Raw genomic sequence first — 60948 nt, 5'->3', positions numbered from 1 at the left:
ACTGTACTCTTGGTGTCAAATTAATTATTACACGAGTTGGAATTTAAAGTAGATTTTCTAACACAGTTTTAGCAACGTCATGTGCGTACGTATGTGTTTTTGACTTGAATAACATCCGAGGAAGGTAGCCGCTGCTCCTCGGTTTAACATACGTAGGTCATTCCGTTCTCCATGATGAAGTAGCAGCAGCTGGTAGTCTTCCCACCAGCTGGCTGTGTCATGACCTGTCTGCTGTCTCGAAGGTTTTCCTTATGTTTACGTTGTGTTTTTGCCATATATTTACAGTATGTGGTCTCCTCTGTGTTGCATCTCTCTGTTTGACTGTTGCTTTTTATTGTACTCTAGACGTGGACATGGAGGTTAAAGTTCTGCTAAGTAGATTTTTATTACCATTAAACCCTTTCTTGTTGTTTATTAACATGGTTGTTAAGCAGCAACATATGTCCAGTTTACGTGATACTAAAAGAAGGTGAGATCATGGATGACGAGACCTTGGTCAGGTGACAGATTAATCTATAATTTGACAATCATGAAGACAGGTACAATGTGTGAGTCAGTCAGTGACGCGGCAAAACGTTAGCTCCCGGTAAGTCCTCACTGGTGGTGCTCCTCGAGCCTTCCTCCCCGACCTCTACCAGGGGGACGTGTTCACAAGTGTTCCCTCTCTATGTAGTGGAGACCCTTGTTGGTGACATGTCTTAAAGTTGTCTGTCATTGTATAGTAATTATTTCTTGGTTTTGTTACATTAACTTGCTACCTTTCAACTCGTTAATGACTTGTCAACAAGTGGACAGTTACTATACTGAGTCGACCTTTGTCTGTGACGCCTCATGAGGGTGTCCTTCACCCGAACAGTGGAAGTTACTCTGGTGTTGACGAGCCAGGAGTGTCTCTCTCATACAAGTAGCAGTGAGCTGTGGCGCTCCACTGGCAGTACCTCGTCCCCTGACCTCACCTTGCAGGTTACCATCATGTCGGAGTACAAAGTGACATGTTTACTTTTTGTTTTTCCAATATTTTATTTAGAGTAATTTTGGAAAAAAAAGTGTATGTGGAAACTCTTTAATTTGTACATAGGATATTTCACATAGCTAGAATCTTTACCAAACTCACTTTAAACTTATCAAGCCGTCTATACTGTGTGTCACAATGCCAACCAATGGTTTATATTCATTGTTTATATTAGGGAGTTATAGCCTGTAAGGATGAATTGCTCGCAACCTCGGGCGATACACATATCTGTATGATTAATTAATCTTGTAAATAAAGATATGTTCGTATTCAGACCTTCCTTTCCCCAGGACAGTGAGGGTGTAAACAAGACTTTTGAAATGTTTGTATATCTACAAGGTGAGTCATCATCTTAACTAGGTTACCTCCCTTAAGTCTTAAGGAAACAATAGTTAATTACGATTACCTGAGAAGAGGCAATCTGAACAGCAACCCTCGTATGTGTGTGTGTGTGTGTTGATGATGGTGAGAGGTACAGTACACTTGAGTACATTCACTTCCATGCTTATCGATATAGAATAAATTTACAGTTCACGGTGTCGGAGAAACTGTATTTTCAATTACATAGACGGTCAAAAGGAAAACAAATCATAATCCAAATGTTTCATGAATAAATAACTAAGGTTTAATGATATATACCAGACAGAAGATTTCTAACCTAGCCACTCGTGCGTTGTGGCAGTCTTTTCAGGTTCTCTCCTAACACAACATGTTTACGAAAGAATTGAGCAGAAACTTTCCAGAAGATGGTCAGAACACGCGAAGTGACGGTGGTGGGCAGCACACGACCCCTCAACACTCTTAACACTACCTCGGCTTCCCCTACTCCCTCCTCTGTTGTGATAATCCAAGAAACGCTTCAACACTCTTTAGTGCATGTTACTGAGTATAGAGTGAACTAATTTTGTATGTAGAAAATAAGTGAGGATTGTGTATACAACACTTGCTTGTATTCGTATACAAATATGTATGAATTATCCATATACATTAGTTTTACTCCTTATATGACAAAATGAGAGAAAGATTGAGTGAGTCGGTGATAATATATACGAATAAACATATAAATAACTTTCTCTCTGGCTGTAGGTAGTAGGCAGCTTACCTAACAGGGAGGTACTCCCGCCTGGGAAGATATTGGAAGCATAATGTATTGTCTAATGGTAGACCCTGCTGCTATATGGCATTACGAAATTGTGACCAAGTCCCAGGTTATTGATCTGATTTTCTGCCTCATTTACACACAATTGCAGGGTCTCAATTGTTTCTCTTAATATTGACAAAACAACATACATATATTGTTTCTCATTATTGATTTTTTTCTCATTTTTGTATTTTATTATTATTATTATTATTATTATTATTATTATTATTATTATTATTATTATTATTATTATTATTATTATATTTTCGCCCCCCAGGCCCCGATGTGGGTCAGTGACCTGTGCCCGGGTGGGCTAATCCCCGTAAAAAAAAAAAAGTGAGTAACGTATTCTTTTTCTGTTTGTCAGGGAGTTGGTCAGCAAGCGGATGACAAAGCCAAATCCATTAATGAGGCTTCTCTCCGCAGTAGGCTTACCCTTCCAGAAGAAGGTATTGCCAGACCCCTATTCTGTGAGTTGACCCTCGTCTGGGAGCCGGGACTCACTAATAGCTGGCATGTCGATGTTATACCTCGCCAGCGGTTCTTCTTCCAGGACGCTCATTTGTGCCACTATCCAGAAGGGTCCTGACATTCCATGCAGTGACCATAAAAGGTTGTATCGTTTGTTTTTGTTTTGATCTATGATTATGATTGTGTTTTCGATTGCATAAGGAAGACCTTACTGAGTGCAGTTGCCCAGTCAGGTTGGTTCTTTAGACAAGCTATGTTTAGGACACGTTTTCTAGCCCCTCCCTGTGTGGTGTGAGCAGAGTGGCTCCTCGAAAGGGCTGTTCAGTAGCTTAGACAGGACCGGATTGCACTGTTGCCTAGTTCCCAGTATACAGCACACGCCAGACTAATTCTCTCTGTCTGTATTAGGGAATAATTTTCGCGTCATCATTTGAGTTGAAAATACCGAGCGATATCGAGGTCAGTTTTATTTATCGAGATCTTATTGTGTGGCTATTATTATACTAGATACCAAGTAATACAGATTTTTTATATACCTCAGTATAGTTATTGTTAGTACTTATAAAACCCCGTGCAATATCGACTCATATTCTACTGAATTTAATATATCTATTTTGTCCTTTGCTATGGCCAGTATCTTGTCTAAGAATCTCTCATGTGAGTTTCACCCCTATTTATACCTCAGTTGTCTTCACTAGGTCTATTTAGCGCGCAATACATTTAATATGATGCAACTTGTGCATGATATAATGTGATGTGTTGTGACGCTAAAATAACTTGACGTCATATAACATGACACTAACGTAAGGTAATATAACATGAAGTTACATAATATTCCATGTAGTAACCTAACATTAACACGAAAGGACGTAACCTGGCACGACATCACCACTATCTACGTCTTACAATCAAGGGAGATACATCCCCACAAACACTTCTGCTTCCCTCGGAGTCTGGGCCGCCTCTAATTCTCTTGATAATGACCTGTGTTGAACGCGGCCATTGTTCGATCCGTTGCCCTTTGTCTTCCTGTGATTGCAATTGATTTTATACATCTCGTGCGACTGTTTAATTGCTCTCGAACAATAGAGGAGAGCGCGTGAGTTTTACTGCACAAAACACTGATATACTTGGTACGAAAGGAAAAGAAATGGGGGGGGGGGAGGATATAAACAGGAAAGCAATTGGGATGAGCTAGGAGACAAAGAGAAGACTATAACTCTTGGTGTTCGTAAATAGAGGAAAAAGATTCTTAGAGAACTACGAAAAAGAAATCGGAGTGAAGGAGAACGAAGGTTTGAGAGGAAATAGGAAAATGTTCTTGACTACATCAACTATGGAAGATGAAGTAGGCTATGTTAAATGTATAAAGCGTGGCAGCTGACTCCCATCATCGGACGGGGAGAAAGCGACAGTAAATGTGGAATATCCATTTAAGATCCGAAGAGTACGAAAGCGTGAGTGGAAGGAGGGTAACATCCACTGGTTGGTAGGAACGAGGACCAACTGGATGAGCGAGGAACGAAAACGGTCATTAAGAGAGAAGATAGTATTACTGTATAGATAAAGTACTAGAGGGCTGTGTGGGGAACTAACTATTTAGAAGCAGAGTGAAGGTGGACAGGCCAGCCGGAGCTACAGAGTATGAGGTAGAAGGCGATCATCTTGAGGCACAACACACAGGTGAGGCACAACTATGGGAAACAGAAAACGTTACAATGAGGAGGTACAACACTGATGGTAGAACTCCACTCTCACACCAGGAAATTATGGTAACTTGAGGACTGATAAGTCATATAAGACCTATTATCCTACTGGTAGTCCTGGTACCCCAAATAGAAGTGATTACTAGTTAGATATCTGGCGAGGGAGCACTATTAGGGGAGCATACCAACAGATATTCATGGATATTTACTGAACTACTTCTGACCTCAAGAAACGTTAGAGGCTCTGGTATCCATTCCCGCGACAATGCTTCTAAGGCTTCTTGATCTCGTTAAGTTGTGATTCATTGTGAAATACGAAGAATCTGAAATACATCAAGTAAGTGAGTTAGGACTGGGAAAGACTTACCCTGGAGTGTGTTTGAAATGGGATGAATGGTGTATAGCAGACGAGAAGAAAGGAGCCACGAATTGTAGAACACCAGGCACAGGATTGAGAGCAAGGTAAATGTGTGTGTAAATAACGTAACGAGAATGTCAGGTACACGGAATAGTTTTATTGAGGAAAACGTGTTAGGTGTGTGTGTGTGCGAAGCCTGGCAAGGGGACAAATATATAAATTATGAACAAATAAACATGAAACAATTATGTCAACCTCCCTGATGATGTATATTTATATGTTAACTAATATGAATTATTCTTCTCTGTAAATATAACACTCAATCACCTTATCAGTCCTCAGTAATGGGTCGTTATGTTGTGTTTACAAGGTCATTCACACACTGAAGTCAGGGCTCTGTTTATTTTTTTTTATTAGTTTGTGTTTAACGTTACTCTCGGTTATGTTACATTACTTTACATTGTTTTGTTGTGTTACTTTAGGCTATTTTACGTTACTCCATCCCCCCCTCCCTCCCTCTCTCCCTCCCCAGGCACTAGCCACACTTCCCCCCCTCACCAGGCACAAGCACCACTCGCTCCCTCCCTCCCTCCCTCCCTCCCTGCTTCCTTCCCTCCTTCCCTAAGCACTAGCCACACTCCCTCCTTCCTTCCCCAGGCAAGAGTCACACTCCTTCCCTCCCTCCCCAGGCACTAACCACACTCCCTCCTTCCTTCCCCAGGCAAGAGTCACACTCCCTCCCTCCCTCCTCAATCACTAGTCACACTCCCTCCATCCCGCCCTCCATCCCTCCTCAATCACTAGTCACACTCCCTCCATCCCGCCCTCCATCCCTCCTCCATCACTAGTCACACTCCCTCCATCCCTCCCTCCCTCCCTTCTCATTCAATAGTCACACTCCCTCCATCCCCAAGCACTAGTTCTGCTCCCTCCCGAGGTACCAACCCAAATTCCCCTCTCCTACCTTCCCTAATCAGTAGGTCCACTCCCTTCCACCCTCTGACACAGCTTCCTCTCTGGCAGAGCTCCCTCTGGCAGAGCTCCCTCCCCCCTTCCCTGAGTTCCGGCAGCTCAGGGAACAGATCAAGGCGGGGATATAGAGTATTAGAGTGAATGCTATTTATTATACTAATGATATGCAGGGATTAAATGGCTCTTACTTTCTTGTGCTGCTGATTCCCTCCACCGGCTAAAAGTGTTTGTGTGTGTGTGTGTGTGTGCGCGTGTGTGCGTGTGTACGTGTATTTTATTATTATTATTATTATTATTATTATTATTATTATTATTATTAATATTATTATTAATGTTTCGTTTCGTATTATTATTATTACTATTAATATTGTCATTAGTCGATGGGTGTCTGGTCACGGACCTTAGCTGGTTTCCGATATATGCTGTAAGTCCGTCGTTGTTTCTGAGTACTCGAGGCTGATGACCTACTCTAACTTAAAAAACTGAAGGGAAAAAAGACATAAATAAATAAAGTAAAATAAATTAAATTACAAGCGTATTGTAACACAACGTAGCATTACGTGACCAACCAAATAAAATAAGTAAAAGGAAAAATATAAGCCAAGCTAAGCTAAGCTACGCTCAGCTGATGCAAGCAAAGATCACAAATAAGAAAGTTTAATTAAAATAAAATATAACACAGAACCGGAACGATTTTTTTTATAATTACTTGCACAAATTATTTAGCAATAATTACTTTCCTCTTGTAATCGTTCGAAGTCGACTTTTGGAGTTTTTCAGTTATTCTGGTTTTACTAAAGTAGGTAAATACATGTATTCTAATTTCTAATTCAGAAAGAAAAAAATGTGCATTAATCTTACAACAACAGTTCACAACTATTACTAAAAAAAATGCCCTGATACCGTTCTGAACATATGGCTTCTTTAATTTGATGTTGTATCCTCTAGAGGGGTTCCCAAGCTTTATCTTGCACGACCCCATCCAGTGTTGTCAACTATCCAGTGCGACCCCAAACTATTTCACTGGCAGACCCAAAGGACCCCAGCGACCCCACCGACCTCATGACCTCTTTGCGACCCTACCTAATGAGCCTTCCGATCCCATTTGGGTCTAGATTCTAGTGAGTCAGGCATCTGCTAGTTCCAGTTATGAAAATTCCACTGAGCAATGACCTCATAGGTGCTTGAAAACTCTCTGGGTATACCTGAAGTGTCATAGTGCAGGCATCAGTCTGGTGGCCCTCTTTTGAGCGTTCTCAATCAACTGTAGTCTCTAGCATATCTCAGGGACCAAACGGGGTGACAGTACTCCAAACCGGGAAGCAGCAAAGCACCTTACTTTTGAAGAGCGCGAATGACCTTCGTATAGACCTACTACCTTATTTGCTTGATTTACCTTCTTCCCGCAATGGTCTGAGAACTTCAATTTATTTTCAATATTCACATATTGGCTTATGATTGAAATCTCCAGAAACCCCATCAATCAAATCAAGACCATGGATAATCTCCTCCGGCCTTGTCCCACCTCCTTCGATCACATTGGGCCTTAACACACTCCAGGTTGTGTACTCCACTAAACTCCTCTGCGTCACTATAGATGACAAACTGAGCTGGAAAGCACACGTCAGTAGAAACATCAATCTTCCAGCTATCGTCTCCACAACCTCCGTCGTCTCAAATCCCTTGGAGTTTCTTCTTCTGAACTCATAAATTTTCACACAACATTCATACTTTCTAGACTCACCTAAGTCTACCCTGACTGCTACACAGCAAGGACTCCTATAGAGGACGTACAGGACTGTTCTCTCTGTTTTTTACGCCACATATCAACAGGTGATCAGTATAATGACCCTCTCAGCTCTCTCTGAAATAGCTGTTAGACACCAAAACAGCGTCAAGCCCATACGACCACGTGCTATAAGAACAGACCTGTTACAACCATTGTAAAAATCATCAAGAACTCGTAGATAACTTGAGTGTTTACTTCTTGCCAATCTCCCCTTTGTACTGTAGCTACGCTGAAATTCCTTGTTAAATCACTCTCTCCCCTATTTCATTATATGTTATATATGTACAGTACCACCATGTCTTTTGTAGTTTTTCAGCTTACCTGTATGACTGTTATATGTTCAATAAATCGTTAATTATTATAATTTTATTACTACTATTATTACTATTTCTATTATTACTATTATTACTATTATTAGTTTTATTACTGGTGTATAATTAATAAGTAGTCATAAAGCATGTATCCTAGATTAGTACATACACTAGGCACCAACTAGAGAGATGGGTCGTTCCACCCGAGACACAAAGAGTACTGTGTATGCTCGTCACGCAGGTGGGCAGAGCTTCCGGGAAGTTCACTAGCATCACAGCAGATCACTCGAGGTTGGTTGACCTTGTTGAGACCTGATCTTCACTACAATAAGTTTACACGCTTGGTAGTTGTATTAATTTGTTCGGCCACATGAGAAATAATCCCTCCAACCTATTTCATAAGAGAGGAAGGTTATATTTAGTCCGGCATGATTTATATACTGTATAAAATGACTATTTTTTCATGATCGGTTGCAGTACATTACCCAAAAAACCGTATTTTCTTCACATACTACTATACGTTGCTTTGTTGTTGTTTTTTTGTTTGTCTTTGTTCATATTTTTCAATAAACATTATACAAGGTCCTATTTCAGACTGAAGAAGGAAATTTTGGTCATCAGTCTTTACACATTCTGTCTAACTGTTCACGTTGCATTCCTTTACATAGATACATAAATGTGTATGTTACTATACACTAATTTTAGGATCAAGAATCATAGTTTGTTCACCGTGAGGGTTGTATGAAGAACTGTAACTACATCATGGACAATGAAGAAGACATTTATTATTTTGCATGAATAAAATTTGTAATTAATTTAAACCCACAAGTAAATTTTATCATTCATTAAGAATATTTATACAGTATACCAAATAAGTTTGTCATCATGAAATTTCACTTGCTTTTATATTACACATGAAATCATATCAATCAGACCATAAAGTTTAGAAAGAGATTAAAACTATCATGAAGTTCATTTCCACGTACAATGACATTATTGCTTTGAGCCTCATGAGGTTCTTACATAACAAAACATAAAACTAAAAACAAGACAGTGATATGATGTCCCACAACAAATAATATCTAAAACCTCTTCAATAATAGGTACGAAATCTTTTAGTATTACAGTTTTAGACAACTTTTTTATGACTCAACAATACGAACATTATTAAAGAATATGATGGTGAGCCCCCATAAGATATTAATTACTTGCCAACCCTAAATAACTAGTAACCCTTTATATAAGTAGCTTAGTGAACTTCAAAAGGAATAATATTTTCTAGTAATTTCTAGACTTCCATAACACGTAATTCAAATTTAAAGAATAATTATCGCCACTACACAATTATTAAATCATGTACCTGAAATTTCCATTCACAAAAAACATTCACATACTGTACAGTATACGTAGATTTTTTTTTCTCTACAGAAGTCTAACAGTTTTATGACAATTCACTTTCAATTGAAGTATTTCTCAACAAAGACATTCTATATACAGATTAGGTGAAGGAAATTGTGAAATTTATTATGGTTTGCCTAACAAAATATTTACACCAACATAGCCCCTACATCTCAAACCTAACCTAACCTAACGGTCGATCGCTGTCAATTATTTAAGTTTTGAAACGCTAACCTAACCCAAGCTAACCTAACCTTACGTAGTCTAATCTAACCAGTCAACTAGACCGCCTCTGTCACCTGACTCGTGTAGGTCATCGACTCTCCACAAGCATGGTAAAACCGGCAATACTGAGAAACTTCCTGTACATGAACTCAACTCTCTCGTCTGTAAACTAAACAGGTGGCAAATAAAATATTCACTGTGTTACTGAATAACAATATTTATCTGTTATAATTCTCGTCTAAATATGCTTTGTCTATATCAATTCTGAAAAATCTAAAGTTTTTCAATGTTACTAAGTTCATATCATAACACTTGGTGATGAAACACACTGGGCACGTCTTACCACCTTATATTTATTAAGTTCAATATTCATTTGTTCATTATTATTGTCTTATTTTTGTGCCAGTCTACAGATTCCACTCTCGTATAGGAGAAATTTCGGGAAATCCCGAAGGGGGAAAAGGATTATTTTACTGTTACGTTACTTGTTTTCCTATTGACGTCACGAGACATGAACTGCATAACCCGTTACAGTGATCTGGCAGGGCTTTATATAGTAAACAATGCATACCTGTTTGTATTCGACTAATTTACGGTATTTCCCATTTATATCTGGTTTCCATCTTTGTCTATTACTCTTATGTGTTGATAAATATTAAAAGTATCGATCAAGGTTTCGTCTTGTATGTTTGTGCACACAATAAAACCTCAGCGAATATTTCTATTCCTGTATGATGACACTATATTACGGGACTTGTCACAGGAGGACCGAAGACCCGTTTATAACAAACCGTCAACTGATGTATGACGTCACGTGGAACTCCTCTTATATAAGCGCCAGGGTATTGCTCCTTGTGAACAGTACGACCTCTGCGACGCTGGTGGATTCGTCGCTGTGACCATAATTGCATTTGGTTCCTTGAGGTGAGTCCATACATATTGTCTGTTTATAGTTTAAGTACCTAGAAGGCCATAAGTTTGTGATGTAAGTACATTTACAATTTGACGTTAGACCAGATTGTTGGAAATATCTTAATGAAATTGTCAAATTTGGTTAAATCGGCAGGTTTTATTTGCATCAATTTGATCTTATAGGTAATAACAATTATAGATAGCATATCTATACGGTGATCGTGGTACCGATACGAGGCGGCAATGAGAGTCAAGCACAACTTTGTTTTGGCCGCCAGACACTACGTAAGAGTAAACAAAAACTGCAAACTACCATCATCAGATTATCTGGTTCAACTGTTGACGTCTGGGTAGATATAACCCTCCAACATTATACAGTACACATGAGGTTATACAGTTCTGCCGGAGGGGACCGTAGTGTATGGAGAAAATGCTCTATACTGAAACTTATAATTAATACTGAAGTTACTGGTTTGTTTATCTAATGAGTTCAAAATCAACATCGACTACCGGAGTCTCTGTGTGCTTGTATTTGAGATGGCAACACTACCTCAAAGGCGACAAGGTCATTTTATGCTCAATTATTCCCAACCGTCACCCTTACTGGCCCATCTCTTACTGCATTATTTACACAGCACGATGTTATCCAGAAACATTGATCAGTTGTATGAGCGCCAGCTGCATCAACAGTTCCTTAAAGTATATTAACAAATGGAACAGCATCAAAATCGGTGAAGACAGCACTTGTAACAGCATAAGTGGGGACAAGAGTAGTAAGAGACGCAGCAGCAAATTTTGTATTAGAAGCAGTAGTAGTAGGTGAAGGTGGGAATCCCTAATGTGTACATCAAATAATCAACAGTGCCTCCGGGGGAAGTGGGAGACCCCAGCTCGAGATACTCAGATAACCTACCATCTGTTCGGTGCCACTCAGCACCCTTTCACTGGCGACCTATTGTCCCGGCGAAATATTTCCCAGAATATTAAAGGAATGTAAGGAAGAACTTAGTATGCCCTTAACAAACTTGTTTAACATATCATTAAAATCCGGTGTAGTACCAGAATCCTAGAGGGTAGCGAATGTGATACCTATTTTCAAGAAGGGAGATAGATCACTATCCTCAAACTGCCGTCCAATTATTTTAACATCAATTATAGGCAAAGTACTGGAAGCAACAATTTCAAACTCAGCTCGAAATCACCTCGAGAAACACAAGTTGATCAATGATTCCCAACATGGTTGGATAGTTTGAGTACCTTTGTTAAATCACCTTTGTTTAGCCCTAACTTCCATTATATACCTCGATCATATCGCCCCTCACTCTGTCTTTCGCGGGAGTGCAAATTCATATGCTTTAACCTGTCTCTGTACTCAAGGTTCCTAATGCCCGTGATTAGTCTTGTCATTCTCCTCTGAAGTTATCCTTGAGATTCTATATCCATTCTCTAGTACGATGACCAGAACAGAACTGCGTAATCCAAGTAAGGTCTCGCAAGATATAGTTTTGGGATAACCTCGCTAGTCTTGTAACTAACACTCCTTTGTATGAGCCCAAGTACTTTGTTAGCCTTGTTTCTTGCAAATACACATTGTTTACTTAGTTTAAGATTCCTACTCATCATTACTCCTAAATCTTTCTCAGTCTGATTTCTCTATAACAACGTTGTTCATCTGATACCTGGTTTCTCTGTTTACACCTTCTAGACTAAGTATTTCACATTTATCCACATTACATTCCATCTACCATTTTTCACGCTATTCGAAAAATTTGTTTAGGTCTTCCTGTAGTTTTGTGGAGTCCTCGTCAGTTTTAATTACACTCCCTATTTTTGAGTCGTCAACAAATTTACTTATGTTGCTGTCTACACCTATATCTATGTCGTCTATGTATATAATAAATAGTAATGGGCCAAGTACTGAGCCATAGGGTACTCCACTAGTGATGTTACCCCAATTGGATTTAGTGCCGTTAATGCTTACTCGCTGTTTCCTGTCCTGTAACCACGCACTAACCCATTTTAGAATATCTCCTCCAATGCCATGAGCTTCCACTTTTCGTATTAGTCTTTCGTGGAGGACTCTCGTCGAAGGCTTTGCTAAAGTCGAGATATCCCACTTCATAATCGTGCCCGTCGTCCACTGATTCGAAAACAGCTGAAAAGAATGTTAATAGATTAGTCAGACATGAACGCCCGCTTGTGAAGCCATGTTGGGAATCATTGATCAACTCGTGTTTCTCCAAGTGATTTCGAATACAGTTTGAAATTATTGCTTCCAGCAATTTTCCTACAGTTGATGTTAAACTGAGTGGACGGTAGTTAAAGGATAGTGATCTATCTCCCTTCTTGAAAATCGGTATCACATTCGCTATCCTCCAGGATTCTGGTACTACACCCGTTGATAATGACATGTAAAACAACTTTGCTAAGGGCATACTAAACTCTTCCTTACATTCCTTTAATACTCTGGCAAATATCTCATCGGGACCTGGTGACTTATTAGGCTTTAGCTCTCTATTTGTTGATTAACATCGTTACTAGTCACTATTATCTCGCTTAAACTATTTTCTTCACTATCTCTGTATATAGTCGGTGCCTTGGGTATCATGTTTAAATTTTCGGTGGTGAAAACTGTTGAAAAATATCTGTTCAGATTATTGCTCATTTCTCCGTCGTTATTCGTTAGTCATGGTGTAGTGAAGTAGTTTATACGTTGCCTGTCAATTCCGAGGGAAAATTTGCTTTCGGCCAAATGTTTACTTTAGGATTTTGTTCAGGATCTCAATATAGGTTCTCCTGAACATGCTAATTAATGATCACGTACTGTAAGTTAGTTAATTTACTAGACAACAACTACAGTAAGGAGGAATTTGTTTCTAATTCTTCAAATATATCATTAAGATACGTTCTAGGATAATCATTAACTATATATATATATTGTTGTATCACAGGAATATCTAGATTTGCCTCGCAAAGATGGGGCTGCCTTTGGTGCTGTTGCCCTTACTGCTGGGTGCTCTGCCACATACCTACGCAGCTCTCAGTGAGTATATACAAAAATAGACCTAATGGCAATAGCATGTACTGTATATACTGTGGATTTGTGTTTTTTTACAGCCACTACAGTATTGAGAGCAGTGTTAGAAGCTACTATGGGCTCGTGCAAGGTTAGCTGACAAATATACCATAGGAAGATAATAATGTGAAAATAAATTAAATAATCTTGGTCAGAAAAATATTACGATTATGTGTTTTAATTGTCTTTGTAACACAGATTCCTGCTCGTACAAGGGGCAGACGGTGGCTCACGGGTCAGTGATGTTCTCAGTGGCCACCAAGTGTATGCAGGTTGTGTGTGACAATGGATCACCTGCACCCAAGTCTTTCCATGGGGCGGACACTTGTGGCTGTAAGTTGTATGCTGCAGTGCATTATGTGTATAGTTTCATCATTAAATATTTTCTGTTCTTTGCATGTGGTAAAACTTTATTGGTGATGCTATTATTACCATTCATAGCTAAAGGTTGTATGGAGTGCTCGTTTTAAGTACTATGGTCTTTTGAAGTTCGTCGTTTGACTAATTACCGCCCTTCCATCGTGGCTATACTTTATCTGGTGGATTCTTTGTCTTTACCCTTAGGTCTTCTGAATGTCGATGTTCATTAACAATACCTGAAACTGGTGAAAATTATTTTAACAGAAAAGGACAACACAGCACAGGTTTAAATATTTAAGATAAGGTTGTGGCTTTCCAGAACCTTAATGGTTGTTGAATATATAATCTAACTATAAATTTCTTTGCAGAGCATAATGGTGTCTTGATCTGTTTTAGGTTGTGAGTTCGGGAATGTTATATATCCTCCCGGCCGGGTATTCCTGGCTGGCTGCGTTAAGATGACCTGCGAGAAGGCCAAATGGAAGGCTGTAGGGGAAGTGGAGAAGAGATGTAAGTAAAGCACTTCTGTCATCAGTGGTCGTATGTTAAATGGTTTGTAGTCATAACTTATTATATTAACAACGACCAGATACAATCATAGATGTATCGTTAAATGATTTTAGTTGTTGGACTCACCAATACATTATAACAGCAACATCAACATCTTGAGGGTAGAATTACTTTTTTTTAAGTTTGATTGTTAATTCCTACTATAAGGTATAAGGGCGCGGCAGCCGGGTGGACACATTGTTCGTCTCCTTAGTTTATGTTCCATCAGTGACGCTGCTGTGAAAAGGTCTCTAACTTTACACTTAAGGGTAGTGAGGTATTCGAGTGTGATGGCCGGCCAAAATGCCTCCTTGTTTTCCAAAAAACAAAAAATTAATACTTAGTGTACAGTCTAAGAAACAACGATCATTCCCAGTTTTGGCGAATACATCGCGGAAAAGTTTAGTCCTCCGACGCACGCATCTGTGTACCTCGTAAACAGTTGGAAGGAAAGGGTAGCCAGTTACACCATTGATTCGCGTAAGTATTTACTTTCTTTGATGACCTCTCTCAGGGATTCCCAAACCCCAGAGACGATGGCGGTGGACATTGTTGGTTCAAATAAACCCTAAGGGTGAGTGATGGGCAGAGTGCATCCTCACCTTGGTGGACTTCAGCACGAGGCGGTGGACAATAAACCCAAGGGTGAGTGATGGGCAGAGTACATCATCACCTTGGTGGTCCTCAGTGACAGAGAGAGCCAGTTCTACGTCAGCCAGCTGAATGAGTATTTCTCGTCATCGATCGGGGAAGGTCCATTCCACATTGCAGAGCGAACCAAACTTACCCTAACCTAACACCGTAGCATTTACGTGTCTAATCAGCAGTCGAAGTAAGCTGGGAGAACTAATCTTCATATGATCCGTTTTTCTGACACTCTGTATACTTGAAGAATTGTTTATTTTCATATTGCAGGTAAGTTGTGTGAGGTGTTCAATGATCCTCACTTCTGGTCATTTGATCGACAGAGGTTCGACTACCACGGGGATTGTACATACACCCTCGCTCAGAATTATTTCAGCTTGACACCTCAATATGGAATTTTCGCAGAGTTCAAGTGAGTGACGATTTGATATGTTTAGTGAAAATTAAACACAAAATACACGATCATCGAACAAGAAAATCCCCATATTTTTTACTGGTTTGTATTAAAATACGGGTTGTCGTTTTTTCGATGACCCTGTATATAGGATTTTTAAGTTATTTGATCATACTTGACTATGAAAAGCATACATTTAGATGAAGAGCAAAAATATATATACCAATGATCATCACTATCATATAAAGAGAAAGAATTATATATGTATTTTTTATGATAATATATTTATCTAATAATCGCTAAATATTTCTTCTTGAAGCTTTAAATAAACTGTTATTTCTATATGAACTTTTGAAACTGAAATAGCATAGAAAAGAAGTTAGGTAAAGTTAAATAGAAGTTCAATAATGAGTTTTGAAAAGCTGAGCATGAGTTCAGAAAGGAATTAGATAAAATATAAGTTCAAAAAGGAGTTAGAAGCCGAGTACCGTATTATTCCAAGCAATTACCCAGACTAAGAGAAAATGTATCTTACAGGCGGTGTTACACTGTACCGACGTGCGTCCACAAGACCACTTATCAGGACAACCCCAACCTCTCCATCGAGATCGGTGCTACTGGCCTCGCTGCTCCCGATATTTACAACGTAAGCTAATTAACACTGTTAAATTGTCACACAGCTGAATATGGTAACACAATTATTATCGTGAGTACAAATAAAAGATATATTAATAAATATTTGAATGATTGAATAAATATTGGAAATAAAAAATAAAAAATCCGTTAAGTAAATTGAATGTTTGTATGTGATTAAATGATAAATTATAATAAAAATGATAGAGAATAATAACTTAAGCGTTAGTAGGGAAAAACCATTCTGCACATATGGCAAGATCGCGTTTACATCATAAGTGTTACTGATGTACGAGTAACAGTTTATCTTCGTCGTTGGTGAGTGACGATAGTTAGTGGAGCCGGTAACACAGTTAGTTACATTACTATATAATGTTTCCCTTATTCAGAGATTCACTGATGACTAACCAGTGTCTTTCTGCCACCAGATACTGGTCAACGGCCAGAAGACCACAGTCACCGCTGATGATTATGCTCAGAAAGTGACTGTGGGAGGCGTCGAGCAGGACGTCTTGGTGTGGCGTCAAGGGGCGTGTGTGAGGGTACTCGGATCTAAAGGACTTGTGGTAAGACTGTTACTCTCTACCACAGTTTTTCTTTACCAGGTTTCTTATGTTCCTTATAATTAATTGTAGGTTGTCGATGTTTACAAGTTTTATGTTCCTTTAACAGTTAATTTATGAATACTTTATAGCCTTCGTGCTTTATAACGACCTACAGCAACAAGACTAAGATGAATATATGATTTTAGTACTTTAATGCGTCAACTATCTTTGTATATGTGCTCAAAGGCCTTAGTTGTTGAAGCAGAGACAATAAAAGCTCACAGCCATGATCCAAAAGACGGATCCCTTAATGCTCCATAGTTGGTGTTTTGTGTAAGATCTACCTTAGAGTTTATCAGCGTTTTAAGACCTTTGTTGTTAATGGGTAATCATAACGTTAATATGACACCATTTACAGTCGAGAACAGAAAGATGTATCTGCTTAAAGACCTTAATTGTTGAAGCACAGAAATACATATAAAGAAGAACAACAACTTTTAACATATGAGGAAGATAAGGTCCTTAGATATTAATATATTTTACCTGATATGTGAAATGAATTAATCAGAAACTTGGATGATACACATAAAAATATATAAAATCACCATCAACGGTATAATAATGTTCGTGGAACCTTCACGGGTGAAGTACAAAATAACACCAAATAATGTTCACATCAGGTAGGTCGTCACTAGTTAGTCACATTACCAAGTTCATTTAATAAATCTAAAACAAACAAAATAAATTATAGATTTGTCACCTACAGAACCTAGTGGTTTTGGTCAACTTACCACACAGATGTTCTCTCTATAGATCATTTACAAACTTGCTGTAACGTAAGCTTGCGTGACCTCACTTCTACTACTAATACCTTACTACAAAATGATTTGGGTGTAGATCTATTTGATAATTCATGTCAGTTTACCGTGTGAGACTTATTACAACTTTTATTAAAATTTTCACTAACTGCTGTGTCCACATGTATAACAACTGCGTTCACGCGTTCGCTAACTATCTCCATAAATCTCATATGCTCTTTTCTTGATTGTTTCTATTCGACTCTTCTATTATGTGCAACTTTTCTCACCATCTTATATAATTACGTGTTACAATTAAGTACATAACTCATTCACTCTCTCACATTCTGTCTCTCTCTCCGTGCCTCGTCTCACAGCTTCAGCAGTGCAAAAATCGCATTGACGTCTGGGCACACCCTAAACTGTCCGGTATAGTCCATGGATTGTGTGGTACTCCCGACGGTAATGCAAACAACGAGTTCACCACCCGAGACCAAGGGCAACTCCCACACCAACATTACGCACCAGAGGAGTTCGCTCAGTCCTGGCTGGTATGTTGTTACTTGGTCAATCCTCGCTGTCTACTTACACGCTTAGGATACAAAATGCATACAAATGCCTATTAATAAGGACAAAAAAGCAAACCATTTAGAAGGTCGACTTCTTCCCCACTTAATAAATAGAAACTGTACACACACACACACACTCTCTCTCTCGTCCTAAAAGTTTTTGTCCAGTGCAAAAATTAAGACATAATGAAAGATACATTCAAAACTCTTAACTAAATAAAAAAAAGTATGTAAACCTTATTTTATATTCAGTTTGCTGATCCTTGAAAAATAAAACAGTACAAAAAAGAAGTACATCATGAAAGATGGTCATTATAATCTATGTTTATTTGCTGACATTTTGATTTCGTGACTGATATATATACCTTTTGTTTTATTAGTCAGGGAAACAGAACGATCAAGAGTGCACGAAAGACGGAGGGAAGAAGGCCGCAGCACTCAATGAGGTATGTATCACACCAACGGAATCTACTGTAAAACTTAAGCTAACAGTAATAATTGTATTCCCTATAAATAACGTCTTTATCGGTAAACCTTAGATGAACTCCTGGTAATGGGGGTAATTATTCTCTCTTTAAAACCCCAAGGGCCAGGCTGTAGACTATAGAATTACCTGAAGACAACGAAGCTCGCCTGTGGCTGCTTTTCTTTGACGTGGTGACTTCATTTGGTTAACTGATTATTCACTGTGATAGTAGTGTTAAGTAATCATCTTTCATAGTACAGTGAGAGCATAACGCCATGTGTACTTCATGTTGATGAGTTAAACAAGAAGTTTCCGTGAAGAATAACTGTGCTTTTTGTCTTCTTAATTTTCTTGGTGGGGATGAAGGGGGGAAAGGTGGTCATTGTGCATATCTCTACAATAAGAAAAGGGTTGATCTTAGGTGTATACACTGTATATATATTATATTGCGCGAAAAATTCACCGGTACATATTCCAAAACTCATCTTTCTTTTTGTACAGGAAGCTAAGAAAATTGTGAACGAGTGTAGGGGAAATAGAGTTAACTGGACCCACTTTGCAGACAAGTGCACTCAAGCTGTCGGTGGAGCCAAAGTAAATGGACAGGGACCCACCCAGGACCTGACCGTAGCTCTATCAGGTGAGTCGCTAATGATGTATCTTGTATTTGTTTTGTAAATGACCCACACTTAGCCCGTGGGTCGCATCTCATGGGCGGATTCAAGAAAACCCACTAAAAGAAGTAGCTATACATTGTTAACTTTCACATAGTCAGTTCATCTCTAACCCCTGGAGCTACTCTGAACCTCGCCTCTGCTGATCCCTAATAGTGAGGTTGTCTTCAACCTCTACAATGGGAGAAGACAAAAACTTCCTCCTTTAATAAAAAATAATGAAATACGTCCACGTAAGCTTTTGTGTCCTCTCACGGATATAAACTGATACAGTATATATATATATATATATATATATATATATATATATATATATATATATATATATATATATATATATATATATATATATTTGTGTGTGTGTGTCATCCTCATATCTCTGAGAGTTGACGACCATGAAATTTTAGGACTGTCTTTACCAATCACCCCAGATTTTCTATCCCTCTTGGGACTACAGCTTTTAATTTAATTCCTCCATCCCAGTCTCTGCCTTTCCCTCTCTCTCCTACCCTCAATTTTTCCAATTAAAATCTCTGTTAATATTCCCTCGTCCCTAAATCTATATACATAGTATGTGATTTTTTGGGTTCCATAGATTCCCAGAATTTATTTAGCCAATCTTAGTACTTATAATTTTTTTGGTTCTATCAGCTAACTTGAGAGTACATCATTGAAGGCCTCTACCCTCCTGGTGTCTGCTGAAGGTGTCCGCACTTCTCACGCATACGAATCTACTGGCCAAAATTGGCATTTCAGCAGCTTTTTTCTCAATCTAAAATTAATATACATATTTAACAGATCTCCAAGACTATCCCACCTCATTTTTGCCTGACCATTTCTTATTGTAATGTCTACATCTACCATCACCATTTGTTATTTTCAAAATACATAAATATTCCAGTTATTAAAGTTTCTCTTGTTGAATGTATTTTTTAGGACGTACTATTAATTTGAGCATAATCAATACTTTCTTCTTTACAGCATAACTCTAAACCCGTATTTTTCACATTTTTTCCACGAATGATGAATTGTTTTGTACAATACCTTACCATTACCTACAAGAGTAGTATCGTCTGCCTACCAATTATGTGATGTTACTTCACTGCTAACTTTTATTTCCTCATTACGAATTGCAGTTTCACTCATTAAAGATTCTGATTAGAAATTATACATTGGTGGAGACAGCAGGCAGCCTTGGTTAACCCCATCCGTACGGTGGAAGGGTAAAACACTAGTGTACAGTACATAATTGGTGTAATACTTAAAATGATCATTATACCTAGAGTGAAAACTGTCGATTTAACATAATCAACTAATGTTTACAGTACGTATATTTGTTACCTAAACGTAATCTCGTTTAAACGTCCACAACTTCCCCTAAACAACACGTAACACCTGAATTACATAGGTAATATTCTACCCAAACTTCAACTATTAATTTTCAATAAATAACAATATTATCATTATCTGCTTTCTGAGCACCACCATTGATGACTACCGGTATTACCAGTATCTATCACCCTTGATGACTAACGGTATTACCAGTATCTATCACCCTTGATGACTACCGGTATTACCAGTATCTATCACCCTTGATGACTACCGGTATTACCAGTATCTATCACCATTGATGACTACCGGTATTACCAGTATATATCACCCTTGATGACTACCGGTATTACCAGTATCTATCACCCTTGATGACTACCGGTATTACAGTATCTATCACCATTGATGACTACCGGTATTACCAGTATCTATCACCATTGATGACTACCGGTATCTATACCATTGATAACTACCGGTATTACCGTATCTATCACCATTGATGACTACCGGTATTATCAGTATCTATCACCATTGATGAGTACCGGTATTATCAGTATCTATCACCATTGATGACTACCGGTATTACCAGTATCTATACCATTGATGACTACCGGTATTACCAGTATCTATCACCATTGATGACTACCGGTATTACCAGTATTCATCACCATTGATGACTTACCGGTATTATCAGTATCTATCACCATTGATGACACCGGTATATATCCAGTATCTATGACACCGATTGATGACTACCAGTCTATCACCATTGATTACCAGTATCTATCACCATTGATGACACCGGTATTACCAGTATCATCACCATTGATGATCACTATTACCAGTATCTATCACCATTGATGTTACCGTAGTATCTTGATGACCACCCAGTATCTATCACCATTGATGACTACCGGTATTATCAGACTATCTATCACCATTGATGACTACTGGTATTACCAGTATCTATCACCATTGATGACTACCGGTATTACCAGTATCTATCACCATTGATGACTACCGGTATTACCAGTATCTATCACCATTGATGACTACCGGTATTATCAGTATCTATCACCATTGATGACTACTGGTATTACCAGTATCTATCACCATTGATGACTACCGGTATTACCAGTATCTATCACCATTGATGACTACCGGTATTATCAGTATCTATCACCATTGATGACTACCGGTATTACCAGTATCTATCACCATTGATGACTACCGGTATTATCAGTATCTATCACCATTGATGACTACCGGTATTACCAGTATCTATCACCATTGATGACTACCGGTATTACCAGTATCTATCACCATTGATGACTACCGGTATTACCAGTATCTATCACCATTGATGACTACCGGTATTACCAGTATCTATCACCATTGATGACTACCGGTATTACCAGTATTTATCACCATTGATGATTACCGGTATTAGCAGTATCTATCACCATTGATGACTACCGGTATTAGCAGTATTTATCACCATTGATGACTACCGGTATTAGCAGTATTTATCACCATAATCACTCTTATCACACTCCCGTATTCCCCGGCTCTCATCACTACTCCCTGTCACCCACAGATGCATGTAGGGACGACCTGTGTATAATCAGCAAGAAGACACCTGCACCAGAGAAAGCAACGCAGGCCTGGCTAGGGGAAGTGACCAATATGTCTGCTGAGCGCGTCTTTATAGAGCAAATGGCAACAGGTCAGCAGTCACTTAAACTTGAAGTCGTTGATAATCATAATAATAATTATCATAATAATAGAAAGGACGAGTTACATGTAGACACACTTTCATGTTTCCCTGGCCTATGATAATGTGGCCTTTTTTATCAACAGTGTGTGATCCAGATAAGGGCGAGTGTGTTGACATCGGGCCACCACCCAAGGGTAAGACGAGAGCACAGCCAGAACACTTGTACAGTATATATATATATATATATATATATATATATATATATATATATATATATATATATATATATATATATATATATATATATATATATATACTGTATGTTTTGATCGTTTAACTTACACCATAATAATAATATGTGTCATAAAACACCTACTTATTAGTAAAATACTGTATTATAATTCCTTATATATATATATATATATATATATATATATATATATATATATATATATATATATATATATATATATATATATATATATATATAATTTCATTTACACACACAATATATTAAGGGCCGTGTTTTTGTTACAGAATGTATTGGCGAGAAGTGTTACATAGACCTGATCTTCAACCCCGGTGACTTCGATGGCACTTATACATAGTCACACACACACACACACACACACACACACCCACACACGTATGTTCACTTTATGTTCATTTTCCTTTTTGCAATAAAAGCTTTTGTTATACAGCCACTCCCCTGTGCCACTGTATGTAATAAGTCAACTCTGCTTAGTATGTATTTTCATTCTTTTGACTTCAATACATTTGTCAATAAGTCGTTATTTAATAATATTATTGAAGTATATTCTATCGAGTCGTATATATTGAAACTACGACTTTTTTCATTTTTGTATTTTTTTGGACGAAATTGTATGTTTGTGTCAGCTCTACGGCCTGAGAACATTAAGAGTGATATGTTTAGATAGTCAGAAACCTTTGTTTTCAGTTTGCCTGAGTTATACAGTACACATACAGGTTCACTTAAAATTGCATTCTTTAATGTGTTGATCTAGTGCGGGGATTGAGAAATAAAGGATATAAAAATCAGCATTGTTTTCATTATTGTTGTAAGACAGTGAGGGTGAGGAGAACCCTTCTGTAGATGGGTGTGGGTGGACAGCCGAGCAATTAACCATGTGAAGCAGGTGATTCGGTAGACAGGTTGGCTAGTCAACGGGTGGATTAGTGGGAAGGCAGAAAATAGACGGGTGGGTGGAAAATTGAGTGGTAAGGGGGAGGAGGTGGGTAGAAAGGTGGGTCATAAGGGAGAGATGGTGAGCCGAGAGATGGGTGATAAGAGGGAAGGGGTGGGTAGAGTAGTGGATGGACAGGAAGGTAGAAGTGCACCAAAACACATCTACACCTTAAGCCAACACAGTATCAGAACCTATCTTAATCTCTTGCTGGGAATGATGAGAGTTAACAGCTAACACTCATACCTGTTTGATGAAGAGGTACGAAGATTTATGGTGTTACTATTTATGAGAGATCCACTTTGTGTCAACACGTTGTTGTTGTTGTTGTTATAATGTTATTACCGCGATTCAACAACTATGGTCTTGAAGAGAGTAACTGGTTCAGTAACTACTGTACACTATTCCATCAATAATTAAAATTTATGAGAGATAAAACTCTCGAGGTTTTCAATACGCTTGTAGTCGTGACTTAAAAAAGTATTTCAATGGGAAATCATATCGAACGTAAAGTACGCGCGCGCACACACACACAGACACACACATTGTTTCTCTAAAGTCTACTGTAAAACTGTGACAAAATTTACATTATCATAAATGATTGACATGTCAAAATCAACTTTTCCTCCTAAAATTAAAAATTCAAGCTGCGCATCACATGAAGCTTTCATGAACAGCGTTGAATTCTGACGGCAAAACATTTTCTCAACTTTACTTAAAACATGAAGATAAATCATGAATATTGGGGGAATCACACAAGTGCTCAAGGATCAGCAGAGAGCGGTGAGCGTTAGATAAAGTCAAACGACGTAACACTGGTACGACACTGGGATGACACTGGTATGATACTGGTACGACACTGGGATGATACTGGTACGACACTGGGATGATACTGGTACGACACTAATATGATATCCCCACTAGACACATGTACAGTACAGATCGAATTCTGGATTTTTAAGCCACGTCAGATTAAATAATAAGGTCTTATTACCAGACAAAATGGAAGGATTCTGAAAGAGGGTCTCGCATGTCTGACGTCACATTCCGACCAGTGTGGACAGACCTACAGTACACTGTAGAAATGAGAAAACAAGACACCAATGAAAAACAAAACGAAACAGATATTTTAACGAGAGAGAGAGAGAGAGATAGAGAAAGAGAGAGAGGTCAGTAAGAACAGGCACATAAATCCGGCTTTGTTTAGTCTTTGTTCACAGACAAAGAACAGTAAAGTGGTACTCGTGAGGGAGGGGAGGAGAGGTGGGGGACAACTGAACTCCTGTTTTAAAAGCTCCCCCCCTAACCCCTTCCCTCATGGAAAAGAACAGAAAACGAAACAGATGAGGAGATTCGTGACAAGAGACGTGAGGATATCTTGAGTCTACTGGAGAATGAGTCCCACAGTTAGTGAAGTTTAGTCTCCGAGTCTGACAAACCAACATGAGGATTATTTTACGAAGGGAGTGTGTCGTGTATTGGCTAATTATCTACGGTAAATGGATTATGATGTGCGAGTGTTTGTGTAGCTTTAGTGCTAAGGTTCACGGGAACTCACTCTCTCTCTCTCTCTCTCTCTCTCTCTCTCTCTCTCTTGTTCCAGAATAGACAGAGCAGCCAACCAAAACACAGTTTACCTTTTCTTATTCCTCACCACCTCGACTCCCACATTAATTTCACACACTTGCCCATATGTGACGCTGACCTAAAATCACTACGTGTGCAGTATGTCTCCGTTTGTCAGTCAGGTCGAGGAGCTTGACGAGTTCCTATTGTTACGACCCTTCAACTCCTATGACCAATTAATCAGGAGGACCCTGAAATAACAGCCTTGGTTAACAGTGAAATATTTAGACTATGATTACATACCATAGACTGGCCATCACCTGACACCTGGCGTTACTTTGAAAATACCCTTTCAGTCCAATGAGGTTGTATAGAAATTCACTGACAACAATAAACAAAGTATATCAAAGAAAAAAAGAATAGACTGACTGCTCAAATTACATGTTGAAACTTGGCCATGGCCACCCAACACAACACAACGTATATTTATCCTCTCAATAATTATAAGGCTTTCTCTTTTACAAAACCATACACCCCACACACAATGCCACCATAATAAGGCACAAATATATCCTGATACTGCTCAGCCTTGTACCTGCTTTTGCATCTACCTCAATCTTTTTCAACCTAACCTCTTCGTCCGCCTCAACTCGTAATCTCTCTCTCTCTCTCCGTCTCAATCTGCAACTTTTCCAATTCAAAGTCTATCTTCATCCTCTCCATCATTATGCGCTCACTAGTCCCAGTTTCATTTCCTCCCTCCCCCTTCACACTCACTCTCTTCCTCAGTTCCACTTATATCTCTAAGCTCTTTCACCAAATCTTCTTGCATTTCACTTTTACTACCTGACTTCACAATAACTTCATAAGCACAAGCAATCTCACCAAGTTCCTCATTAGTACATTGATATAGGTCATGTAACCATTTGGTTTTCATAAATTTTATCACATTACTCGCCATTTTGACACAAATTACCTTACCCCCACAGTACACAACATTGCACCTCCCAAACAAGACTATATCCTCTCACCTTCCTCCTCGTCACCACTCCCCACCATCACACTCACATCCCTTGAATACCTTCCTGTTTTTCAGATACATTCAGCTCTTCTTATTTCCTCTTTGTAAATTATTCTTTACAACTGGCTCTCTCTCTCTCTCTCTCTCTCTAACCCCTGATATTACTGTAGTGACGCCCATGTCTCTTGTCCTATCACCGTTATTATTGTGTTGAAGTGTTCTTTCCCCCTTGCTAATTTCATCCTCTCTCACCAACTTCCTCTCATCTTTGACCTGATACATCCTAACTTATCATTTCTCTTTTTTTCTTATAAACCCAGTATGTGGTATTTTGTTTCTTTGTAAAGGTTGACGCTCAAGCCACATCGTCCTTAAGTTCTGGTTTAATGTACACAATACAGAATACAGTATTGGCAGTAATCAGATGCTGTGGAGTAGAGTAGATAGGGAATAACCTTAACAGAGTCACATAGACCAGAATATAATACAATACTAATATCACATTTATAAAATAAAGGCACACATACTACAATACCATACTATCACTGTACAGTACTATATAATATAAATACAGGCAAAAAGATACATTCCAAGCGAACCAAACAACAAACGTTTACTTTCATCATTAACAGCACTTACTTAACTTCGATGTAATCGCCAAAACATCACTTGATGTCGCAGTGACAAGATTGTCTCGACAATCAATTGATACAAATACACATGGACGTACTGTAACAACCCTGCCCGCCATCACCCTCGTCAGCCTGTGTCTCGACTCCACTCCAAGCGTTCGCCTCCTGAATATATAAAAAAAAACTTAGTTCTGTCTTTCCACTCGTCTCTATTGTCCTAATTCCTTCTACTTCCACCCCACAAGTGAATACAAAAGAACTCTTCTCAGACGTTAATTTTCTGTCTCTAACACTGCACGTCGCCCTTTAAACATTATAATAACATTACTGATATTAAATCTTGATAATGATAGGTAGCGAGCCAGCTTGTTCGTGAATGTTTTGGAGAAGACAGAGAAAACTATTTAAGGTTTTAGAAGGAACAAATTGTTAATTTTTAATGATACAGTGCAACAAAGGAATTACAAGCAGAAGGGATATAGGAAATGTATGTTTGCAGACATAAGAGTTCTTTTTGAGCGATTGGAACAGGAGTATGGTGAGGTTCAGTTACTTCCCGGACAGTGTTATAACGGAAGCCAAGCAGTTTATAATCTGGAAATTGGTGAATCATGTGAAAGCTATGTTAGGTGGTTTGATTGGAAGGTCTAACATGGTAATGACAAGTCTGTTATTCCAGATGACAATGAATCTGTTTATTACGATTGCTACTTTCAGTTTTTCCGAAAAAGATTTTTATTCGGGGCTCTTTCGGTACAACGGGATTTACTGTATTAAATTTTATAGAAATTCACGTTAAAACATACCTTCATCACTCAGGTTAAAAGATATGAGTAAGTATTAGATAAATGGCGTGGGTGTGAACAGATAATCATAGAAAACAAGACTACACAACATTAAAGTACTTGTACTTAACACGGGCAGCATCTTTTGTTAATTGTTTGGAAAAAATCAATGGGGATAGTTTCCTTGGAGGCTAGAAATCACACCATACACAGATAATTTTGTCAATAAAATAAAAAAAGAACATAATATTGTGATGAATTTCAAGTCATCACACACACACACACACACACACACACACACATATATATATATATATATATATATATATATATATATATATATATATATATATATATATATATATATATATATATATATATATATATATATATTGTGACGACTCTGTCCCCTCCTCACTCTACTACCATGACCATCACTTGTTCCAACTAGATACCAGGAGAAGAAACTGCTTCACGAAGCTACTCGACCCCAGTGAGCACCGTTTCTGAACCAGTTTCCTTTCCGACTTTGAGACCAGTTTCCCATCTGACTATGAGACCGAGGTATCGAGGCAAGTGGTCTGCCTGATAGGCTAGTCTCTTTTCTGCGGCATACGGTGTTCTTCTCGCGGGGTGTGGACGGCGGATTGTATTTAGGACTAATGCTGGTGGTGTTGTGATGGTTTGATGGTGGTGGAGTACGGCGTTGATCCTTGTGGTTGGTCATCGCTACCTGAACTTGCTACCTGAGCTGCCATTTTTATCAGGTTTTTCTGTTGTTGTACTGTATATAGTAGGTGTATTTAGACAAATGATTAGGTGTTACTTTTGTTTTGATAATTGCATATTTTGTTTTACTTATGTTATTTAATGTACCTAATTAACTAACTCCATCAATACTTAATATAAATTTTATTAACTTAAATTCGTCTGTCACAAACAGTGATTCTTGTGTGTGTGCTCCTTACTTGCTGCATCCACGTATTTCAACCCCTAGATTATTCATTCTGTATTTTTACTTGTCAACTTTGCCTTTCCTCAATGTTGTTGTTGTTGATTTTTTTTTTTACGGGCATTAGTCCACCCGGGCACAGGTCATTTTTAACGACCCATATCAAGGCCTAGGGGGCGAAAATATAATAAAACAATAATAATTATGATAATAATAATATAATAACAATAATATTATAATAATAATAATAATAATAACTAATAATAACAATGCTATAAATAAAAATTATCAGAGTAAGAAATAATTTCCAATATGTATGTTGTGTTGTCAAAGTAAGAGAAACAATTGAGACCCTGCAATTGTGTTTAAATGAGGTAGAAAGTCCGATCAGCAACCTGGGACTTGGTCACAATTTTCGTGATGCCCTTTGGCAGCAAGGTCCACCATTAGACAACACATTATGCTTCCTATCTTCCGAGGCGGTAATACCTCCCTGTTTGATAGTTGCCTACTACCTGTGGGTAGCAAGGAGGGTTCGAGTCCTGGCGGGGTGAGGTTGTTGATTATATGCAGAAGTCCGTGTGCTTTATGGGCTTATGAAATATATATATATATATATATATATATATATATATATATATATATATATATATATATATATATATATATATAAATGTTAGCTTTCGTCTTTAGTATGCATATATATATATATATATATATATATATATATATATATATATATATATATATATATATATATATATATATATATATAATAGTACTGCGAGGCGAGAAACGCACACAACTTTGGGAGGTTTGTGGCACCTGAACGTTTCTCCTGAAAACACTGTCAAAGCAAAGCCTTAATGGAAACTCCCCAGGAAAAATTACTTCAGAGACTGGAAATCAATTAAAGCTTTTAGTGGGTTAATTAGATTAGTTGTGTCCTTGTTAAGTTCCTCTAATGAAGAGGTCAGGAAGGCGGTGAAGGAGCAGCGTTAGGTTGTCTCCTGTTCACGTTATATTCTTTTACACACACTGCAACTTTTCATCTGTTGTAATTATTATTTTTATTTATAGTCTTATATTCCGCACAATCCAGGACTACCTACCGTCTTGTTCTTCGTATGTTTGTCTTAATGTTTCCTTCTTTGAGTCTAATAACACTTGTAGGACCTTTTATTATGATATGCATTAATGTGAGCACTCGATGGAACATATACAGTGGCGGTCAAAAGTTCGTTCCCTCCCAAACTGAAGCCGCATGGACCCCTAATGAGATAAAACAGTACATACACACGAGACGACTGTTAGTGTAACTCAGTTCGGAGACCCATTCCCCTGACTCCGTTTCACCATGGGGAGCGAACTTGTGTCAGCGACTGTACACTAGAACAAGTTAACTTTGCTGTTCCAGTGTACAGACTTCCCTGATCAGTTACAGCAATTTAACTTTGCATTTTTCACACAAATAAGGTTTCAATCACGGATGGATATCCACATCGAGGTAAGGCCACGTAAAGGGAAAATTAGAAGCAGTGGTAGATTTGTATTTTGAAGAGACACAGTTCACTGGAAATATGTGAGATGGGGAAATATTACAGAGGTTAGCAGCATAAGGAAAGAATCCCAAATCTATCGGGTGAGGCGAAGGAACTTGACCTAAGGAAGTTGAAAATTTTCATTCATTATGCGTGAAATTTTGCGCTGGGATGACTCTCGGTTCTCGTGGAGATCTTCGGAAACTCCAGCAAACCTGAGGTTGTTTCGCTGCCCTATGTCGTCCACATAATCCACCCGGTCTGCTGTTGTCGTTAGTTTCGTTTTAAGCTTGGAATTCTCCTAGCTCAGTTGTTGAACTTCGGTCCTGGGTGTTCCGCTCTCTGTAGCTTCAACGTTTAACCTTGCTTTTAAGTCCCTTATTTCCCCTTGAGAGAATTCCAAGCTGCTTCTAACCTCACTTACTGGTCGGTGAGATCAAGTAAGTAGGTAGGTGTGTGTGAGTGCGTGCGTGCGTGCACGCACTCACGCACAGGGTAGTGTAATGCGTCTAGTGTGGCAGCATTATTTTAGTGTTAAGGTGCAAGCACTGCTTGTTTCGTCTCGCTTTCATCTAACGCTGTTGGCGAGCCCTCGTGGTGAACAGTGAAGGCCTCGGGTGAACCTTCAGTCGTTTTGACTGCCCGCCAAAATTCATCGCCATTGTGAGGCAACTCCACCATGGCATGAACGGCAGTGTCCTGCACAATGGCACCCAGTCTGGGTTCTTTCCCCCCCAAACGGGGTTAAACAAGGGTGTGTACTGGCACCAACTCTTTTTTTTTCCATTTTCTTGACTGCCTTCCTTACTCGTGCCAATTTAGCCAGCGGGGTGGACATCGAGTACCGGATGAAGGGTCTTTTCGACATAAGACGACTCCAGGCAGGAACAAAGGTGTCGGCAGTTTCCATTACTGAGCTTCAGTATGCAAACGACCTCACCCTTGTCGCTCACACTGAACGCGACCTACAGTATATTATTAGATCCGCTTCCCAGAGGATCCACAAAGATGAGTTGTAGATCCTTTATACATCTCTGCCAATTAATTCGTTTTTATTAGCGGTTTATTATCCTGATGTATGTGGTATTGAGAGTGAATCCCTCCAGAAATTGTCAGTTAAGAGATTATCATCGTCATGCATTAAGTGGTTAGGATGCTTGTATTTTTCGTAAAGTAAGACTGAAATGTTTATGATTAGAGTACACTAGAAACGCCACCGTCCAGGCAGAATGAAAAAAATAATTGGGCCAGCCATTATAATATGTAGAATTTTGTAATGGAATTGAATCGTTTGAACGGGGAGAAATGACAAGGGTACAGAGGGCAACATCCGCCGCACTGCCATCCGAGAATTTGAAAAAAAGGAGGGGGGGAGGGTTAGTTGTCAGGCCCTGATTGGTTAGAGAAGCGGTTCAGCAGCGATGGTGGCCAGTGGCATAATCCTCACACCACCCTCCGCCCGCACATACACATGTAAGCAAAAATTTATGCACATGTGTGGACAATGTCTTCCGACTTCACGAGTCTGGAAATTTCCACACTGACTTGACAGTCGTGTAGGCGGTCGTTTATAATGTTATAAAAAATATATTCGTAGCACTACTCTACGCGACACAATGTCACACACAAGGACGATAATGTTTACTAATGAAATTCAAGTCATCATACTAGGTTAGGTTAGCGTTTAGGTGTTTAGTCTTACGGTGAAATATGCTGGGAGCTAATCTTCACGTGATCCAGCTAACTTAAGTGACTCTGCTGCTGCAACATTCTGTAGTTTTAAGGATAGAAGTAAAGTCACCAGCAGAGATATGAACGATGGAGACGAATTACTTTTACGTGGATCTAATTCTACCGTCAGGTAAAGCTGTGAACCTCGTCTGGTCACTGCTACCGAGTCTTGATCTTCGGCTAACTTACCCAGGTGGCAACCAATTTGTACCACACTACCACAATCGCAAGAAAGTTGCCAAGGACTTCTAAATATGCATGCACAGTGGACAAGGGGTGTAGGGGAGGATGCAAATGTGTCAGAGATGCACGGCGCTCTGTAAATGTGGAGACAGTGGGTAAGAGTCGCCAGCCAGACAATAACAAACGTGTTCTGGGAGGACAGTACACCCGCCGAACACTACACCCGCCGAACACTACACCCGCCGAACACTACACCCGCCGAACAGTACACCCGCCGAGCAGTACACCCGCCGAGCAGTACACCCGCCGAACATTTCCTGATATGAACTCTGAAATAACTGGCTATTATTTCTGTTTATGGTGAATTTTATATTAACAAGCTTTACTACCTCACAATTTTTGCTTAACTATCATCTTTTATGTATCTTTCAAAGTATATCAGGTTTATACACAGGAGAAACTACATGAAACGAGTTAAACTAAGATTTTCTCATTTTTAATTAAGCACTGGCAGCTGAGGACCAGATTGTATGTGAAGAAAGAGTTAGATTTATACCCAGGCAACAAGGGAGTCGGGGAGGAGGGTAGGGAGGCACACACGTTATTACCTACCATCCCGACCCCTACTCTTACTCCTATTCCCCCCTCCCCCTCCCCTACCCCGTCCTCCCCTCACCCCAACTCCTCCACCCCCTTCTCCGCTCTCCCATCAACCCACCCCTTCCCGTCCTCTCTTCACCCCATCCCGTCCCAGCCCTATCCTCACCCCACCCCGTCCTCCTGGCATTCTCCGTCCTCCCCTCTGGCCTTCCCCTGCCGTGGTGTGTGAGAGATAAAGAAATAAGCTATAACACTGATTTTTTTATTGTTTGCTCTTTCTAATTTACATCTTTAACAATAATAACAAATAATAGTTAATTTATCTATACAGTAGTTATACGAATTAAATCATCTTTAATTTCTTACGAATATCTTGAAAATCAGCCTCCACAGTGGAAACTTTAATTGAGGTCTGCATTAAGTATCTCCCACGTGGATTTAGTCCATTTAATAAGTAAAAAGAATCCGGAATATACAGATCAGCACACTGGTGTATTATAAACGTACACGTATACAGTTATAAGGTATGAATGAAGGTAAAGACGATAGAACACAACACCTGAGGACTAGGGTGAGTGAAGATAAGGTTGGTAAGGGAAGCTTGTGTACTGGTAAGACTGAGGCCCATTTGATCTGTAACCCCGGCGGTGCTCCTCCTCAGGTAGTGGTGAAGGTAATTACTTGTGGGGCGGCCAGCGCCTGGTGGACGTTCCCAGGTGGGCCCTAAGACGACCCTCATGTAGTCCTAAATTTGGAAATTGGTAGTAATGAGTCCCACTGGTCACCGCTCCTGCCACCCCTCCATGCTTACCTGGGGGGGGGGGACGTGATGAGAGAGAGAGAGAGAGAGAGAGACTCTCTCTCTTTAAGTGGTCCAGAAACTTGAGAAGTGGTGTGAAATATTACTGACAATAGAAAGATTTGGTGAGATATGAGAGACAGCAAGAAGAGAGAGAACCTTTTGAACAGAGATGATTAAGAACAGGACAAACGGAGAGAAGATTTGCAAATAGATGTGAGTCAAGTAAAAGGAACGAACCGACTCATGAATAGGAATGAGGATCAACAGTGGAAGTTTCTGAATGACTTGTGAGTAAATATAAGTTAATCTGAAGTGGACTGAGAAAGTTTTGGTCAGGTGTACGAAACGGTTGGCAAAGTGTAGAAGTCTTGAGACATGTGAAGGTTTAGCGGAGAGGCAGGTGGGTGTGTGGTGGTGTGGTGTGAGGGGTTGTATGAGTTGATGTCTGGGGCTGTAACGGTGGTGATGGTGTTGGGTAGTGAATGAGGATAGTGAATGATTGTGTATGAGAAGTGAGTGTGAGGTGACGTGTGTCTATAGACGATGGTGAGGTAGTGAGCGAGGTGGTCTGTGGGGTTAAGAAATACTGATCCCCAGATAAAATACTCTCCTTCTTATAGAATACTTAAGGTACCCTTTACAAAATATGTACAATACAAACTGCCTACAATACCCACCCCAGACAAACTACCTACAATACCCACCCGAGATAAACTACCTACAATACCCACCCTAGACTATACCTACAGTACCCACCCCCATACAATCTCTCTACAATACCCACCCCATACAAACTAGACCTACAGTACCCACCCCAGACAAACTACCTACAATACCCAGCCTAGACTATACCTACAGTACCCACCCCCATACAATCTCTCTACAATACCCACCCCATACAAATTAGACCTACAGTACCCACCCCAGACAAACACCTACAATACCCAGCCTAGACTATACCTACAGTACCCACCCCCATACAATCTCTCTACCCACCCCATACAAATCCACAGACCCCCCAGACAAACTACCTACAATACCCACCTAGACTATACTACAGACTATACCCCCTTTTACACCCCCATACAATCTCTACAATACCCATCCTCATACAAAATACCCACAGACTATACCCCCTTTACCCACCCCCATACAATCTCTACAATACCCATCCTCATACAAAATACCCAAACTTCCCATCCCTTTAAAACCAATACTTTCCTTTGGTTATACTGAATAACAAATATAGATAAACATGACTAATTGACAAATGGAATATCATAAATCTGGATAGTATAGACTGGGTTGGTTCCCCTACAGTACTATATTTGTTTCAGAATTTTCTCCTCTCCTCCCCTCCCCCCATCCTGGTCAGATATAGTCCCTGTTGTGTTACAAATTGTTCATTATTGTGCTGTGATGCCTGGCCTGGCCTGGACTGGTGTGTGTGTGTGTGTTGTGGTGGTCAGGCGTCACACACACGTTCGTTCGTTCGTCAGTTATTTGCTAAGCTCAACATCGGTCAGGTATTTCGGTCGCTGGCGGGGAGGTAAGTGTGTGTGTGTGTGTGTGTGTGCTAATGCAGCCTGGAAAGGAATATTGCTTTGCTTTTCAAGAATAATGTAGTTTTCTTTATTTTATTTTATTTTTCTGTTGTTGAAGATATCTCAAATCTGTGTTTATAGAAGAAACAAAATTATAAGTATAATATTAAATGTTGAAATGAATAAATAAAGTTATTCATAAATGATAGCTCGTATATGTAAATAAAACCCTTACGTCATTCCCACAAGACAAAATTCCTGGGAGAACGTCTGAGGGTCTCTAAACTCTCCTCATCACCCCGGGCTATTAAACACGTGTGGGGACAGGTCAGGATAGGTCTTCTCGGCTGTAAATCGGGCTGGGTCACCCTTCCATCAAACTCAGGCTGGATCATCTTTTCATTAAGGTTAAGGTGAATATAAAAGAATCTATCCCAATTTAACATAGATATATTTAAGCCCTGTAACCGTGTACGAAATAATTCTAAATTAGCGTATGACCATATTCCTAGTAGTGCTGAAAAAGTACATAGATACATAAACAGTTAGGTAGATAAATGGGCAGATGGATACATAGATAGACAGGGATAGAGGTCAATAGACAACGATATATAAATATACAGTATATTTATTCAGAAAACTTCATACGAGCTCATTGATTCATCATTAATATAGATAGTATACGTATACAATGTATACATAGACAGTGCATGTATACAATGTACATAGACAGTGCAGGTAGGGTATACAAACAATGGTGTTCAGAAAGTCCGTTTGACTAAGGAGAGCACAAGAAAGTCAAAATAAACTCATTTCAATTTGGATCATTTGTAGGAGTTTGGAGGCAAGTCAGTAACAGTGTTCTACAAAAAAAATAGACAAATTTGTGAGTAAATTGTGACGAGCATTACGTTTGACTTAGACTAATTGAAACTGATGGATCACGTCCATAATATAATATTAATAAACAGCAGCAGGGAGCAGCATCAGTAGGGAGCAGCATCAGTAGGGAGCAGCAGCAGGGCGCAGCAGCAGCAGGGAGCAGCAGCAGCAATAAAAACCTCATTAGCAGGAGTAGGAGAGAGAGAGCCAGCATCCGCAGCAGTGGAAGGAGGAGGAGGAGGAGCAGCAGCAGCAGCAGCAGCAAGAGCAAGAGTAACAGGAGGAGGTATGAGGGCATCCTGAACTAGGGTCGGGTGCCTCGCTAGGGTACCCCTTTAATACACTCCTTTCACAGGAGAGAGAGAGAGAGAGAGAGAGAGATGGTAGGTGGTACTTTTGCTCAGGCCATTAACGTGGGGTGAGTGTTTTCCTGGACTACACTCGGGCAGCCGCTGTTGTTGTAGCGGGCGCGGCCGTCTGTCTTCCAGAGGCCGCCCGTAACAGTTTCGGGGGAGGGAATTGGTGTTTTCTTCTGCAATTGCTAGATCTGTTTTGTTTCTCGAGGACGCCGAACTGGCTGTCTTTTCAATGTGTTTCTGGTGTATTCCGGGTCATACGAGAAGTAGGTGATTCATGCTGTGTATTGTAGTTTTGAGGAGAGTGGCAGGGAAGGTGTGTTGCCGGGAGGAGACGCTTATCCCTGTGTATAGAGCTAGTGGTGGTGGTGGTGGTTGTGGTAGTGACGGTGGGGATGGTGCTTGTGACGGTGGTTGTGGTAGTGATGGTGGTTGTAGTAGTGATGGTGGTTGTAGTAGTGATGGTGGTTGTAGTAGTGATGGTGGTTGTAGTAGTGATGGTGGTTAAAACTATGAAGGCGTATGAAGCTTGTTGTGAAAGTAGTTTTAGTGTTGGGAATGGTGGTATGGTGAGGATAATGGTGGTAGTAAGGTGATGGTTTTGGTTGTGGTGGTAAGTTGGTGGTACAATAGTGTTGGTATTGGTGGTAAGGTGATGATGGGGCTGGTAGCAGTGGTAAGGTAGTGGTGCTAGTGTGATGGTAGATCGTTTCGAGCAGCTCCAAGATGTTTTAAAGAGTGGAGCGTCATTTTTTCTTTCCTCCGAGCAGGGGTTAAGAAAACACACTTCAATACGGTATAGACTTCTCGTGTAACATCTAGACAAGTGGTTTCCAAACTTTTCAGCTTCACGGACCAGTAGAAAGTGAGGAAAAAAAATCTACGGAACGGTAAATGGGAATATATATTTTTTTTTATTTACAATATACATAGTCCATATACAGTACAGTAAACCCTCTGTATATTGCAAGATCTGGACCGATAATTACAGCGAAGTATCGTTTTTGCGATATGTCGGTCTACGATTAGGGACCGGAGGAACGGGACCAGAACCTCATAAACTACACCAAAAATACCTATCAGGCGTTTATTTTACTAAACATTGGTGTTAACTCAGCAGTTATGTTTATGCAGTATCGTAGGTGATTATAGTTTAAAAAGAACAGCAGAGAGGAACCCATGATATAGATTGGGCACCACTGTTTCTAGACCACTATGGCAACTAGGTTTGTGTTGGAGCTTAAGAGAGCTAGTCTTATGCTTGTTTACTTTATAAGTTTAGGAAAACATTATCAACTTGGGAGATTTTGTAATTCTAGCCTTGGAGTGGGTGAGTGACCAGGGGTAAACACTGAAATATTACTACGACCGGGACCGGTAAATTATTTAAGCAAATGATGCGAGGCAACCAAACCAAGCCTAACCAAGTTGAAATTACAGCAAGTGCTTTAGGTTAGGTCTGGTTTGGTTAGATTTTCATTGGTTCCTTTCGTCAGAATATAAATGGGACCGTGGTCTTGTTCATTATATAGCGAAAATTCACTATTCATATTTGTTGGTTATATTTCTGTATAAGAATTTGCCACATTTATTAATGAGTTTGTATTTATTGATTGAAAATTCACCCAAGTCATTGTGTCGGCGATATCCACCTGTTGGTTTGCCTGTCAAGAGTTAAAACTACTGAACGCGTTCAGTTAGTGACTAAATATTCAAGTTAAATTTCCCGATTGTGTTCTTTAAACATCTGCTATTTCTGGTTCAGGTCAACACAGGTCAAGGTCTTGTTGAACGAGGCTCTTGACCAGTGAGTTGTGATTACCTCAGACTTACCGACTCTAGGATCCTTTAAAATAAAAGATGTTATTTATGTGTGAGTTATACCTGGAAGCCTCAAGCCTGTAGTAGTTGATCACATACTAGGATCAATATCGACCTAGTGACATTATTACTATTAAAAATTGTTCTGCCGATATTAAATTATACAGCGACTCGTGCCGGGGGGGAGGGTGGGGGGGGGGGCAAATATTAGGGCAAGGTATCATCACTGGCAAAAAAAAAATAGGCCTGCACTACGTTGTATTTTGTTTTCCATTCGTTTGATGTATGCGAGGCCATTAGTACGTAAATTCTTTTTCATCAAACTATCAAAGGTGTTTTTTCCTTAGATTATTCTTGTGTTTAGTTGTTCCATTATTTATCTGCTATTCACTACTGTTACTCTTAGTGTTAGGTTATTATCTGACGCGACAGAAGTAAACCAAATGGATACCTAAGGCCCGTACAGGTGTAGTAGGAAGGGGCACCAATACAGTACACATCTTTTACAACAGTTAGAGTGAATGAATGACCGTGAGTGAATTTAGAGTCTATATTGCCTTTGACTCCACCCATTCCGAGCCTTAAGGACAATGGCGTACAAGGGTAAAGGTGAATTATGAGCTTGATCAGTAACACCTGTTTCATGTTGTCTGAAATATGTTCTTGTTGGCAATATTCATCATTTGACAAAGATCTTAGAGTGAGAAAGTAACTGGAATTGCTGTTCACTTTCGTATTCAATTCGTGATAAACTTTACTTGCAGTTTATTTAAGCAATTGGATTTTTTTGTTTTTAAGAACTTAATATTTCACGGTAATGACGTCTATTGCTGGACATCATTTCACGTAGATATTTCCCTTATATATGATTAATCTTATTCAATCCAGGTAAAATATCGTACTACCTTGTCCCTGTCAGACGGCTGCTGGTAGTGTCAGACTGTACAAGATGTAAGTCGTGTCCTATGATTAATATCTTGTGCATTATCACTTTTTATTAATCTTTTGTTAGACTAGATTAGGTTAGGTTAATTTAAAATAGTTTAGGTTAGCATAGGCTAGGTTTGGTTGGATTAGGTTAGGTTAGGTTAGATTAGGTTAGGTTACCATAGTTAGGTTAGGTTAGGTTAGGTTAGCATAGCATAGGCTAAGTTTGGTTGGATTAGGTTAGGTTAGGTTAGGTTAGCATAGGGCAGGTTTGGTTGGATAATGTTAGATTTGGTTACATTAAGAAGGATTATGTTCCGTTTGGGTAGTTTAAGTTACCTCTGGTTGGATTTTATATAAGTAAAGGTTAGATTGGTTTAGTTAGGTTTGATGTTACCTTTGATTAACTTTAAGTCAAGTTGGGTTAAGTTAGGCTGAATTGAATAAGTTTGTTGCATTAGATCACGTTAGATTATTGTCATCATATAAATTTCCATTATCATGAACTGTATACGAAATGAGCCTGTCAGCAGCTCCCTAGCAATAGCCTTCAGCCTTGCCCTCCAGGTGCTTGTTTATCTTGACTACTAATTCAATATAAGGAGTGAGAGGCAATATACTGGTGTAGAGGATGGGGTAGTGAGGGAATGCCAAGCGTGTCATGTTTACAAACTCTTCGCTGGAGAATATATATTTTTTCGTGTGTGTGTGTGTGTGTGTGTGTGTGTGTGTGTGTGTGTGTACTGTATTGACACAACTTTTCATGATCATATTGTAAGATGACACATATTGGAACCGGGGTCATCTATTCTGTATAAATTTTGTATTAAGATGTTTGTTTGGTTTTCAATGGATGTTTATCATTTTCTCATTGTTTTTAATTGTTTCCCATTTTTATCATTTATCTGAACTTCCCTGCACAGATCACAATGTTTGTTTAACGGTGTGTCATTATCGCGGTATATTAGTCAGTGCATTTTAATTTTTTATGTTACATCACCGCAGTATGATTACGTTACCACAGAACTCCAGTGACTATGGCTGTCATATTAAACTGCTATGGCCGTATCATGTGTGCGGAAACAGCTTTTCAGATTGTCTATTTATTACCGGTATACTTCTGACTAGAATTAGAAAAATACTCGCTGACGTGGAGCTTGTTAAGGCTAGAAAGATATTTTTCCTGGAGTCTATTTTAACAGGGATGTTTCTATTGGCAGTCGTGTGTGAGTGTACAGAGGGAGGCCGTCCTCGTCTGGCCAGGCGAGGGCTCCACTTCATCAGGCCACCATCCGGAACTAAAGTCTCATCGCCCCCCTTCTAAAATTCAAAACCCTTTCCACTTATTCTCCAAAATTGCCTTTCTCCCCTACTCTGCCTCCATCACCAGCTGCATAACAGCCAAGAACAAACATTTTGATCGAGCCAACTTTCAATTTTGTATACGTGCTCCTAGATGGTTGCCAGGAATAGTTTTGTACCAGCCAAGGTCTTCCTCGTCCACCCAGCCATAGATAATAATCTTTACAACTAGTAATAATGAACTTCCTTTATGTTTATTGTATTAATATTCTATCAAGTTCATTTTCGGACAAATTTATTCGGAAATCGCAAAACCATTTCCGATTTATATCCAGAGTACATGATCATTTCATATATATTTAGTGATTACACTGTATATATGTCTTCATTTGTTAATATAACATAATTTGATTTTTTAATGGAACCAGGAATTCATTCAGGTCTTCGGTAACGTTGATGTTCACATAATAATGAATGATATAGTCTGTATATTTCTGGCCTGACAATCTGTACGAGATGAGAGAGCGTGAATAAATTTGTCCCCGTTTATGCATGTACTGGTTGTGGTAATAACTCCCCCTGTCGCTGGTGGAAACTACAGGTGGTGATGAAAACTTTTGTGCTACTGATGAAAAAATCTGTCGTTGGATTTGATAACTATTTCTGGTGGTGATGCATCAATTACTGCTGGCGAGAGTGGTGGTGATGACTGGTGTTCCTGGCGAAAATTTTTTATGCTAGTGATATCTGTTGCAGAGTGTACAGAAACAAGAGCATATGCACGTACATTTTACCATTATTCAATATCATTAATATATTCTTTCTCGCTGTTATAGAAGATATATTCTACTATGGTACCCCCCCTTCCTCACGAAGGCCCAAAATTCACTTTACCCCCTTTCGATTTACACAAGCCAGCATCACCCATCAGCAATACATTCTTTACAAATATCTTTTTTTTGGGGGGGAGGGGTTAAGCTGGGGAATGGATGGAAGGCATGCTGGGGCTCAAGGCACAACCAGACATGAAGGATAGAGAAGTCACAACATTTAGTCGTGGGGGGAAAGGTTGGAAAAGAAGTTTAATGGGTTAAACAGAGGGGGACGACACCCCATGTTTTACATATTACAGAGTTTGTTGGCTAACTAAGCTAACCTAGGATTTAAGATGAGTTTGTACAGTGGTTTCTTTGGTTGACCATGACTAGTTTGATTTTCCAATTAAATGTTAATTAAAATCTTGTTACTGTATTACGTTATGGACTCATTAGAGTTTTAATCGAAGGTGGATCGTTGTGGCGGACAAAGATGGATCGCGGATTGGGTTGTTGTAGTGCGGGAAGACTCCGTGGCCACCAGGCGTGGGGTCGCCCTCCGTTGATGTCTGGGCTGTGAGGGTCGTCCAGGAGCTTGTCCCAAACCTTCTTTCCTAGGCAATGGAACCTGACGTTGAGGGTCTCCGTTTTATTTCTCGGGTGGATGGTTTCCAGTGTCTCCTGGTAGGGTGGCGTTTGGCCACTGGCTGACCTCAGACACTTGTTTTGGAAGCTCTGTAGTTGTTGTAGTCTGGTGTTCCCGAGTGTGACAAGTGGTACGTGTGGGTATTCCAACACAGGCCTCACCAGCGCCTTGTAAAGGTGGACTTGTATCTTCTCAGGCATCAGTTTAAAACCTTTTAATTTGGCGGCGGCGACTTTGGCTTTCTTTAATCTGTCCTTCACTTGGGAAATGATGCCCGTCCGAGAGATAATGAGGCCGAGCAACCTGCCTTGTTTAGAGTACTCAATCTCTTCGCCGTCGATCATCAATAGGGCCGGCTTGAATTTGGCTATGGGTATTACCTCGAATTTCGTTATCTTTGTTTTTATCTTGCATATATTTTCATACCCCGAGATATCCTCTATTGCCCGAGCAGTGAGTCGCGCCATCCTTGCCGTGGACCTTCCTGGGCAGGTGACGATCTGTGTTACATCGTCTGCATATATTTCGTACTCGCTGTCTACGATTGGGGGTGGCAGGTCAGCTGTGTAGAGCGTGTAAAGGGTTGGTGAGAGTGAGAATTCTTCTTCACAATGTTCTTGCAATTCGATTTTGGCTCTGCGGTCCGTAATGAAGTTGGACAGCAGGCGCGTCAGGTTTTCGGGTAGCCCCAGTTGTATGATCTGCAGCCCCGCGTGCCAAAATTTGTCAAACGCCTTGCTGACGTCCCTCCGCACTATGTTGCACTGCAGGCGTTGGATGTGCCTCGGTACTGGCGGAAGCAGAACTGGCTCACTACCATTCCACACAGCGTTGCTTCAGAATGATGCTCTCTTAGCACGTTCTTTCCTCCACCCTTACATATCTATCTTTGTCTAATTCTCTCCCTCCTCCACATCTCTTTCTTATATCTCTGTATTCAGGTACTCTCAATCATGTTATACTTGTTTCTTTTAATTGTCGCCTTCCTCGTGCATACAGAGTTTAGGCTTCATACTCGTGTGATAATGTCAACTCGAGAATGCCCTTTAACATCCTATTTTTTCCTCGTCTGTGATAACCACAGCAGTGTATAAATGTGATAAAGAACACAAGAGGAAGGCACCACGGAGGGAACTTCCCTCACAACCCTTGCCCTCCTGCAGGCAGGGTCTCTACTCTTCCACTCCCCATAGCCCTACAATCATTGGGTGGCGGTAGAGGAGGAGCGTCCCCCTATACCTAGCCCATCCTTCGCATACTGTAAAGGTGGATCAGAGTTCACGTCCTCAACCACATCCTAGTTGTGCCGTCTATCGGTGGGGAACCTTTGTCTCCTCAGGTAACTTCCTTAGTTACCTACAGTCACCAGATGGGAGGGGAAGCCACTGGTAACCGAAACTTCCTCATAATCTTACTTCTGTCACACTCACTCGGTGACTTGGCTCTGTTTCTCCTCTTATACCAACTTCAGTGACATTCAACCAGGTCTTCTCGCCGAGGAGCGCACCCAAGTACTCTTCCACCAGCGCTTTGCGTCACACAGCAGCTCAGATCGAAGCCCTATCCCCCTCCCTCCCTCCTCCATCATCCCCTCCCTCTTCCATCATCCCCTCCCTCTTCCAGTAGTGCCGCATACATTTGACACGCGTCCACCACCCCCACTCTGCCACCTGCAATATCATTTTAAAATAGTTTATTTTTTCCTGCGTTTTGATGAGTTTTCTCTTGATCGTTAGGTAACATTTTTTTTCACTTTTTTATTTTCCCTTTTTTTATGGCTCATTGTGTGTTGGTAGAGGTGTTGTGATGAAAACTATACACACTCCCACGTGTTTTTCTGTGTTGTTATTGCTCTTGTTTTCATACGAGTCCCCACGTGACAGCTTGAGGTAGCATACGTACAACAGATACATACATTCCGTAAATAAAGTTTGCATTGCATGATAAAGAAATCACCCTCCCAGCTCCCCAATAACGTGTGGGTAGCACAGTACACACCGCCTGCTGCTGGCCCCTCGCCTACCATGGCCACCTAGAATTGCCTCGTAATGACTACCATTTCATCCCCTTCCTAGAATGTAAAGGTTTCAAAAGTCTGTAGACGCAAAGCTATTTCCAGTCAGGCGGGTACATGTGTCCCTTCTTCCAGTCAGTCTCCATTTAGGTGTGCTCCTTCTAGTCCGTTTCCATTTAGGTGTGTGTGTGTGCGTGCGTGCGTGGGTGCGTGTGTGTGTGTGTGTGTGTGTGTGTGTGTGTGTGTGTGTGCGCGCTTCAACCAGTCAGTATCCTCTCTAGTGTGAATGTGTGTACTTCAGCTACTCACTTTACAGTCTGTTTGAACCTCATGTGCTTCTCTCGAGGTTTAATAACAATACCACTTTTATCTTAATATATGTATCGACGGGATGGAAAGACACTCCAAACGTGTTGTAGTTGTGACACTGAAGATCATGTGAACGAGTACTGTCTGATATTCTTAACCCCTTGAGTACGATGATATAACCTGAGTAGAGCATCATTGTACTCAGGATGTTAAGAAATTGTACGCAAGGGATTTAAGTCATTGTATTCAAGGGTTTAGGTTAAGCCATCGCAGTCACGGGGTTAAGTCATCGTACTCAAGGGGTTAAGTTATCTTACTCAGGCGGTTAAGTCATCGTACTGAAAGGGTTAAATCCTTTTCTAAATTATGTCAGAGTTAATATTTTATTGTTTTATCTCTGTTGTTTTGTGTCCATTATCTTTCCAGCATCATTCAACGCGATATCGTTATTTCTTTGTCAACTCTTTGAACGCAAATCCTACCTTACTAACTGACCGGGAGAACAGTTCGATCATCAGTCACTAACGCAGCTTAATGACGAATTCGTGTTGACTTGTATTTTATCTTACCTAAATTGTGTGACATTTGTTTCTATCTTGTTAGGTTAGGTTAGGTTAGGTTAGGTTAGACTGTAAAAAAAGGATTTCAGTCCCACCAAGCTTTCAGTAATCCACTTAAGATTCCAAAGAAAGTTAGTGTTAAAATCCAGTGCATACAATCTTGGGACACGTGACCTCCATAAAAAGATATAAATTGAGGAGAAATTCTATAGGGAATGGTATCTGTTAGGGACAATGTGGATACAGCACACTGTACAGTATACCGCCTTCACCACGGGTTCGAACCACAGATCCTCAGAAGGCGAGACGAGTGTTGTATCCAAAAATAGTGAAAGAGGATGAGTTAACGATAACATCATTATTCGCTATCGATATTTCGATTCTTTATTTTGGAAAATTTACTGTTTCTAGGACACTACGATGGTCACATTGTCTGCTGGTTTTATTTCTTTATTTATACTTGGTAGAGTTCACAGTCCTGCAGGTAAAAGGAAACCTGTGTGTTGTTTGTTTTTGTCGCTCTTCCTGTGGTGCAGTGTGTCAGTGACCCCAACCTCGGGGAAACTAGCCAGGGGAGGGAGGAGAGTTCATTAACTTCCTGAACCTGCATAAATATGATGGATAAGCTAGATAACACCACACAGAAAACAATAGCGTATAGTGCGGTAATAAGCACCAGGATGTGCTGTTATATTTACTGGCTGTCTTTTATGCTGTATCTAAAGTGTGGGGATGGTGGAGTGGTGATGGTGGAGTAGTGGTGATGGTGGAGTAGAGTGGTGATGGTGGAGTAGAGTGGTAATGGTGGAGTAGAGCGGTGATGGTGTGTAGATACCCTGCTCTCATTGGTCATATACTGCACCATTTACCAAGTGTTGTGGTGTAGTACCTTCGTAAAGGTCCGCTGCCACGTTAGATCGACTCATACCTCACCCCTCGACTGGCCATCAGAAGTGGTAGCCAGAACATTACAGTGGAAGAGAAAAGGCCACAAAGAATGCTTAGTATGTCTACTAATTTTTTTAAGAACTTATTGACACTCAGACATGCTGCTTACAATAACGTCCATCCCTCACGACACTGAAGGTCAAACGAGCCCCAGTTTCAATTGGTCCCCAACCCAACAAACGTATCTAAACCTAACCTAACCTACTCATCTACTCACAGACACTGAATCCTATCGCGATTGACATTCATAAGGATCGTGGCCCATTAGAACCAAAATGATTACGTTGGGTTGGGTTAGGTTTTGAAGATGTGAGGCTGAAATTTGGTAGGGAGGTGCGGGTGCCCTAGGGGATGGCCGTCCTCCTGTCTCCGTTCCTCCACTTCCCTTTCCACTTCCTCCTCCATCCCCGCCAGAATTATTTCCTCCATAACCACCATGTCCTTCCCTCCTCCTCAAAAGTAAAATAAACCTCCAAAATATGTTACGTCCCACATGCTAATATCCCACTTTGTCAGGTAGGCTCGTGCGAGACGTTGGCATGGACGTGAGCCATCTATTCAGGCCTCAACATAGTTATTACCGTGGTGTCTAGCGCGGGATGGCCTAATCCAGCCAAGACACACCAAATTAACAAGGTTTTCACCGCTCCGAATACAGCAGCGAAGTGTAAGGTGACGAGATACAGAGATGCCGCTGGTACTATCATTGTGTGTAAAGTAAAGGTCTTTTCTTTTTGATACATTTTACAAACTAAATAATACTAAAGACGCGAATAATAATGCTAATAATAATAATAAAAAATAATAATTAATAATCAAAGGGTTTACAATATGCCATAAGCCCAGAACATATCCTAAAAATTTTAAAAGTTTGATCACCGATAGAAAATTTTACAAGTTAAAATCTGTGGTCTGGAATTATCCAAAACAAAATTAATAAACAAATAGTGGTACATTACATTCTTTGTACACCCTCCCCCATGAACCAAATATTAATATATCAAGACAGTTCAGTGGTATGCTCAGATCACATGGCATTTGTACTCGATTTTATGGATCCACTAATTTTGAAAATATTTAAAAGGGAATTCTTGTGTCTTCTTGTGACGAAAAGCAATTTGAAAAAGAAAAACATTTTTCAAAGCATCTAGTCACTATTATGTCCAAATTCCTATTTCTAAAATTTCATGAAATATATCAAGACAAAATAGCAAGAAAGGTGAAAACAAATAAACCTCACAACCACTGATAGCCCGCTGTTGGAACATGTCCTCGGATAAGAAAAGACCCATGTGGCCTTATGCCCACTTGACCTCTTGAAGGGGTTCACCATGTCAACAATAAACACAACAGTCAAGTAATAACAAAGGTAGTTTGGCAAAGTTACACGTCATGACCAACGAGATCAAGGCTGTTCGCGTGTGCAGTGCTCCTCTCACCTTAACTTATCTCCGACGACTAAACTGTAGGTTCTAGTTTGAATAGCTTAGTTATAATTGAAACTCCCTATATCTATCTTGGGTCAACACCTACACCTGAGACAACGTTCAGCCAATGTGTCGCACCTGGGTGTTCAACAATGCCATCAGTACGACAGTAACGACAAAGCGAATCAATCTTACAACACGAGACAACGCCAGTCAGCACCAAAACGCCGTGACAACACCAACGCTAGTCGTCACTTGCGGCTGGGTACACAGGTATTCTTCATTACGTGATCCAAGTTAGTTTTTGTCATCAGTGACAAGCGAATCTTAACAACTAAATAGAAAATGGTATTAGCCCATTTGAGAAACGTGCAAAAAAGGATAGCAACAGTAAACATCACATTAATGTAGAAAATGAAAAAAATTCCCACGACTCATTAGTGAGGTGGAAGATATATGTATATTTCATTATTTCCTGTCAGTGTGTATGTTTGTGGATGGAGTTATTATTTAAATATTTTTTGGATTGTTCTCTGACGTTTTCAGGCACCTATTATAATCGTTGCCGTCATTTGCTGCTCTCATTATTTCTAAACCATGTGACTATCGACTCGCATTATAAAACCTTGATAATTGAACAATCGGTTATAATCTAACAGACTGAATCAAATTACTCGAGATATTTATTCATTATCTGTTATTAATCTTCATGGAGACGCGCCTCTTAAAGGTTTGTCACCCGCGTAGTCCAGTTTGATGGAGATGAGTTAACCATGTGTCATACTGAGGCGTTCATTAGCTCATTACTGAAAGAACAATTATTAACGTTAGGATATTTATTGTTGCCACATCATTTTTTAGGCTTGACAGTGAAACAGTCCATCAAGTGTAGAACAATATTAAACAATATATTGACAGCCCTCAGAACAGCCAGCCAGCCAGTATCTCGAAGTTGTCTTTAACCGTTCTAGCACCGAGGCCTGATGAGAATTATCGGTGCCAAGAACACATGAAAAACTTTTGCTTCATATTTGGTGTGTTCCTTAAGGCTCGTGATCGAGTATTGTGTTCCTGAGAGGGTGCGATAGGCCTGCTGTTGTGAAATGTCTTCCACAAGGTCTTCAAATCCTCACACCTGAGGACATTACATATGCAGATGACTGTAATCTAACTTTCTGCTCGTGGATGGAGAAGCCCATTGTACTGAAGGCCACGAGTCAACACCTTGCGGCAATATCAATTCAGTTTAGGAGATGACTGATTATGGTTGACGCTAAAATAGCACGGGTGATGATGATCACAACGAAGCAGGAGTGGAAATGAATGGTATACTGTACAGTAAACAGCAATTAAAATTATATTTGGAATTTGGAATCTAACTTCGGGGTGACAGCCTTACAAGTAAGGAGCAGCGGCGTCATTTGTTAAGCACGTGTGGCTCCTCAGTGACGTCTGTTAGCTTGGACCAGACAGATATCTTGCCCCAATGCCCCACCCCTTGACAATTGAAACCCGCGATGCGCAGTTTAACCCATGCACGATTCCACTAATCTGATGCAACCACAGAGCTACACTTGTTGAACAACTTGGTATAAGCCACGTGGCGAGTAGTTCCCAAGGCAAAACTAAGATGGATCTTACCTGGCAAACCACTTACGCCTCGGCGGCCGACAAGCGAGACATGGATAGTCTGTTCTCCTCCCTATCTTCGACAACTGGACTGGATGCGGGAGTGAAAACAACACCTCTCATCATGGTTGGGTACAACTTGGCAGAACACGTACCATTAGAGCCAAGGACGCCGTATAGGTGTTCGGGCCTTTGAGTTGAGGAGTTACAGCTCTTATCTGGTGAAAACTCTATTGTTTATCCTTCAAACTGGCTCTTTCTTTTGATTTGTGCTATAATATATGGAAAAAACAAAGAATAGCGAATGAAAAAAATGTCACACAAAAATTCTAAGAAGAAACTAAATGATTATCAGACATACGGCTCACATATACATGGAACAAACAACCTACCTGAGCTTCGCCACTACATCCTGTCAGTCGTCCGCTCTATTTAGCCCATATTAAGCCAACGGTGTGTGTTACCTTCAAGGGCTTCCTGGGGTAAATGGAAGGCACAGAGGGTATATTAAGTGCCCCCCCCCCTCATCTATTTGTTTCGCTATCTTCTTAATTTATCTTGAAAATCTCGAGCCTGGATAGACGGTCAGTGTTCGCGTACGGTGTCAAGTGGTTCTGGCCACACCGTTAACCCTGTCTCCAGAGAGCCTCGACGCAGAGCACCTTTAGAGCTACAACTTCTCGCTGTGGGAAAAGCTACCTTTGATCTAGCTATCTTCTAGTATATCTAGCGCAGGAATAGACGGAAGAGGCTGTCAGGTTTATTAGTTTAGCACACAATTGTTATGTGTTGTCACTCCTACACACCCTTAACGTACAAAGCTGCAGTTTAGTATTCAAGAAATGTTACTTTCAGTAAATTAATTCCGATGATTTCACTTTGCATCAGCCATGTGCTCACAGCCGAGTAGTTATGAGGTATGGGCATTAATACTCCTTGTATAAGCCGTATCTACTCTGATGTATACTATGAATACGTATTACAGTTATTCACGAATAATCAAGACAGGAATTATAGTATTTCTTTCCCTTTTGATAATTCATGATAACATACATGACAAACTTTCTGCTACTCGCGTTCCACTCAGAAAGACATTTTAGAAGTGTCAAGACTTGGAAACTTCAAACGGTATATTTTTTGTCTGCAGCGTAGATGTGGCGGTTCACAGTGCTGGTGGCTGTGGCGAGAACGGCACAAAGTTTGGATTGTGCGAGAGAGCGTGATAGTTACAGTACTAACACCTTCAACACAGGTCGACAGTTGCCTGGACTGGCTCACGGTGTAATAGACTTACTCAACCCGAGTCTCTAGCGCCGCCCATGTCGAAAGCAAATAACCAAAGTTGGTGTCTTCAGCTGGCTGATATCCCCGTCTTGCTCTGCGGGGTTGAAGCATTGACTTAAGAATTGTCTTGGGTACGAACTTCCTTGGTACTTACTAAGACTCTATGCAGGATGAAGGTGTTATCGATGGAGTGATGTACTGGAACAAAAGTCGCGCTATTGTTAGATTAATCTGCAAACTTCCTGATTGCTGCAGTATTACCGTACTGCTTGTTTGTATCCTAGATATTGATGTCACGGTCTTAGTCATTTTTTATTTGTTGTTCACCCGGAACATCCTTGGGCAGGCGTCCTGAGTGAGGGCGTGCATATGGGGTTATCCAGAGGGACAGGATCAAAGGTTAGTACTGTGGTAGTTAGTTAGTTATTCAAAAGTAAGGGAGAAATACGATGGGAAAAGGGAATGACAGGGGCGAGGAAATGAATTTCAGTGTGAGGGAAAGGGGTCGAGACTCAACCAAGCATGATATAATTTTCTCATCAGTGAAATCGGTTGCATTCTGGAACATCACTATATATATATATATATATATATATATATATATATATATATATATATATATATATATATATATATATATATATATATATATATATATATATATATATATATATATATATATATATATATGATCTCTCACGAATCAAGTTTCAAGACGCAGTCATTTTACCAAATTCTAACATACAGTATTTATACAGTATACTAGGCCTCCCCATTTCTACTAATGTCATGGAAGCTACACATCCACAACATTGCTAAAGCTGCCTCCCGAAAGCTGGGAATGCTGTACAGATTCCGCAGCTAATTCACTCCTGAGCAGTTGCTACAGGTTTATAAGGGATTCATGCGTCTTAATTTGGAGTACTACTCTCATATCTAGGGTGGCTCTTCTTCTGTCCAACTGTTAGATAGGGTGGAATCAAAGGGTTTCGTCTAAATAACTCTTCTCTTCGTCGGGAATTGTTCGGTAAATTTAGCATCCTGTGTACCGCCGACAAGGCAGAGGGCTCATAACACCCTTCTTTCCTGCGGTGCCCACCATTTCTGTGTGGATGTCTGCCACACTAGAATAACCCGTTATAGTACATCCATCTTTCCTCACACAGCACTGTACAATGCTCTGCCTTCTTCTGTTTCCATCCTCTTACAATATGTCTCACTTCAAAAAGCTGGTTTTACGGCATCTTCTTGGTGTAGGTTAGCATTGTCTTTTTCTCTTCTAATTTTTATTTTATTTTTTAATCTTATTTTTCGCCCCCCAGGCCCCGTTGTGGCCCACAATGGGGCCTAGGGAGAGGGACCAGGTGGGCTATTTCCCGTAAACACACACACAGCAGCTACGTTTGATTCTCTTTTGTTGAATCGTCTCGAGACCCTTGAGACTAATTGGTAAAGGGGATTTTGTTTGGTGAGGCTCTGTGTGTTGCAGGAAGGTGACGAATGGTCTCACGCCAGTTTACAACACCTGCCCAATTTTCCAGAATTTGCGCAATACATCACACATTTTTGAAGAGCTGTTGTCCTTGTGATTAAGGAAATGAAAGAAACTTACTTTTGCAGGAGAGAGAGAGAGAGAGAGAGAGAGAGAGAGAGAGAGAGAGAGAGAGAGAGAGAGATATCCCAGTTTAGCCAAGGGTGTTGCGTCTCGGGTTGGAACTACATAGTGAGACCTTGGTTTAACGTCGTGTCTTAGATGAAGTTGTTTCAGGATAATGCTATAAGTAAAACACACACACACACACACACACACATACACACCCCACACCCACACACCCACACACCCACACACCCACCACCACCCCACACCCCACACCCCACACCCACCACCCACACACACCACCACCACACCCACTACACCCACCACACCCACACACCACCACCACACAACCCCTACCATTCACACACCCACCACCACACACAACCACACAACCACACATACCACCCACACCACACACACACACCCACACACCCACCACACACCCACCACCACCCACACACCCCACCACCCACACACACCACCACACACACCCACACCACACACCCACACTCCACACAACACACACCCACCACACCAACCCACCACCAACACACCCCACACCCACCACCACACACCCACCACCACCCACACCCACCACCACCCACACACCCACACCACCAACCCACCCCTCACCCACACACCCACACATCCCACACCACCCACTACCACCCACACATCCCCACCACCCACCACCACCCACACACCCACACCACCCACACACCCACCACCACCCACACAACCCTACCACCCACACATCTACCATCCACACACCCACCACCCACACACACCCACCAACACACACTACCACCCACACACCCACACCCCACACAACCCACACACACCACACCCACCACCCACCACACATGCCCACACACACACACCACCCACACACACCACCACACATCCCACACCATCCACACACTACCCACACACCCCACCACCCACACACCCACACACCCACACACACCACCCACCCACCACCCACACATCCTCACCATCCACACACCCACACACACCCACACATCCCTACCACCCACACACCCACACCACCCACACACCCCACATCCACCACCATCCACACATCCACCACCACCACACCCATCCACCACCCACACACACCACACCACCACACCCACCCACCCACCCACCCACCACCACCCACTACCACCCCACACACCCACCACCATCCACACACCCACTACCACCCACCCACACACCCACCCACACACCCACACCACCCACACACCCACCACACCACACACCCACTACCACCCACACACCCACTACCACCCACACATCCACTACCACCCACACACCCACCCTTACCACCCACACACCTATTAACACCCACACACCCACTACAACCCACACACCTACTAACACCCACACACCCAATTTTCACCACGCAGCATCTGGATACAATATGAATTAAGGTAGATGAGAGAAGCCCCACCCCATCACATTACCCAACACTCTCTACACCCACACCACCACCAGGAACGATAAATTAAGAGTAGGTAGGGGAAACAGGCGAGGTAGGACGGAAGGTGGGGGACGGGAGGTGGGCAGGAGGTAGCGGCTGGAGGATCCCCTGGTCGGGTTAATGATGATGGCGACGATTATGGCCACTATTATTCTCCGTGAGGCCACAGCTCATTCCCTCCTCTCATTTGTGTCTCCCACTTGAATTATATTCCTTATTAGCCACCTCTGATACTTCACCACCTTCCCCATTAGTCCTCAGCACCCAACTCTATTCATCCATAAAATGTATATTACCTCTGCTGGTTTTCAATGCTCCCTATGTTAAGTTCTCCGTCTATTCACCTGAAGGAGTACGGTAGATCTTGACTTTCTTGAAGATATGTCGTCATTAAATCTAGAATAGAATAAGGAATTATCAATTACCATTCGTGATATTTGTTTTTTCCCTTTGTTGTTGTACATTTAATTGTATCACTTTATCTTTGGAGCGAACTCTAGTTGGATTCTGTGTTCCGCACGAAACGAAGTTTTCCCTTAAGTAGTTCTCATTAAAATGGGTCACTTAAGCTATAATGTGAAATACCGGGTCACGATATTCAAAGGGTCGTAATTCTGGAGTCTAACTTATATATATTAAACCGTGTCATTGAAGCTGTGATGTAAAATTTCAGGCCTGGATGTTCATCGATTTACCTGTTAAAATATGAATTAATCTAACTTTGGTTTTATTAATCTTTAAGTGTAAACCACCTTGTAGCAGGATCTCGCATGTCTGTTAGAGATTTTTTCTTCACCTTAACTAGTGATAAAATATTAGTTTCACTTTAAACTGTGAAACGATAGCTGGTTCCCGAATTTTTCAAAGTTGATGTGTTACTTATTTTATTTCTTATTGGATATATAACATCACATATCTGCTTAATTTAACCTGTGGAACAAACATGGAGTGTCCAATGGCGTCAAACTAACATTGAAACTATTTTAACTAGATACGTTCCCTCAGCACCGGGTAAAGCGGGAGATGAGGAATGAATATTGACGCGTCTCTCAGTACAGGGACCTGCAGGACCATAAGCACAATATAGAAGCGGTGGATTTTTATCTCGTGTGTTATTGCCAAAGGGAGACTAGAGTGTTAATTACCGAGGTGTGTGTGTGTGTGTGTGTGTGTGTGTGTGTGTGTGTGTGGGGTGTTACTCATACTCCCTCCCCCTCACTGCTCCTTCAGGCATCTTCTTCTACTCCTCTTTCCTCCTTTTCCCCTCCTTTCTCTAAATAGACTCCCTAATTATGTCCCTCCTTTCTTCTCTTCCTATTCCTACTTCTCCTATTATTAATCTTCTTATATTTTAGTTCTTCCTCCGCTCTCTATTCTCTGTTTCCATTTCTCCCGTTCTCCCCTTCTTTCCCTTTTCTATACACCACCTTCCATCTTTTCCATCTCTTTGATCTCTCTCTCCATTCATCTCATTTGTCTTCAATCCTCTCCTTTCCACCTTTCCCTTTCCCCTGCTCTCCCTCGGCTCTTGTTCCTTCCCTTTCTCCTTTCATTTCCCTTTTTCTCCCGTCTCCTCAACTCTGTTTCCTTCTCCATTCCATTCTTCCTACTGTTTCCTGTTTCCTCTCCTTCCACCTATCTTCCCAAACACTCTCTCCTTTCCCATCTCCGCCACACAACTCTTTCTTTCCCTTCCCTTCCCCCATTCTACGCTCTCCCTGTCTTTCCCTCACCGGATTATTGGTGTCATAATTTGGTGGGATAATGAGTTTATAATGACGTACCTTATGCCATCATAGGTGTGATGATCTCTTCATTATACAACACGTAGCGTATACTAGGGACTTGTCTCCCCCAAGCGGTAGGCTGAGGGGAGGAAGGGAGGAGAGTGTGTAGGGAGGTGTTGATGGGGAGGACCATACAGTACGTGTGTTGTTTTACCAGCTTGTAGTGTGCTGAGGGTGTAGTGTGCTGAGGGTGTAGTGTGCTGAGGGTGTAGTGTGCTGAGGGTGTAGTGTGCTGAGGGTGTAGTGTGCTGAGGGTGTAGTGTGCTAAGGGTGTAGTGTGCTGGGGGTGTAGTATGCTGGGGGTGTAGTATGCTGAAAGTGTGGTATGCTGAAAGTGTAGTGGATGAAACTTTCTACCCGCTGGCAGTCTGGGCCATAACCCCACCCCCCCACCCCCGAAAAACTACTCTTAGAACCTGGAAGAGGAAGCCTTTGAATCTAAATGGAATCTCAGAATAAAAGCCGCCATACACAGATTACTATACAAATAGGTTTCGCAATGTTCCAGAAGGTTAGTCCCTACCCCAAGCTGGACGCATCTGGTTACATTTTTTTTTTTTTTTATTGGGCACTCCCCTACATTCTTGTGTAAGGTGAAACGCAGAAGCGTTTACAGTGCCCAACAGGGAAGCATGCTAAGTTTATGCTTGCCTTTATGTCTCATGCATTAAGGGGCGTAGAAGCCTGAAGAGTCAAGGGCATAGAAGCTTGAAGAGTCAATGGTTTATGTCAAGTTATTGGAAGCTCCAACAACTTGTCCCTGAATACGAATTCGCAACTTTCGATTTACACCAGGTACCTACTTTACTGCTAGGTGAACAGGGACTAATGGGGGCTAGGAAGTATGTCCAAACAACTTCCACCGGCCCGGGAATCGAACCCGTGATATCTCGCTTGCGAAGGCAAGAGCGGTACCACTCTACCACCAGCACCTCCATCAGGTTATATGAGAGGCTCGCTTCAACATCGACGTCTTATTCGTCTACTTCATTTGTATCGTAGCTTAAGTGACTCGGCATGTTCTCTCTCATCTAGAAATCTTTTGAGACTTTAGGTTCTGGTTCACACAAAAGGTCATTCTTAAAACCCTAACCTGAGGGAAAATTTCACGTCAGAAGATTTTTAGACTTTTAGTTTCTGGTGAATAAACAATAAGTTCTTTCTCACATCTTCATCTAGGGGAAACTTTTTAACTGACGAGTGTTTGAAGGGCTGGATTCTGGCACATAAAAAAAAACCGATTGGTCTTGGATGCCTGAGGAGGTAGACTTTGAAGCATTTGGAGTATGTGGGAGGGAGGGATGGACGGAGGGGAAGAGGAAGAGAGGGAGGGAAGGGGGGTGATATTGGAGCCGCCACTAAAAGAAGACTGGCGATATTGAAGTTAAAGATGCAGTGGACACACACACACACACACACACATACACACACACACACACACATACACACACACACACATACCAAGATCCCTTGGGGTGAATGTAGCCCAGTGTACCAAGCTTAAGACCCCATTGTACCTAGCTGTTTACAAGCTTAAGACCTCGCTAGCTGTTCACAAGCTTTATGCATCATTGTAGCAGCTGCTTACAGGCTTAAGATCTCTGTATACCAGCTATACCGGGTGTTGTGATACGGGAACCGAATGTACCTAGCTATGGGTTAATTTCTATTTAGTTCATTTGCCATTTTATTACATGTACGTATGAAGACCAAGATAGACCCAATTAGCTTTATATTAAAATTAAGGTGTCAAAGAAACAACTTTACAGCTTACAAGTCTTCTAACGTCCTGGGTAAAATAACGTGGTTCAGTATTATCAGTGCAGGGTCACCATCCTGGCTAAAATAAAGCAGCCCAATATAATCAATGTTCACTATACTGATAGTAAAAATGTCCCCACTGCCTGGTACACGCTATGAACACTAACTACTGATTTGATAACACTTAAGGCAGTATGTTGCATTCACTCACACGTTATATATTATCATGATTGTATTTAATTGTCACATTATCTACCTGTGTACTCCCTCCCACTTAGGTCTTGCTTTACAATGGCACACTCGGCAGAGGTACTACATACAGGCTGCTCTCTCTCTTGGATTTACCTGAATTAAGAATATGTTAAAGTTATGTAAATTTGTTTAATGGAGTTACAAAACCTATTAGCATAACTTACGCTCTACACTCTAAAATTGACAGACTTACTCAACCAGGGCGTGGGTGGGGCTGTGGGTTAGGATGTGGGTTGGGATGTGGGTGGGGGGGCGTGAGTTGGGGGCAGTGAGTGGGGTCGTAGGAGGAGGGTCGTGGGTGGGGGTCGTAGGTGGGGGGTCGTGAGAGTGGACGTGGGTGGGGGCTGTGGGTGATGCCCTTGGGTTAGGACGAGGGCGTGAACAAGAGGAGGCAACCCTTCAATCCATTACATTAGCGATTGCCCCATTCCGCTCTCAGGAAACTCCCTCACTGAGTACACTCCCCGTCACCAGAACTCGCTAAAAGTAATAATAATAATAAAATTAAAACAAATTATTTCTTTTATTTTGAAGTCTCTAAAATTTAGCTTATTACGTCCAAAGAACAACCTCACTATTCATTTAAGTCATCATCGTAAAAATACATTTTTTATTAAATATTTTTACTCCTGCTAAAAGTTAGACCAAAGATAAAAAAAGTTATTAAAGACACACTAATTTGCTGAGCTGTCATGATAATAATTCAGACGACTAATCAGGAACTCGCAAAAAGTATAAATAAAAATAAAAACACTTATGCTACAACATTAATATTTTCCACTCAACGTCATTATCAAGAGACGAGTAAATACACACCCACACACACACACACACACACACACACACACACACACACATCCACACATAAAATTCTCTCTCAATTCATCACTTTTCAGCTCATATCAGGCTAAAGAAAAATGTTTATATGGTTCCGCTCGATCGGTCATCAGAACAACTGGCAATAACACACTGATTTCCTGCCAGACCTCTACAGATTGAAACCACGGGCAAGGAAGTCAAACGAAGACAAAAGACAACACCAATTTACTCCAAAGTCAATAAGTCTCATGACGCTTCTTAGCTCATTCAGGTACGTTCACTTGTCGTCATTAGTGGAGTCGAGATGAAGTGGAGTCGAGATGAAGTGGAGTCGATAATATGAAGGGCCTGTGTGTGGTGAGTTTACCAGTGTGTTGTGATGCACAGGTGAAGCTGTAGTGTCACCAGTCAAATGTTACAAATGTCAGCAACCATCTATAAAAGCAGTGTCAGCAGATGTATTGAAAGTTTCAGCACAGAGGTGTTTAAGTGTCAACACTCAAGTCTAATAAGTGTCAGCTGCCAGCAACCAGGTGATGTAAGTGTCAGCAGCCAGGTGTTGTATGTCAGCAACCAGCTAAATGTAACCAGTGTCAGCAGCAAGATGTAACAACAGTGTCACATTCCCATAACTCATTCAGTAACCAGAATCTTTCTTACCTGGAAACTATTCGTTGCGAAGAATCTCAAAACAATCCTCAGCTGATGAATGGAAGGTAGAGGTGAATGATAGCCAACAGGTCTGTCAAGTAGCTGCTCCATATCACGGAAAATATGAAGGAATTCTCCCTTGCTAAGCCTACAGTATATCGCTGTCTGAATTTCGTGTCATCGTAAAAAATTTATAGGATTCTGTCTATATAACCTCAGTTTTCTCTCAAAAAAAATTCCAATTTGGCAATATCGCGTTCTGTCAAAATTCATGTTGACTTGCTATCTTGAATGACGGATCGACCACTAAACCTGTCTCCTGGCTGGATTAACGCGAGGATCGACAAATCCGATCTCAAACACGGTTTGAATCTTTGTGTTGGCTCAAGCCAGAGTTCTGAATACCAATGATCTTCAATCTTCGCTCGATCCTTGGTTTAAACCTTCATGCTGTTTCAAACCAACATTCTGAGTTCGGGCCTGAGAGAACATGCAGTCTTTGATTCTTCCCTTCCTTGAGGCTCCTTACAGTTCAGTTATGAAGTTATTGACGCTTGCTGATAACCTTGTGAGTATCGTGAAGCTTGAGTCGCTTAATTATTAATTTGTTTATTTAGCGATTCATTTATATATTTGTTTATTTATCGATTGATGCATTTATATATTTATTGATTTACCTATTAATGCAGTTATATAATTATTTATTTTTCTATTAATTCATTTACTTATTTCCGTTCTCTTACCCAGCCCATCAATGTTCCTGCTCTGTACTTGTCAGATCTTTCCTTCTCTGGTTGGCAATATTCACGCCGCCTTCACTTCACGGTATGAGAAACTTTCCTCACACTTCTTGTTCAGGTGACACACGCGTCTTACCTTCTTTCCTCCTGTATCACAAACACAGAGTAAATGTATTACTGTTTAGGTACGTATTATCGACCTATTAAAAACCCCATTTTGTGTTTATACACGAAGTTTGTCATGCATATACCGTCACAAAGAATTGCTCCTTTACACCCTACACACTACAGCGCCATCTCTTGGGTAAACAAATAAGTACTGTAGTTCTAAGACTCGTTCCACAGTGTAAAGCTGATTTTTGTTAGTAACTGAATATATTGTTAAATTGAATTCAGAACTCAATTTTATCTTATGATACTCAGATTTTCTCTGTATTTGTCCTTCTCGAATCAGCGTCAGTAGCTGTAGTGTCCGTCCTCTCACACGTTTGTCATTGGACATCGTACAGTCTCACCTAAAACTTCGTTAACTCTCCCAGCCAGCTATTGCTGCACTGCCTACTTCAGATATTTGAAACTGTCTCAGTACCAACCAGAACATGAAACCGATACGAATGAATCTAAAGGTTCGAAGTAACAGACTCAAGTTCATACATCTGAAGCAGGCAGTGCAGCAATAGCTGGCTGGGAGAGTTAACGAACTGTTGGCTGAGACTGTACATTCAGGGATGCATAGTGGGGAAAAAATAAATAAAAAAAAGGAGAAGAAACAGTGGAAAGTATCTGCATTACAAAGGGTTAATTACAGGAGAGGCTGATGGAGGTATGGTCCACTGCTCTTGCATATGTTCGTTTTTTAAGCTTGCTTGTGCTGCATGGTGGCCCAATTCGCACAAAATAGACAAAGTCTAGGCAAGAGCGATCTTGAAGTATTTGCATAACAAAGGACTAACCCCAAAGGATATTCATGGAGACCTGGTTCGGTGCTCCTGCATATGCCAGAGTTAAGAAGTGGAGCGCTGAATTCAAACAAGGTCGAGTGAACCCTGAAAATTACACTTGTCTGCGACACCCACTAAGAGTGTTTTCCTCACAAACATTTACTCGTCTAAAGAAAAAAAAAGGAAATCGTAAGTAGAGTCTCTCGAGACGGTTAGTAAAACAGATAAAAACTTTTTTTTAAATCAAGAAAGTGTTTATTTTTCAGTCATATATTAATTGACGAGATAATGAAAGATTTTAAGATGAAGAAAACAGACAAAATTCAGAAAATACTGTATGCAAATCAAATCAAAATTCTCTAGTTGTGTCTCCGGGTCACACGAACTAGAGAAATACATAAATTTCTTCCTTTTTCTCTCCAAGTTAAGATGAATTTGTGTACTGCGATATTATCTTAATGCAGGACTCTTAGGGGATAAAACTAATACATTTTTTATCAATGTGTAGGGGACATTCTAATCTTTCTTTTTACGGACTTCATCCTCAGAAGCTTTCATACATTCAGTTAAAAAATTATATTCACCGTAGGGAATTTTTAAAAGGCAATGATAAATACAAGATTATGGCGGGAATTGTGTAAATATTGACTCGTGCTGTGTTGACCAGTTTGTTCGGCCGCGTCATAAACTAAAATAAAAATAAACAAATACCTGAGACTATTTAAAAAAATAAATAAATATATAACAAGAAAATTGCTTCATGTTAAATGAAGCAGACAGTGAAGACGACTTGATCTCCCACCTCCCAATACAACGCACAAGACAGCCGCGTAGAATAAAGTGCTATAACACACACACACACACACACACACACACACTCTTAAACGGTCGCGTAGGGAATGAAATGTTATGCCACACTACATAAAGAACCTGCTACAATTTCCATGTTAATTACCTGTTTGAGGACTACCTTAATGAACTCCTAGAAGATCTCACTCGCGAAATAAAGCTGGTTATTTTTTTTTATCATTATCTGGCTAATCGTTGGTGTTAACCAGACGGGGAGAGCGGCCAAAGGTTCTTGTTGAGTGATTGGTAACGAATTATTACTTTACTGATTGGATATTGTCTGGCTGCTTATCAGACTGACGATTGGTGGCTCACTATCAGATTAGCGATTGCTGCTTACTATTTAACGAATGATTCGTTGATAACTATCCGACTGACCATCGGTGGTTAACTATCAGACTAGCGATTAACTTTTCGGTACTGAACTACAAATTAGCTACTAACTACCACACTTATCTCTCCCTCACTACCCCCCCCCCCCCTCCTCTGCTTCGCGTCATTTCGCTAGTTTACGATTCGGACGCTAAGTTGAAGCTT

General features: G+C 40.6%; 1 protein-coding gene across 1 annotated transcript; it reads left to right on the top strand.

The window, feature by feature from the left end:
- The first annotated feature begins 10190 nt into the window (after positions 1-10190).
- LOC121879859 (mucin-5B-like) lies at positions 10191-23108 on the top strand. The gene is made up of 13 exons (XM_042386645.1): positions 10191-10307; positions 13247-13338; positions 13570-13704; positions 14128-14241; positions 15196-15337; positions 15857-15965; positions 16381-16518; positions 17672-17845; positions 18244-18309; positions 18831-18969; positions 21930-22058; positions 22193-22243; positions 22587-23108. Exons 2-13 carry the CDS (start codon positions 13272-13274, stop codon positions 22655-22657), a joined length of 1335 nt encoding a protein of 444 aa, XP_042242579.1. The 5' UTR covers positions 10191-10307; positions 13247-13271; the 3' UTR covers positions 22658-23108.
- The last annotated feature ends 37840 nt before the right edge of the window (positions 23109-60948 follow it).

The sequence above is a fragment of the Homarus americanus genome, unplaced genomic scaffold (assembly GCF_018991925.1).
Source record: "Homarus americanus isolate GMGI-L3 unplaced genomic scaffold, GMGI_Hamer_2.0 scaffold51826, whole genome shotgun sequence".
Lineage (NCBI taxonomy): Eukaryota > Metazoa > Arthropoda > Malacostraca > Decapoda > Nephropidae > Homarus > Homarus americanus.
This window is presented reverse-complemented; position numbering and strand designations above follow the sequence as displayed.

Coding starts and splice junctions, on each gene's coding strand:
- LOC121879859 (XM_042386645.1), top strand. CDS start 13,272: ATGGGGCTGCCTTTGGTGCTGTTGCCCTTACTGCTGGGTGCTCTGCCA. Junction 15,966..16,380: donor CTGCTCCCGATATTTACAAC/GTAAGCTAATTA, acceptor TTCTGCCACCAG/ATACTGGTCAACGGCCAGAA. Junction 17,846..18,243: donor AGTTCGCTCAGTCCTGGCTG/GTATGTTGTTAC, acceptor TTGTTTTATTAG/TCAGGGAAACAGAACGATCA.